Here is a 68,436-nt window from a genome sequence, read left to right as displayed (position 1 = left end):
TACCAACAAAGTTCCTCAAAACACATGGAAACTTCCACTTCATCACCTCCTATGGACCCCACCATAATGGCCTAACAGATTCAAGCACTTACTGCTAACATGCAAGGAAGTGAAGGGCACGCCCTAGGAATTCGACTATGTCGCAGTCTTGATGCAATCGTAATGACAACGATGACGAGACCTATAGTCCAGAGAATAGCAGAAGGGATACTTCCGAACATACCGCGCAGTCAACTCGTGGTAGTGATCAAATGATGAAAAACATGAGAAAGGAGTTGGACGAGGTCAAGAACGCCATGAAGGGAAAGACAGCAATGAACCTGGATGGCATGATCAAGAGGACCAACACACCCTTTACAGCTAGTGTTCTGGAGTGCCCCTTGCCTCCCAAATTTCGTACACCTCAGCTGGAGGTCTACGATGACAATAAGGATCCTTTGGACCACATAGGAGCATTCAAAACCATTCTAAGTCTCCAGCAGACCCTAGATTAAGTTATTTGCTAGATATTCCCAACAACCCTTAGGGGAGCAGCACGGGTATGGTTCAGTAAACTGCCCACAACATCCATTGCAAACTTTGACTAGCTGAGTGACTCCTTCGTTTGTCACTTCGTTGGGGGGCCAACGCCATAAGAGGCCCATTTCCTATCTGCTAACTATGAAACAGTCCATGAGGGAATACGTGAAGCAATTCAACAAGGTAGTCCTAGAAATTGATTAGGCTGATGAACAGGTGATAATGATGACCTTCCAAGATAGGCTGATCAACCCTGACCTCGTTTTCTCCTTAGGGAAAACTCCTCCGACCTTAATGACGAATTTGCTGTTTAAAGAGCAAAAATACATGAATGGAGAAGATGCACTAATGGCAAAGGGACTAACAGGAAAACGAAAGAAAGACGAAGGCACAAAGTCCCAAAGCAAAAAGAAGGAGTGCAAGGATAATCTTATGGAAGCTAAGACTAGCAAAATTTGTCTGGAGGCATCATCAAAGAAGAAGTTGATTTTCACCCTATTGATAATGCTTGTAGACAAGATTCTCATGCAGATAAAGGACGACCCTACCTTGAAATGGCCTAAGCCATTAAGCTCGTCCTCAAAGTAAAGAAATCCAAAGAAATACTGCTGCTTCCATAAGGACCATTGTTATTATATAGACGAATGCAAGGATTTGAAAGAACAGGTAGAAGAGTTGATCCAAAGGGGGAAGCTCCAAAAGTTTGTTAAGAAAGACTGTCAAGCTTGCTAGCAAATAGAGGAGAAACCTATCTACTGACGACCAAAGAGAGGAAGATCGGGACAATCTCAAACCCATCGTAGGAGAGATAAGGACGATCATTGGAGGATCATACAAGTCCATGAGGAAGGTGGTGTAGAGGCAGGTGAATAGTGTCCATGTCAACCACCCAATGGCAAAACATCGTCGCACTGGGAATGATGACATTGTCTCCCCCGAGCAAGATGTGAAGGGGATCAGGTAGCCCCATGATGACCCCCTTGTCAATATGCTAGCCATTGAGGGTTCAACACCTAAAGAGTGTTGGTGGATAATGGGAGCTCGACAGATGTGATGTATATGACGGCTTTCCAATAGATGAAGTTGGATTCAAAACGCCTCAAGCCTTTCGAATCTTCATTAGTTAGCTTCAGCGGAGACCGTGTTTATCCAAAGGGCATCATTTCATTACAAATTACAGCAAGGAGCTATCCCGCTCAAGTGACGAGGATGGTAGACTTCTTGATCATTAACTGCCCGTCATCTTACAATGTGATTCTTGGGTGACCAACCTTTAATCGCCTTAAGGCAGTAACTTCCACATATTGCCTGAAAGTGAAATTCCTGACCCCCTTATGGAACTGGAGAAATCACAGGGGACCAACTTTTGGCTCGGGAATGTTACTAGGTAGTCCTGGCGTCTAGGGAAAATCACATTTGGATGGTAGAAGAAGAACCATCCAAACCTATAGAGGAGGTGGAAAATGTAGTGCTAGTAGAAGGAGATCCATCCAAAGCCACCAAGGAAAGGAGCTTCAACAGACATTGAAGGACGAGTTGGTGAAGTTTTTGAAAAAGAACTTGGATATCTTTGCATAGAGCCATGAGGACATGCCAGGGATCGACGGATGAGTGATAGAGCACAGTCTTAACATCGACCCAACAAAGAATCCCATCCAACAGAAAAGACAAGTATTCACTTCAAAGCGGAATAAAGAAATCATGGAAGAAGTAGAAAAGCTTTTAACTACTGGGTTCATTTGAGAAGTCTACTATCCAAAATGGCTTGCGCTAACATTGTTATGGTAAAGAAGTCTAATGGAAAATGGAGAATGTGTGTGAATAATGCATGTCCCAAAGACAATTTTCCCCTTCCTAGAATTGACCAGCTTTTTGATTCAACAGTTGGTCATGAAGGTAGAAGATCAGGAGAAAATTGCGTTCGTCACTAGCCAAGGCCTATATTGCTACAAAGTCTTGCCGTTCGGATTAAAGAACGCATGCGCCACGTATCAAAGATTGGTGAATCAGATGTTCAGCAAGCAGATATGGAGAAATATGGAAGTATATGTAGACAATATGCTTGTGAAAAGCAGGGAAGCTAAAACCTATCTTGCAGACCTTCAAGAGGCGTTTGATACTTTGAGAAGGTATAAGATGAAGCTCAACCCTACGAAGTACCTTTTTGGAATCTCCTCAAGAAAATTCTTAGGCTTCATGGTATTTCAGCGAGGAATTGAGGTGAACCCAAAGAAGATCAAAGCCATACTTGACATGGTATCTCCCAAGACAGTCAAGGAGGTGCAAAGACTAATGAGGCGCGCAGCAGCATTAAATAGGTTTGTTTCAAAGGCCACTGACAAGTGTCTTCCCTTCACTACAAAAAAAAAGACCTATTGCAGCAGGCCAAAAGTCCCGCTAAAGCCCCTAAAACTGCTGTTGAAGGTACATTTGACCTTTAGTGGTGGGTGCTATTATGGCAGTTCTTCCTGCCACCGTTACGGTGCCACTATAAATCTATTGTGGCGGTTACAAAAAGCGTCGCTATAGATACACATTTTAGCGGTGATTTTGATTTATTGTGGCACGCATAAAACTGTCACTATATGACGTTCGAATTCATGTCAATTGACTTTTAGCAGTGGGTTATGCATGCCACTATTAGTGTCCACCTTTAGCGGTGGGCATATAGCGCTGCTATAGGCAATCAATTAAAACGAACTAATTGCACTTTTAGCAGCGGGTGGAAACGCCGCTATATGTGCGTACCTTTAGTAGCGGGGGATACGCCGCTATATGTTTGAATCTATAGTGGCGGGCTATAAGTGCTGCTATAGGGTTTCATTTAAAACATAAAAAGTGCAACTATTGCAGCGCTTTTTGAATGCTGCTATTTTTTTTTCCCCCAATGGGCTTTAAAACCATTGTTTGCATCAAATAAATTGTTCAGACCTATTACAAAGAACTTGTAATAGTTTTAGCTCTACTAACACAATACCACAAATGTAATTAATTAACAACACCACAAATGTCTCCAAACTAATGTAATATTAATATAGAAATATATTATCAAATACATAACGTTGTCTATGACCACCATCATAAAATTAACAAAAAAAGATGTGGTCCTTTGAATAAACAACCACTCAAATTAAGCTAATACTATAATCAAAGTTCCAAAGTCTTTAAAAATATCTTTCAACACTTGCAAAAAATGCAATTGTTCTTCCGTAGTTCTTTGTACACAAAAGAGTCTTCAAACACCAAGATAAAACTTATATGTTGCTTGGTTGATGGGATGCGACTAACGATTTTTAGAGAGCTAGAGATTGTTGGACTGAAGGAACATCCTACATACAAAGTATGATTACTCAATAAGTGCATATAAATGGAATAGAATGATAAGAAAATATTACCAAGGAAAAAAATGGGAACAAGTTAAATGAAGACATGTCTCTTATGTTTTAAACCTCTAAAAGTGATTTTAAAATTGACATGTCTCTTTTTAATATGACTTACTCTTTTTTGATTAATATAACTAATTCACTTAATGATAATTGGGATGAATTTATATTAATTCATAGGCCTTCTTATAAGTGGAGGGAAAAATTAGTACAGTTCATATATGTTTTTCTATTAAAAAAAGAAAAAAATCACTTATTTCTCCCACATTTGGGAGCCTTTCTCCATAGGTCCTTGGATTATGGCCTAAGTGGTCTATAGGCCTAGGATTGGCTCTCCCCCAAAATAAATAACAAGTAGCCAAACAAAATATGGCAAAAGAATATGTTGAGTGAAAATTCTTATTTGATGTCAATTTGTTAATTTATATTTTTAAATTAGCTCTATTAATTTTAAATAAATAAAAAAAATCAAATGGTAATACTATTAGTCTACATAATTACGTAGAGTTTTCTCAATCCTAAACTCTCTCCCTTTAATAAAGTAGGGCCCTAGTTAAGAAAAAGAGTCACTACACAAAACTATTACTTTGATTATTTACTTTAAACCCCAAATTTTATGGCTTATTCAATTTTAAGCTATAAGTCCAACTGTTAATATACTTGATCAATAATTGACATAAGTAAAAATAGATAAACACAATAGCAATCCCAATCACAAAAGAAATCAAGAACTCATAACAACAACGAAGTGCTTACAAAGAGAAAAACATTGACTAAGTCTTTGTTAATATACCACGAATTTGTATGCACGCATTTTTTACACGGACATGAAATCGTTCCATCCGGATGCGCATGGTTAGATGCAAAATTCAAAAACTGTTGGACTCCATCTAAATATTCTCACGACCTTCTATTGGTAATTTTCATCCAACTCTTATCCATTGCTATAAAGTGGTTTACAAGAAATACCTATAATGTGATTTCATGAAAACACAAACCAAGAGTTAACACACATTTCATTTACACAATTTCACTTTAATGGCTGAAACAAATCATCTTTAATTATTCACTCTTTGCTATGTTCCTAACCAAACAATGAATTTAAATGCATAGAGAAGTTATCAATACATTTGGTAACTATAACATCATTACTAGCAATATTATTTAGGAATGGACATCTCTTTAAATATGCAATTCCATTTTAGCGTTCCACATGTGTGAAAAAGATAGAGAGAAGTTGTTAAAATGAATTAATCAAATAAAAACAACTCAACAACAATCATCAAATATTACACAAAACAGTCAACACTCCCACTATCAGCTAAAACCACCTTATTACTCCATGCAAGTCACTTGTTTGCCCCAATTCAACAACCCACCACAAACACAAACACAAAGAGAGAGAGAGAGAGAGAGAGAGAGAGAGAGAGAGAGAGAGAGAGAGAACCTTAAGTCTTTCACCAACTTCACTTGCTTTGATCACACGAACTTATAGTGCCTCTTCTTTTTGCAATCTACCAACAAGAAAAAAATATATATAAACCTAAGTTAATTCTCAAACTTGACAAACAAGAGCATTAAAACCCCATAAATTTCCAAATAGTGAAATGGGTATTCAAAATTTGCATAAATAATCTAAATGGGTCTGATTATTTTGTAGGAGCAACAATAAAAAATTGTCATACTTGGACCAATGAGCCATTCTCAAATCATATTAAACCCTCTATTAAAATTATTTTAAATTATATTTTATATTTAAACCCTCTATTAAAATCTTGGCATGTCATATTTTATTTAAAAGGTAAATATATGAGTTCCATATACAAACTCAATCAGAATAAATGCCTATTAATAACGACCACAATTATCAAATTTCATATCTAGACAAAAAAAAGTAAGAGAGAAAAATCATATTAAGTTAAGCTTTCCTTTTTGCATTTCACAGGTTACGAACTAGTTAGTAGAAAAGTGAACAAAAAATCATATTTGGAAAAATTGGTTACCTTCTAGTGTACATGTCAGAGCACATTACTAGCCTTTGTGCAGAGCTGGTATCTTTTCCCCTAAGAAAACGGAGATCTAGGGATCAACCCAGAAGTGAGGGAGGGCTACCTCTTTTGTGTAACATAAATACATATAAATATGTATATATGTATGCATTTAAGTTTGTGAATATATATGCATATATGTCAAAACACTCCTCTAACTTGCTATGTGCTTTAATGTTGACATGAAAGCAAGAAAAAGAGAGGATTGGTTGGGTAACTCATAACCTAATTAGCGTGACATGCACAAGTGTGTGAAGTATTAGAGTACCTGACATTACCAATTAAGAAGGCCCGGTTAAAAAAAAAAAAAAAAAAAACAATTGTGTTTGGACATATGTGATTTACTTGTTAGGAACATATGTCACTATTTTATGTAATTGACTAATCCTTTGACAAAATGTACTTTATTTGTAATTGGGTAGATCTAGGATGTATTTAATATTTTAAGAAACTGTGTTTCAAGATCAAGTATTAAAACCAATGCAAGTTTGTCCAAGAAACAAGTTGAAAAAGTGTTATTCATTAAAACTCGATAGCTAGCTATCTATCGAGACATGTAGAGCTATTGAAGCCTGTGGCTCGATAGCAGCTCGACAGATAGGATATCTGTCAACGTTTATGAAAAACAGAATTTTAATTCGGTTTTAACTCCAATCCATGTTTTTGTGTTTGGACTTTCTTTTCTCACAATCCTAGACATATAAAAAGATTATTTTAAGGGTCATCAAAGTGTTCACAAGTTGCACAAGTATTGAGCAAAGTTTGTTCAAACAAATTGTGACCGGAGATAGAATTTGCCCTAGTTCATCATTCTTGTGAAGAAGTTATTGTGTTTGTGCACCGTAGGGTTTTATGACCAAGCATCTTCTTGATCTTTATCGTTGAGATGAATTGAAGAACTTTGCAGCCAACAACTTTCTCTAGTTGGTGGTTGAAATCGCGTACTAGGATCCATGCAATTAGTTAGTCACGTACTGGGAGCCGTGCATCGAAAAGAGAAATTGTCACTACAGAACAAGTCCAATTGGGTATTAGGATAAGGGTTCAACTGTAGGTTGGTATAAGGTACTGGAATTCCTTTACTTGTAACCGTTTGTTGTGATAATAGTGGAATTTCAGGAATTGTGATCTTAAAATCACCTAGTGGGATTTTCGCCGTGTTGGTTTTCCCCATTCATAAACAAATCACCATGTCAAATTTATTTTCCGTTGCATACTTAGTTTATTGGTGATTTGTTTGTGCTACCACGCGTTTGCATGTTAATTAACTTAATTAATTTACTTGGCTAAATTAATTGATTAATTTATCACAATGGGTCAATTCGTTTTTGGCCTATCAAATTGCAATAATTTATAAGAAGGATTACAAACTCAATTACAATATATTCTGTCCTGAAGTTCAACAAGAAAAGAGACTTGATAGAGCAGTTTATGATGGAAATTAGAGAAAAAAAATTACTCATAAAATGTATTAAAGAAATCTAAAACATCTAACAACCCCTTGCAATTTGTTTGGATGGATGATTATTAATTTTTTGGAATAAATGGAAAAAGGGATAAGCCCATGAACACCACAATCATACAACAAAAACCACATTGCAAAGGGAAAACATTTGAAAAGGGAAAGGAAAAAGGGTAATCGCAATTACAAGGACTTTAGGAACTTCCCAAAGTAGTCACATCTAATTTAAGCAAACTTTACACAGAAAGGAGGATGAAACCCTCATTTTTTTTTTCGGTAAAACATGATTAAACATTAACTTAGGAATTCACAAGTCTATTACAACGTAAATTAGCCTTGTCAAAAGCTAATATATCCTCCACCATAAGCGGTGGGTTACAAAAAGTAACAAAACTATACAAAGATTGCGCTCCTATTTTAGCCAATGCATCAGCGCATTGGTTTGCTTCCCGGAATGCATGGATCACGCGCTTGTTTGGAATTTCCTTCAAGAGGCTCCTGCAATCAGATAAGAGAGGCTCCATTAAGAGGTTTTCAGATTCATTGTTCATTAGAATAACAATGCTTAAAGCATCAAGTTCTATTATAAGTTGTTGTATGCCCATTTCCTTGGCTAGTAGCAGCCCATCTCTAAGTGCCCATAGCTCAGCCAAGGCACTATTAGTGAACCCAAGACCTCTTGCAAAACCTTTCAGCCAAGCCCCATCATGATCTCTAATTAACCCCCCTCCACCAGCTCTTTCTGGATTCCTCATAGCTGAACCATCGGTATTAAGTTTCAACCAACCCCTCGGTGGCTTCTCCCAACCCACAGGAACAATGGATTTTTGTTGTTTGATCTTAGAAGCAAACCCAATAGCAAAAAATTCAGCACCGGCTTGAATGCATTTTCTCCATATCTGAGGATCCACAACACCAGTTCTAAAAAGGAAATTATTTCTGTGAGTCCATAAATGCCACAATCCCATAGGAAACAGCACCTTCCAAGGAATTCCTTTAACAGAGACATTCATACCATCATTACAATTGACTTCCGGCCAAGCTTTAAGGGGAAGAGTGAATGAATTTTTGGTGCAATGGGGCACTTGTAGCTGCGACCAGAATTGGTGAGCAACCTCACAGCTCCTGAATAAGTGCTCTATAGTTTCATTATGCTTGTAACACAATTTACACAGAGGATCAAGGCTTAAACCTCTTGAACCCAGCACTTGAGCTGTAGGAAGACTATCATGAAGACAAAGCCAGATAAGGAAATGGATCTTTGGCAAAGTTTCAGACTTCCAAACCCTTATTTGATATCCTTCTATGACGCTTCTTCCAATTGGTTACTGGTTAAACTACTTCATACTATTAACATTTTCAAGAGCAATAGTGACAGTGACTGGACCTACTAGTCCCATTAAGATTCAAATTTGATATACTAGGGGTCAAATTTTGAATTTTACTACGATCCTGGTATATTGTATTTGAAAAAGCTAGGTTTATGCAACTATAAGCTCACTTTACATTTCAAAATATAAATGATAAATATATATATATTTTTTAAATGATCCTATAAACAAGTTTGTAACAATATCACAGAAAAGCATGTCAAGGAATAAGAAAAAAAAAAAAACAAAAAACAAAAAACAAAAATAGCACAAAATAAATGATACTATACAAACATTGCAAAGTCACAGCTCACAGCTGCATGCCAAGGAGACCGGTCCATAAAAGCAGTCCTCGAGGCCGATCTAGAAATCTGGCTTGCCAGGCAGGCTCATCATTTTCATATACAAAACTACTAATCTCAAAATAAAACAATATTTATAATATAGGGTTTCTAATTCTAATTCCTAATCAAATTTGGGATTGGAATATAATGGGCTGGGTTGGGCATGACTTGAAAACATGGGAAATAATTTGTTTGGATCGATGGCTTTTTGATTTCAATTTTTGGGTTGGGCTACGTTAACTTGGGGCTTCACAAATGTATGTGGGCTAGTGTGTATTAAGGTGAAGTGGTTTGGACTCTGTACTTTTTCGGCTTGGGCCATTTATTGAGCTGGGTTCGGATTGGGATAAGGCCTTTGGAAAACTGGGTTGGGATTCTACATGAAGTGGGCTTAAGTGAACCAGGTCAATTCTTCAGTGGATCGGACTGACCCACCCAACAAATAAATCAGCAACATATTCTGATATCTTTCTCTCAATCTCAGTCTCTCTAAATCCAAGTCCTCCATGGCCAACTCCAAGAGCTCAGCTTCTCACCGGCCATCACCACCTTCACAGTGGAGATCCCTGAGATCAGCCCCTCCTCTCTCATGTTTCTCATGAAGCTAGTTCACTCAGCAAGACTACCTACTAACCAATTTGTCACACAAATTAAACAGAAATAGGCATTCACAGAATACATACTGGATCTATAACTTCTGTTTCAACTAAGTTTCAATTGAAGTGTTTATCCAAAATTTTAAATTAATTATATTGACATATTAGTATGTGTCTACCAATGCTAATCATTGTATTTTTTCTATTATCCACGCCTATAACAATTCAAAATCATCAAAGTAGACATGAAAGCAATGATATTAAAGTTAAAATAAAAATATGAAAACACTAGGCAAAACCTCTAACGTGCAAGGTGGGACAATCAAAACACCTATAAGCTCTTTCAGCAATCACCAAATTGCTTCCACTTCAACCTTAAAAGTCCTTCAGCAACTAAGCTTTCTTTGCCATTACCCTCAATACAAAGCAACACACAAATCGATACCTTTTTTCCCTTAACTTCCAAACTATGCACTCTGCTATTATTGGGATTTGCAAACTACTTCTAAACTCGTCCTTCGCTGAGCATGGCAGCAAGTAGAAATAAAATTCAGTAGTAGCTAGTCGCAAGCCTACGTTTTTTCGAAAAATGCAAGATTTTACTGTTGACTTTTGTCGGTGCTTTCTCAAAACAAAAAGTTAAAAAGAGTAAGCTTTTAAACTAGTGAGTCCTGGACAAACTTTCACAAGTTTGATGCATTTCAATCTGGTGGAACCTAAAATTTGCCAATCAAGGATCTCCAGCACCAACACGTGCAACAAATGACATCAGCACTTTGAGAAATCTCCCTTTCAGTTGCCCACTTCACTGCTTTATATTTTTTCTCATCACTCCTAGACAATTCTCCTGTACACATTAGGAGAAAGAAATAAGAAAAAACCAACTTCGAACTCAAAGATGCAGTTTTTATTTGACATTGATTAGGCACAGGAAATTCAAGAAGGATCTATGTTACTAGGTAAAAGATATTAAAAAAAAATGATATCCAAAGAAAGTGATTATGCAGAAATGTCCAGATATCAAAGCACACTCAACAAGCTTTATTAAAGTCGGACAAAATCAGCCCATTATTTAAAGTCTTATATAAAAATCAGTAAATCGCAACCTTAATCAAACAACCAATCTTAATATTATATATGTAAGCATCCGGGTATATATAATGTTATATATGTAAGTAGCTACAATACAAACAACCAACCTTATTAATTAATATTATATTATTATATATGTAAGCATCCGTGTATATGTTAATATTATATATGTAAGCATCCAACCTTAATATAATATTATATTTATATATGTAAGCAGCTACTTGGAGTTGGAGCCCCACAAAATAGAAAGACACAGACACAGTCACACAAGCTTTGCTTTGAGAGATTTTAAAAGGTGCTAAAAGCAATAGTATTGGCTTAGCTGCTAAAGCTTTACTCAGACAAATCACCATGGTTTCTACTTTCTCGGATTAGAGGGAAGCGTGTAGGCAAAAAAAAAGTTTTGATACAGTGACTCAGTGAGTCTCGGGGTTAACACTAACATATAAATCATGCTTTCCCAAATAGTCAAATTTAATCAAACATTCAAACCAACTTAAATACTTAATCATTCATGCTTTCAGCTTTCCCAAACAAATGTAAAGGAAAAAACAGTAAAACATGAAGACAAACACAACTGAAAACACAAATTGTGACCGACTACTCAGGACTGAAAAAGCAGTTTTCACTTTTGGCCTTTGGGGTTTCGCCATATCTGGCTAAGTATGTGGCATTGAATCTTTTCCACGTATCTAGCAATTACACAATGCTATTCTAAGTATTCTTTTAGAATCCAAGGAGAAAAGGACCATTCATTAACACCTAATTAAATACATTAAAGGAATGGATAGGATATTCTAGCTTCATTGTCCAATTAAGCAAAGCAACATTCAATCCGGATCCAAAGTGGCTCAAAGGCAGCAAACAGTTTAAAAAGTTGTACAATGATACAAGCAGGGCCTACCATGCATTTTATTCTTTCACTATTACTGTGCGCATGCTAACTAGGTCTTTTGACTCAACGCGTGTTTGACATCACGAGGCCGCTATGTGAGCAGTGCTCCCAACTGGACTGACGACTGTGAATACGCTTGGTTCGTATAAATAACTATGCAAGTAAGTTGATGTATTGTTTCCATGGAAAGAGAATATTATTATTGCCTTCTTGAAAGAAATACTCTCTGTCCAGAACTTTTCCAGAGAGCCCATTAACATGTTACAGAAGTCAGAATGTGAGATCCACAATTTTGCACTGCCCAAGATTTAATGGTTAAAGACAATGTATCTTGGGAAAAGGCGAATATATTTTATTATTAGCAAAAGACAATGTGTCAACAATGCTCTTATTCTAGATTTAGGTCGGTGGCAATATATAGCGTGCATAGCTGCAATGGATGGTCCAAAAATTGGTTTGTCAACATTTGCATAACAGAGTTTTTGGGTATTATAAATTAAGTGACAAGTAAAAATAATAAATACAATTTCACTGGGGGGGACTTGCAACTTGCGAGAAACTACTTAGAAAAGAAATAAAGGAGTATTATTTGTGATTGCTAGATAACAAATAAAGGAGTATTTAGGAATTCCCATGTGGAACCATTAAATTTATTCCAATCTACTTCCTACTGCTTTGCCTTGATCTTATTCTAAGGACAATTGCTAGTGACCTCTAATTGAGAAGAAAGCCATTTGATAGTATCTACTATGTGCAATACTATCTAACACAAGCCAGCTTGAATGGACACAAGTTCCTCTGATCTTGCAGGTGGTCAACACCAGTGACCATCCTTCAACATGCTAGAATACCTCTAGCAAAATTGTACAAGCAGCACCGCTTTATAATGTTATTTGAGCAACAAAGCACCTTCTGGAAGCTAGTTATTGTGTCAAAGGAAGACCTTATCACCCTTCCCCACTGCATACTTCATAAAAGAACTTGCGAGGTCTCTAAGTATGAAAAATTCCTCCATCCCCGTCAGCTTCCTTGCGGAATGTTAACTGACCAAAACCTCAAACAACAGATATTGATGATATTTGTTAGGTTCTAAGTACTTAGGAACTAATGTATTAGAACTCTAATTTGTATTGTTGACAAACCATGATCAAAACAAATTTTATAGTCTTGTTTAGACTTGCTTAAAGTATGTGTTTTATGTAAAGTTGGAATCGAACTGCTGCAGAATTCATTGTGCAATTCTGTTTGGCTTGATCGATCGAGAATTAGGCTCGACCGATCGAAAGTCGAGCAGAATGTTTTTTCTACAGAATTTCTAACTCAGCCTTAAACCCATATGACGTGTAGGGTTTTATGTTTTACCCTAAGTATAAAAGGAAAACCCTAGCCACGTTTTTGAGGTTACTCTATTTTGTTGTGTGTGTGAAGCTCTTGTGAGATCTGAGAGGTGGTTTCTTTCACACATGCTTAGGATTATCAAGAAGAAGATTTTATTGAGAGCTTGATGATTATTTAGTTGCTGCAATAAAAGTTTAAAGATACACAAGCAGGAGTGCTTGTACTTGCTGCAGAATCTAAGAAAGAAGAAGTCCGTGGTCTCGAAGCTGTCACGTGGTCGTGTCAGTAAGTTTTCTACTAGTGGGTAACAATAGGATGTTAGTGGTCTAAGTCGCTATTGTAAAACTTCGATTCTTTCATAGTGGATTCAAGTTTACCTCGAGGATAGCTAGGTTAAATTCTCCCCAAGTTTTTACCAGTGCGGTTTCTTGGGTCATCATATTTGTGTTTTTTATATTCCGCACTTTACATTGATATGATTATATAATTGTGTGTTAACCTAGATCTGAAATTTGGACTAAGTAATCACTTGGCTAATTAATTAGGTTAAACCAATTGTGTTTTAAAGGGTCTAAAAACGTACAAGTGGTATTAGAGTAGGTAACTCTCTTGTTGTAGATCTTTTGATCTTTGAGCTGATCCTTGGCCCCTGTTATCATGAAACACGAACATTCTCTAGTTATTCCTCCTCACTTTGATGGGAATAATTATGCTTATTGGAAAATAAAGATGAAAGCATTCCTAAAATCTATTGATGAGAGAGTTTGGAATTCCGTTAAATACGGATGGGAGAAGTCCACTACTCCTATGAGTGAGTGGCAAACTTCTCAGAAAGAAGTAGCCGCTTTTAATAGCAAAGTTATGAATGCTATTTTTAATATTGTTTCTATGGAGGAATTTAAGAGAATCTTTAATGTTGAAATTGCTCACACTACTTGGAATATCCTCCAGACTGTGCATGAAGGTACAAAGGCAGTTAAAATCAAAAAGTTACAGCAATTAACAACTAGATTTGAAAGCATTAGGATGTCTGATGATGAATCTTTTGATGAATTCTATGCTAAACTTATGATATTGTTAATTCTGCTTATAATCTGGGTGAAATCTATGATTAATCTAAAATTGTTAGGAAGATTCTCAGATCTTTAACTTAAGATTTTAGACCCAAAGTGACTGTCATCACTGAGAGCAAGGATGTTGACTCCATCCCTGTTGATGAACTTGTAGGATCTCTTCAGTCTTATGAGTTGAACCTACCTAAAACTAGCAAATCCAAATCAATGGCTCTTAAGTCAGTTGATGATGTTGATGTTAGTGGATTTGATGATGAGCTCTCTACTACAGAGATTGCTTATCTTGCCAAGAACTTTAGGAATTTTCTTAGAAACAATAACAGAAGGACAAGAGGTACGAACACTGCTGAACCTAGAAACTTTAGGAAGAATGATCCCACTAAGGTTAACAATACTGAAAAACCTAGAGAAAAAGTAGGTCAATCTTCTAATAATTCTATGGGTCCTCAATGTTTTGGATGTCAAAGGTATGGTTATATGAAATCTAAATGTCCTACATACTTGAGGTCTAAGGGTAAGGTTATGGCTGTAACCCTTAGTGATGATGAAGTTTTTTATGATGAGTCTGGGTTACGAGAATGGAAACTTCATTACTTTCACTGCTATTGCTGTAGTCAGGGACGGACCTAGGAAGGGGCCTAAGGGGGTCCGGGCCCCCCCGGGCCCAAAAAAAAAAAAAATTTAGTAGGTAAAGTTTTTCAAAAAACAAAAAAAAAAAAAAAGTGACTTGGCCCCCCTTATCAAAATGACTTGGCCCCCCCTATCCTAGCCGGCCGGCCCAGTAAAGAGCCCATTAGCTTATGTAAGTCTAAAAAAGAAAAATTGAAAACCTAGCAAAAGGAACAAACGGAACAAGTGAAAACCGAAAACGAAGGGGAAAAAAAAGAGAAGAAAAGAGAGGCGAGATTGAGAGGCGAAACAAACACAGTGAAAAAAAAACTCATGCTGCCGTTCACTGGTTCACGCCGCCGCTCACGCCTCACGCCTCACGTTACCACCACGCCTCACGCTGCCACCGGTTCCCATCGCATACCCAAACGGGAAATGGCCACACCAACGCCACCACCGTCGCCATGCCCACGTGAGACCCATCTTGATTCTTGCTGTCGTTTGCTCGATTTGCCCAGCCTAGCTTCATTGCTCCAGCTCAACTCACAAGTATTTAATCTATCCTTTCCTAGTTTCCTTCAAAACCTAATATAATATTTGTGAATCTCATAATCTAACAATCTGTGCTTGTGGACTTGTGGTGTTTATTGATGAGTGATGAACTGAGTTGTTGATTATGAATTGAATATGTGCTTTTTTTTCTTCTTTTTTTGGCTTTTTGGCTTTGTGACTCTCTGTCTCTGTGTTTAGGACTCTTATATTATATTGATAAGAGAGAGAGAGAGAGAGAGAGAGAGAGAGAGAGAGAGAGAGAGAGAGAGAGAGAGAGAGAGAGAATTTGTAGAGATTAGAGAATATATTAGTGTAGTGTTTGACTGTTTGTGGACCGGTTGTTAGGCAATAATAGGGACAACTTAAAAAAAAAAAAAAGATTCTACTAATGTGTGGGGTCCACAATAGTAAAACCAATTTTGGAAAAAGTTTATTGAAAATTGACCCAATAAAACTTTTTCAAAAATAGATTTGTTAAGGGCACACATTAACTGGACCAAAAAAAAAAAAATGGTAAAGTTAGGAAAAGTTTACATAGTGTCAGTAGTGGGATTGGGTAGGGAAAAGTTTTTGTTGCTGCTATAGAATAAAATCGTAGTGTTAGTAGGGGGATTGGGTGAGTCCGTGAGTGTTAGAAATATGGAGACAAGACAAAGCCAAAGAGATAAATAAAGGCAAAGACCAAAGACAAAAGACAAAAACAAATCATATAATATAGAAAATTGTCACACAAATTTATGAAAATAACAGTGATTCACTTGTGCCTGTTGTTAACTTATAATGCTAAATTAGATAAATTTATAAATTGAAAAGAAGTGAGAAATACTAAATTTATAATTAAATGCATCATGCATATTACTGTTTGTGAGATAATATATATGATTCTTATTTTATTTGTAGATTATAAAAAAACCAACTACAATGTTTGATTTTGTCAAAAGAAAAGATTCAAATTCTTCAGACATCAACGTAGGATTGCCAACAACTAATCTTGTTATTCCAATTCCAGAAAATATGGATGTTCCAATTCTAGAAAATATTCATTCGCCAATTCTAGAAAATGTCGATGTTCCAATCCCAAAAAAATTCATTCCCCAATTCCAGATGATTGTATCTTAATAGTGTTTCGTGTGTTCTGTTTTTGTTGGTAGATGATTGTATCTTAATATTTGTCTTGGTTGATAGTTTATTAATGCTATATGGATGCGTATTTGAAAATTTTTTTTTGCTTATCTCTGCCCCCCCCCCCCCCCGCTTGAAATCCTGGGTCCATCCCTAGGCCTGTAGTTAATGAAAGTTTGTCTGTTGAAAAGAACCCTTTTGATGGGGAACTCTCTGAGGATGCAGATCTTCAAGAAGCCTACAATAAACTTTGCAAAGTTGCTGCAAAGGATGCTAATTAGGCTTAAAGAAAATTGCATCTCTTGAGCTTGATAAGAAAAATTTGCTTGTGAACTTGTTTGATGCTATTGAACTTTTGAATAATGTGAAGTCTGAGAACATGCTTTTGCGTGAAAAAATTAAGAAGTTGGAACATGATCTATCTATTGCTAGAGAACAATCTAATATGTCTACAAGCTCCAAACTTGATCACATGTTGAGTGTTCAAAAGTCTCCATTTGACAAAACTGGCTTAGGTTTTGTAGAAAGCATCTCTGTGCCTACACCCCATTTCACAAACTTTGTTCCTTCTTCGTCTAAACCCCTTGTGAGTGAGGTTGTGAGTAAGACTGTTAAACCTGTAGAAGTCACACCTCCTAAGAAGATTAGGGTTGATCTGAAAAAGTCTAAACCTAAGGAGTCTACCCTTTTTAAGGAAAATTTGCATGGTAAGTCTGCTTGGGTTTGTCATTTTTGTGGAAAGTCTGGATACATTCGTCCAAATTGTTTCAAACTGCAAGCTACTAAGAGAGCAAATAAACCAAAAGTACTTGTTTCTCTAGTACAAGATCCTATGGTACTTATTGGTGAATTGGTAAAGGCTCTAAACCTTTATTCCAATCCTAAAGTTGGTAATCATACTCATGTGAATAAGAACTCCAATGCTCGAGGTGCATTTAAAAAGTTTTGGATGCAAAAATCTCAATCAAATTGAGTCTTTCTGACATGATCCTTGTGCTTCATTACTCTACCCTTTGTAACTATTGTTATTTGTTTTTATTTTTATTTTTTTATTATTTTTTTCCTAGGACTTGCATTGCATAACATTCATGCATTTCATTCTAGGACTATTTTTGTTTCTTCTTTTCAAGAAAAAAAAAAAAAAGAAAAGAAAAGAAAAAGGGAAGCAAATTATGTTTTGAATTTATTTTCTTGACATTGAAAACAAGGTTGATCAATTTATTTTCACATAACATGTCTTTGTACCTTATTTAGTTAGGATGAGCTTATTTATTGCACTTTACTAGTTAAAAGCCTTGTAGTGCATGTTATGTGGGAAGATGTTTATAGTTTTTGATCATATGATCTTGATATTGAAGTCACATGTCTTTGACTGTCGGACTTAAACCTTTGGAGAAAGGCATAAATAACCATCTCACCACTATTCACTAGCCAATCATGAACACCTTAGTGTATATCGTAAGATTTTGTTCTCGAGAAAGTATAGCACATACACAAAAAAAGAACATAAGGTATAGCCTCGGTTTAAATGCTAAAATTGGTGTGTACATTATTGGACTTTAATTAAATTAATCAAATAAAATTGGTGTACATTATCCTGGCTAATTTATTAAGTTTCTGCTAAATTAAAATTTGTGTGTACAATATGAAACAAATCAAGAAACTTACATAATTGCAAGCTTATGATCTAGGAGATGTGGGAGTTATATGATGTAACTTTTTAGGTGATCGTCTCTTTCAAACTCTATGTGATGAATTTTGTAGACCGTGTGTTTGATTTATATTCACATATCATCTCACATGTATCTCAAGCTTTTGATAGTTGCACACACTACACAAGTTACTCTTTGCTAAACTTCGTACATGTTATTGTGTGTGTTTTTGGTTTGACCAACCAAGTTTGAAAATTTCTTGAGTTTTATGCAAAACATATTTGATGGTTGAGATTTTAAGAGAATGGATTGAAAATCTTAATTTGGGAAAACTGGGTTCAAAACAAGTGTTTTTGGAAAGCATTTCATCTCATACTCATGCATGTGATTCATAAAATTCAATGCTTTGAGGAGTTTCTGCATTATTTTGCTTTGTTTTTCAAAAAACTGATTTTTCCAGAATTTCGACCGAGCGAAATTGCAATTAAAAATGTTTGTGAGTCTCTGTCTGTTTCGATCGGTGCTTAAGTGGTGTTAGATCAATCAAAGCATTTTCGACCGATCGAATTTGTTTTTCGATCGATCGAAAATCGTGGAGAGAATTTTTTAAAAACTATTCTTGACGTGTTCAAACTCACTTTTTCAAAAGTTTTCAACTTTTTCTCTCTCCATACGACTTAGTCAAGGCTCCAATCCACTTTTTTGTCGTTTTCCTCCATTCTTTTTGCAAGGTTTTTCTCTCCCAAGACCGGTAAGACCTTTATACCCTTCCTTTTGCATTTATTTTCACTGTTCATGCATCAAATCATGCATTATTTGGGGATTTTTGAACCTATGCAATTTTTGGGGTTTTTGATGAATTAAGTCTTTTCCTTCACAATTGATCAGTGGGTTTTTGTTGGGAGATGTTATAAACATGATCTTTGGTGTTTAATTTCATCAATTTGATGTATTGTGAGAAATTGAAAATTCTAGGGCTTGAAACTACCCGATTTGGGGATTTTGTTCAAATTGAGTTTAATTGATGAAATTGGCTTGTTGGATTGATTAATTTGATCATTATAAACTTTTTTCTAACTTGTGTGATGATCAATTGGTCAATTTATTACAAATTGAACAAGTGGTTTTTCAAAATTTTGGGGTTTTTGTTATAAACTCTATGCTCACGCCAATTTTGTGATTCTAAACTTAAATTGAACTTGTTGTCACTGCATTAGAGCATGCATCATGACATTTATCTTTTCATGTATCATATACATTGTTATTTCTATATTTTTTTTGTGCTAACTTGCAGTCTGTCCTTGGTATTTTTTTGTTGTTTTTGTTCTTTCACTTGTGTCTTTGTCTTTACCCTAGCACCATGCCTAGGAAGACTAGAGCCCATAGGACATCTTCCTCTTCTTCTGCTCCTTCCTTTGTGGGCACTTTGTTTCGGAGTGAGAAAAGCCAAGAGTTGTATGAGACACTAAACCTTAGGAGAAAAATTTGGACTGAGCGTAAGGTTTTGTTAGATGAGTTAGATCCTGCCATTAGGGCCAACTTTGAGTGTCGGGCTAGTTGCCACTTTTGGATATTGATTATCCTCCTCCTGCTACCCTGATTAGAGAGTTCTACTCAAATCTCTTTATCCATGTCTATGATTCCAACACTTTAATTAAGAGTTGGATACGAGGTGTAGAGTTCACCATCACTCTTCATGTAGTGGCTGATGCTCTTGGGGTACCCGTGGTCTCAAACCCTGTTTATCCGTATGATGAGTCTCCTCTCCTAGACGACATCCTGTCTTACATCACTAGTACTTCTATCCAGTGGGGTTCTAATTCTCAGATCACTTCTGCTGAGCTTACTGAGACTACCTATCTTTTCTTTCAGATAGCATGTCATTCCTTGTGGCCTATCTCTCATCTGCACACCGTTCCTTTGGAGCGATGTGCATTTTTGTATGCTTTTGTTACGAATGCTCCTATTAGTTTTCCTCATCTTTTTCTTCGTTCTTTGAACGAAGTTCATAAGAGTTCCTCTATCGCTTATGCTCTTTTTCATCCTGTTTTCATTCATAGGATTTTGTTATTTTTAGGTTTAGATGACTTCCCTGCTTTTGAGCCCATACACATTATTGCTCCCATAGGTGCCACCTTTCTTAGGTAGAGAGCTGCTCAGTTGAGATGGAGCTCTAAACGCCCTAGAGTTGAACCTTCTGGTACCGCACCCCCTCCTCATTCTGCTACAAGTACTACTTCTAATGAGACATCTGCTGATCCTGTTGATGCTGCTGCTGCTGCTGCTGTTCCTCCACCATCTGTTTCAAATGATTTTGACATTCGACGTACATTGGAGACTGTCATGACCATTCAGGCGGCTCATGGTCAGCTTTTGGTGGACATGCTTAATGAGATCCATGCTTTGAAAGCTGATTTGGAGCATCTTCGATGTTCGCCTTTGCCACCTCCTTTTGATGATGGATTCTGAGTGTCCTTTGGCATTCCGTCACAAAAAAGGGGGAGTATACTTGTGTTTGTAGAGGAGATTTTTGTTTTAGGGGGAGTTTTTTATGTTTTGGAGCTTGTGGAGTTATTTAGATTGTATCTAGGTGCTTCACTGTGTATTTACATTTTTTGGCTCTTGATGTATTTTTGATAGGGGAGATACATTGTTTTTGTTTATATGTTTCTTGTTTCACTACTTATTGATTTATGTTTGAGTTATTCATGATATATGTCTTTGTTTTGTGTGTTGTGAAGTCAAGAATTTAGTTTAGTTTTATTTGTATTTTCCACACATGTGTTTATACGTTTGTTGAGTATCTCAAGAAATATACAGATTAATTCAGTCATGCTGCTGTCTACACTTGCAACTGATGGATAGTAGTTAGGTTGAATTATTTTGAAATGGGCATTATTTTTGTAAAGAGCTATTACTTGTAACTTTGAGCATTGTGTTTGTGTTTTGTCACGGATTGCCAAAGGGAGAGTTTGTTAGGTTCTAAGTACTTAAGAACTAATGTATTAGAACTCTAATTTGTATTGTTGGCAAACCATGATCAAAACAAGTTTTATAGTGTTGTTTAGACTTGCTCAAAGTATGTGTTTTATGTAAAGTTGGAATTGAGTTGCTGCAGAATTCATTGTACAATTCGGTCTGGCTCGATTGATCGAGAATCAGGCTCGACAAATCGAAAATCGGGCAGAATGTTTTTTCTGCAGAATTTCCAGCTCAGCCCTAAGCACATATGACGTGTAGGATTTATGTTTTACTCTAGGTATAAAAGAGAAACTTTAGCCACGTTTTTGAGGTTGCTCTATTTTGCTATGTGTGTGAATCTCTTGTGAGATCTGAGGGATGGTTGCCTTCACACATGCTTAGAATTATCAAGAAGGAGATTTCATTGAGAGTTTGATGATCATTCAGTTGCTGCAATAAAAGCTTAAAGATACACAAGTAGGAGTGCTTGTACTTGCTGCAGAATCCAAGAAAGGAGTCCGTGGTCTCGGAGCTGTCATGTGATCGTGTCAATAAGTTTTCTACTGGTGGGTAGCAATAGGATGTTAGTGGTCTAAATCGCTATTGTAAAACTTCGATTCTTTCATAGTGGATTCAAGTTTACCTTGAGGATAGCTACATTAAATCCTCCCCAGGTTTTTACTGGTGTGGTTGGGTCATCATATCTTTATGTTCTTTATATTTTGCACTTTACATTGATATGATTATATGATTGTGTTAACCTACATCTGAAATTTGGACTAAATAATCACTTGACTAATTAACTAGGTTAATCCAATTGTGTTTTAAGGGGGTCTAAAAACGTACAATATTCAGTACTTCTATCACCGTGTGACTGTAAGTGACCAAGAAGATAGGTGTAGTGTGAATTGAGAATATATGTATGAACTGGTGAATGAAAATTTTAGTGCATCCTCGTTATTTTTGGTGGTATGTGAAATTATGAGATTTTAGTGTATGCTTCTATTGAAATGGTTTTGTGTTGATAGTTGTTATTTGGTGAATGAGCATCCTTTTCATTTTCACTTTCCATATTTTCAACAACTTAGACTAATGGGGCAAAGTCTTGATTTGATCACATTACAGCTATGATAGAATGATTCCATATGGAGAATGAACTATCAATGTACAGAGAGCAGAGGCCATGACGCTTTATTAATGAAAACAATAGCTTCTGTGTGTTTACCTATACTAGAAGAAGTTTGATGATTTCGCTTTTACTTTCCACAAAAAACAGTAAGTGTCTTACCTCATGGAGAAGAATAAATTTTAATTCCATTACCTAACACTCATGAATAATGGAGGAGACAACTTGATAAATAGAAGATGCGGAGGGTTAGGTTGAGGGCGAATCAAATTTTGTCCTATCATTTTAGTACCTAACCCTACTTAGTTTCTTAAATGTCAAACTCCATTCAAGTACCCTTCAAGAATTCATCAAGAATCCAATTTAGTGCTGATTTTTAAAAGATCATACATCAAAACTGGTATCAAGAGCCCACTAAAATTTCTGTCCTGCATAATGTGGGCTTAAATTCATTGGGTGGGTTTGTAATTTACCAATAATATATATAATTGCACTAAAGAAAGGACCCAGATATAAAACATCCATATATGTAAGAAAACCTTTGGTAAAACATCCTTAACCTTTTGAATCAAATAATGTGCTAACTCAAAAAGTTCTCAGAAATACCAAATTATATCTTGCGAAAAGTCTAATTTGTCTACAAATTCCGGAAGCATCATTTCACTTAAACTATTGAACAAATTTAGACAAGATATACAAATCTTAGCAACTAAATTTAAACACTTAAATTGGAGTATACAACCCACTAAAGTCTCAAACCAGATTCACACTCTTCAAAAAAATCCCCATTCCAGTCTAAGGACCAAGAATTCCTAATGTTTACCAATGGGACTTTACCAAACACAGGCACAATCACAAGAAAAAAACAAACAAACACACACAAGCAATTTCATTACAAAGCCTCAGAAAACAATACTTGCAGTTTGTGTTGCATAACATTACAGCATAATCAATCAACATAATCAAATGCCTCAAAATTCAGGAAATACAATTACACAACTCAAATGGGTAAGTAGCAATTTTTATTTTTTATCTTAAAAAATAGGTAAGGAATCACAATTGTAAGAGCATCCACATCTGGAATTCCTATCTCATCCTATTTTACCATTCCAAAAAGTCATTTTATCAATTATACAATACAATTTTACAATACTCTCAACAACCCAATTTTTATTTTCCTATTCTACTCATTAAAATAATATTTTCACATAATAAAATAATATATCCCTAAACCCAAATAAAAACAAAAACCCAAAACCCAAGACCCAAATCACAACCACCTGCTACTAGAACATTCCCAAACTGTTGCTTGAAACCCCGGCCACAAACTCCGGCAACCACGGCAACCCAAAATCAAAATCAAAATCAAACCAAACCATGGCAACCCCCAACTCCACCACCATGAACCCACCAAAAAAAAAAAAATCATACCAATTCCTTTAAGCACCGATCACAGCAACAACAAAAAAAAAAAAAAAAAAAAAAAAAAAAAAAAACCAATCCAGAACTCAGAGAAGACGATCCAAGTCCCAAATAAAAACAAAAACCCAAAACTCAAGACCCAAATCACAACCACTTGCTACTAGAACATACCCAAACTGTTGCTTGAAACCCCAGCCACAAACTCCGGCAAGCACGGCAACCCACAAAATCAAAATCAAAATCAAACCAATCCACGGCAACCCCCAACTCCACCACCATGAACCCACAAAAAAAAAAAAATCAAACCAATGGCAACACAGCACAGCCAAATCCAGCCAAATCAAAATCAAAACCAAAATCAAAATCCAAAATCAAAATCAACCTAACCCTCCATGTCCTCTCGCGCCCTGAGGTCACGCGCCTCCCTCAGATCGTCCAAACCTTAAGTCTCAAGTACGACGAGAAGGTCCTCCCTTCGATTGGCAACGAGGTCTTGAAGGCCGTCGTGGCTCAGTTCAACGTCGATCAGCTCCTCATCGAGCGCCCGCAGGTCTCGGCGCTCATGGAGACCTGGCTCACCGAGCGCACCAGGAACTTCAACATCGTGCTCGATCACGTGGCGATCACGCACCTGTCGTACGGCGCGGATCTCTCGCGCGCCGTGGAGCAGAAACAGGTGGCGCAGCAAGAGGCGGAGAGGTCGAAGTTTGTGGTGGCGAAGGCGGAGCAGGAGAGGCGCGCCGCCATCATTAGGGCCGAGGGAGAGAGCGAGTCAGTCGGCGAAGATGATATCGAGCCTCACGCTGTTGCCAACATTCCGTTGAAGAAGAGAGAGCAGGAAGAAAGAGAGAGAAAAGAAATTGAAAAAATGAGAGAGGAGAAAGAAATTTACCGGGATAAATGAAAGAAGAGAGAGAAATGAGAGTATTAAAAATTTTTTTTTTTTTATACCATTCAGCTACAGTACCATCTTACATTTGAGATGGTACTGTAGCTAAATCCCAAATTTGCCATTGGCATATTGCATATAGCCTTCCCATTGTTGAGTAGTTTTGGGGCTTGAATGCCAAATGTTCCTAACATTTGGCATATACAAGCCCCACTGCTGATGCTCTAAGGAAACCCATACCAAAACCCAGAACTAGAAATCAAAGAAATGAAGTAAAAAATCAATTCTCAACCAAATTGAAAGAGAACAAACCTCTCTCAATACCCACTTGGCTTGAAAGAATAAAATTGCATAAGATACCCTTCAGATCGTTCACCACCTCCTGTGCAATCCAACCTCCTTTCGCTCGTCTGATTGGGCCAATGGCTCTCTTGTAAGGTCAAATTCACATAATTAAGCTCATTAACCATGTAATATGTTAAAAAAAAAAAAAAAAAAAAAAAAACCAATTAGAATGGTCACAAAGCATCTCCTATATGCTGAGCACAGAAACCTAATCGAAAAAAAGGCAATTTCACACTTTCTAAGACATCAAACAGATCGAAAAATTGATGAAGCACTAAACAATTTTATCCTAATTTTCAACCAAAAACCCCAAGCAAGAAAACCAAAACCCCTAAAGCAAATCCAGAAAACACACGAAAATTCCATCCTTTTTACATCAATTTGAAACTACAAACACAGCCAACTCCCAACACCATCTCCCCAACCTCCAAAACCCTAAAAATAGAACCAAAATATAGAAAGCTCTCTCCTTTCTACCATCAAGCCAAAAAACGCAGCGAAGATCCCTCCTTTTTGCCATTTAACAACAAACAACAAACAACAACAACAACCCACAACCACAACAAAGAACAGCAGTAAATAATGAGAAGCAAGAAAGGCAGAGAAGAAAAGAAAGTAGAGTATCAAGCATAAATGAAGAAGCAGCACTGAGCAGAGACGAGCCAATAATTTTTTCTCGTTCTTTCTTGTTTCTTTTCTATTTTTTGCTTGAAATCTAATTTAAAAGTTTGTTCTTTTTTTCTTTTTCAGCCATAAACATTGCAGAGCAAGAGAAGCAAGGAAAAAAGCAAGCGGAAAGGGAAGCAATAGCAAATGGCAAACCAAAATGGGCAGCACCTACTTCCTATTTCATTTTTTCATTCTATGCTTTTATTTTTGGAATGCATGCTCACATGATTATAGTAGCTCAAGTGTACACATGAACACAAGACACACACACGGCTACACTTATTCCTGTTCTCAGGTACAGTGAACAGTGAACACAGATTCCATACAAACAGAGCATGCTTGCACAAATGTACATTCATACACACATACACAAAACAACAGTAAACCCGAAGCCCCTCAAAACCCTAGATTAAACCCCAAATCAAAAACTCACAGCAACAACCATTCGAAATTCCAAAACCAAATCAAATTTCCAATCAAACCCAAAACCTCAAACCAAATCAAGAAACCCAAAATAGTCACACCCATGACCTGAGAAGAAGAGAAGGGTTAGGTTTTGGCCATGGGTTCGATTTGGAGAGAGATCACCAGTAGCGGTAGTGGCATTTGGGGTTAGAGTGGATGGTTCTAATCTGAATGCAAAACTTAAAAAGACTTTGTAAACAGATAGTACCGATGAGCTGGTTAAAAAAAAAAATTACAGTGAGAGTGGGTGTGAAGAAGAAGACCGTGACTGAAACCCTAGAAATGAAACAGAGAAATAGAAACTCAAAACTAATCAAAACAGCTTCAAAAGAAAGACACACAGATTTGAAGAAAAGGAAAGAGAAGACTGACCTCTGGAGCTATAGCTACATGATTTCGAGAGCGGCGATATCATGCTGGACGTTTAGCGGTACACGATTTTGTCGACGGAGTAGGACTCGTCGGAGGTTTGGTGAGATGGTTGAAAGGGACGTATTTGGCAGAGAAGAGGTGGGAGTATTTGGTGAGATGGTTGTTGCAGCGAGGTTTGGAGACTGAGATGGGTTTTGGCTGACATGGGAGACAGTGGAGATTTTCGAAGTGTCGAGAGAGAGAGAGAGAGAGAGAGAGAGAGTGTGTGTGTGTGTGTTGGGGGGGGGGGGGAGAGACTAATGAAATGGCTAAAAAATAAAAGACGCCAAAAATGAAAAAGTACAAAAAAAAGAGAGGGAAAATTGGCGAAAATGGGTAATTACCCATCAAGATGAAACTATTCAGTTAGTTGGTCCGGTTTTGAAAGAAATTGGGAAATTAGCAACTCGAGCCTCAGAGGCTCGATTTTGGGCCCCTAAATCGAGCCTCTGAGGCTCGGTTTAGGTTGTTTGATGTGGCAAAAATCCACGTGGCGTTTACATAAAACTCGAGTCTCAGAAACTCAAGTTCCACGTAGATGCCACGTGAAACTCGAGTCTCTGAGACTCGGTTTCACTTTAAGTAAACCGAGTCTCAGAGACTCGAGTTTTAAGCAAAAAAATGCGCGCATTTTAACTTTGAAACCGAGTCTCTGAGACTCGAGTTTTAAGGCAAACTGAACTCGAGTCTTAGAGACTCGAGTTTCAAAGTACTCTCACGTCTGCCTGTCTGGTCATATCAAGCTGTCTTTGCTGTGCTCTGTGCTAGTCTATTAGCTGAATACATTGTGCTCTGTGCTAGTCTATTAAGCTTGTGCTGAAGGACGTGAATATAATTTGTCTGTTGCTTGTTAGCCTATTAGTCTATTTTGGTGCTTGTGCTAGTCAACAACAGTCTTTGTTGTAGGTACACTATTAATTGAGTACGTTGCTGAAGGACATGTGAATATAATTTGTCTGTTTTGAGACATATTCAAAAAATATGTTAAACTAGCACAAGCACCAAAAACTTCTCTCAGACTATGTTGAACCACAACTCTCAGACTAAACACAACTCTCACACCTTCAACAACTTGAATCACAAAGCCTCAACAACTCTCACACCTTCAGCAACTTCAATCACAGAACCTCTCTTAAGAACTCTCACAGAGACTGAAACTCTCATACATATTTAGCAGCAAAACATTGCTCCTCTCACTCTCATACAATCTCAGCAGTACATTTGCACATCATTATGTCAAGTAAGGGTCTCCTCACTCTCTAATTAGTTGTTTAGTGTATATAGCTGCTTTAACCATTATTGCTTGCATTGTTTTAGTGTATATGCCATTTCGTAATAAAATATTTGTTTGTATTAGGCAAATATATTTGTTTCCTAATAAGATATTTGTTTGTATTAAAATATGTATATTTGTTTCCTTATAAAAAATACGTATATATATTTATATTTATATTTATATTTATATGTATATTTATATGTATATTTATACAACTATATAATTAAATATTTATATATACATATTTTTATTTATATATTTATAAAACTATATAATTAAATAATTAAATATTTATATAAATATATTTATATTTATACAACTATATATATAAATACTTATATAAATATATTTATATAAATATATAAATATTTAATTATATAGTTGTATAAATAGGCTAAATATAAATATATTTATATAAATGTATTTATATAAATATTTAATTATATAGTTGTAGCTTTTGTTTAGCTGGGAATGTTTTGTGGTTTAAGGTTCTAGTTCTTTGAGATTAATAAGCTTTTTGAGGCTCTCTTAGTTGGATAGTACATGGTATTTGCTTTTTGTTATTTGGGCATAGGTATAAAGGTGTTTATGTATTTGTGGCTGCATACGTTTGGCTTAAAAAAAAAAATACGTATATATATTTATATTTATATTTATATGTATATTTATACAACTATATAATTAAATATTTATATATACATATTTTTATTTATATATTTATAAAACTATATAATTAAATAATTAAATATTTATATAAATATATTTATATTTATACAACTATATATATAAATACTTATATAAATATATTTATATAAATACTTATATAAATATATTTATATAAATATATAAATATTTAATTATATAGTTGTATAAATAGGCTAAATATAAATATATTTATATAAATATTTAATTATATAGTTGTATAAATAGGCTAAATATACAAATATATTTATATTTATATATTAAATTAGATGATATGTCTAATTTGATTGATCATGATTATATTCACATTAGTGTTTTTTCTTTTCTTTTTTTGTCTGATGAACCCTGCTCTATGTTATTTCATCTATAGTAGTGTAATAGGGTATGGCATTAATTTAAAATTACTTGAATGATGTTGTTACATAATTGCACTCATTCATTTGCACATCCTCATGACTTTTGTTGTTTGGTTTGATATTTTTATTTATATTTTTGTTAGAGCTGAGTTTCAATTTTGTAATGGGGGTGAGTTTTGTCTTCAGTTTTTTTATTTGTTTGACTATGAAATTATAATGATTGAGTGTGTTTGTATGTGATGTGGGGTGAGTATATGCAATTGTTATACTTTTAGAAGTTGCGATTGTTGTACTTTGAGTAGATAGAAAAGGTTTTGTAATTGATGTTAAATCAAAGAGATCAAATATGTCACTAACATAAATTTACTTGGCTCTCTAATAGGTTCACAATCTTTGAAGAATATTGACATAAATGTATACTTCGGTGGACCCCTTTACAATCCTGAAGGGATTGACGGATTTCCATTTAGAGGGGAGGGTAGTGAATGCTACTACATGATGTTACGTCGTAAGTTGAAGACGTTGACTGATTTGAAGAGGAAAATAATGGACGAATTGAAATTGAACCCTGCTTGGTATGACATCAAGATTATTTATCGTTACCCACAAGAAGTTCTTCATGAACGGATAAATTACGGGTATATGGTGATTAAAGAAGATAAACATGTAAAGATGATGTTTAATAGGATCCAGAAAATGTCCCAAGTAAATGCTGCTGAGTTGTATGTAAGTTTGGAGGCGAGTGTAAACAACAGTACTGAGGTGGTGCAAGAAACATCTACGGCTTTACAATTTACAACCCTAGATAATGGATGCACTACAATGGGAGGGTATGCAATGGGAGGTTATACGCTCCCATCTCAAGATTATGTTGCAAATACTGGTGAAACCCTCTACTCTCAAGAGACACATTTAGAGGAAGAAGACGAAGACGAAGACGAAGATCATGCTGCGAATGATAACATAAATAATGATGATATGGATCAGTACGAAGAGAGGATTGAGCAAGGTGACTTTGAGAACGATGTGGATGAGCATAAAGTCGTTCCTAATTTTGAAGAGGAAAATATGGAGTACCATGATGAAGGTGATGCAGATGATGATGATATTGGTGTCCAGCATGATACGGATACGACCATTGGCTACAGAGCTCCTGCGGACTCATTCTACGCAAATACTTGGGAAGATATGGTTGATCCTTCACTTCTTCAGATACCATTTCTTTGTATTTGGCAAGATGGAATGCATTTTTGTAAAGGGTTGACTTTTGCAAATAAAGCTGCGGTGAAGCGTGCATTGATAATATACGCAACAAAGGATAATAGAAATTTCTCCATCCAAAGGTCGAGCACAACTCAATTGTGCGCCACATGCGTTGACGACAACTGCAAGTGGTACGTTGGGGCATACATGAAGTCTAAATTGAATGGTCTGTGGATGGTTACATCTTATGTGGGTCCACACAGTTGTATACCCTTTGGGCTGCGAAGAGACGGTAGAATGATGGATTCTAATTTTGTTGCATCAGAAATTGTGGGAAGATTGCGAAAAAAGCACACTGCTACTATTGATGAGCTTTGGGAGATCATACGTACTAAGTATGATCATGAGCTTTCTTACTATAAAGTATGGGACGCAAAACAAAAGGCAATTGTTAAGATTTTTGGGGATTGGGAGGAGTCTTACCAAAGGTTGCGAAAGTTGTTGTTGGCATACTTGGATCAGGATTCGGGTACCTAGTATAGCTATCACACCATACCTAAGCCATTAGAAGGTACTACGTTACTGCGCTATGTATATTGGGCATTCGCTCCATGCATTGCTGCATTCCAGTATTGCAGGCCAGTGATCAGTATTGATGGAACTCATTTATATGGTAAATACAAAGGGGTATTGATGATTGCAATGGCAACGGATGCTAATCAAAAGGTTTTGCCTATCGCCTTTGCTGTTGTGGATAAGGAGTCAGGGGCTAGTTGGGGGTGGTTTTTAGAGTGTCTCAAGACTTCGATAGAGCGTGTTATTGAAAACAAGGACATTTGCATTATTTCTGACTGACATAAAGGTATCAAATGCGCCATTCGAGAGTGGCCTAGAGGGCAAGACGGAAGAGAACGGGTATATCATCGATATTGCCTTCGACATGTTGCTAGCAACTTCAACACACACTTTGATAACCCGACTCTAAAGGCATTGGCCTTGAAAGCTGGATATGCGACTCATGATGCTAAATTTGTGTCCATAATGCAAACCATTAAGGAGGCCGAGATTAATTTACTGAGGGGTGTAGACCCTACTGATCGCCGGATTATACGTTATATGCCATACACATATCTAATGAGTGAGGATGTAGACAAATGGACCCAGTCACATGATGGTGGAAGACGTTACGGGGCAATGACAACCAATATCTCTGAGTGATTTAATGGGGTTCTTAAAGGTGCCCGCGGTTTGCCCATTGCTGCAATGGTTGAGTTCACTTTTTTTAAACTTGTTGCATATTTCCACAATCGACATAAACAAATTACTTCTGATCTCTCTCGAGGTAAGGTGTGGAGTGATTATGCAATGGAGATCTATAACAACAATGAGCAGAAAATTGCAGGACACACTCTGAGGAATTATAATCATGCAAAGGGTATATATCAAGTGGTTACCCCGTATAACGACCATAGAGCTGGAGGGGGAAATCACAGTCATGATGTGCGCATATTTGATAGAACATGTGGTTGTGGAAAGTGGCAAAACTTGAAGATCCCTTGTTCACATGCAATTAAAGTTCTTAAAGGTCTGCATCTCGATGCGCCCAGCTATATTGACCCATGTTACAGTCTGAACAACGCCATTCTCACATATTCACATAATTTTGTGGTGCCAAAGTCAGAGTCATTATGGACAGACGTTCGCGGACCACGGTGGGTGCCTGACCCACAATTGTTGCGGGCCAAAGGTCGTCCTACGATGTCAAGAATAAGGAATGAAATGGATGGGGTACGGCAAGAACGGGGAAGCCGGAGGGAAGATCCGGAGTTGAGGGAGATTCAACCGAGGCAACGATGTAGAGTGTGTCATCAAGAGGGGCATAACCGTAGATGCTGTCCCAATTCCCATGGGGCTTCGACAAGTGGTAGTGCTATGAACTAGGCAAGTGCCGTCACTGTTTTTATATAATATACTCAGAATGTCATTTGGTTTTTGTTCTTTGCATTTGGAAACTAATAACCGTATTTAATGTTTGTCAGGCAAGCGGAGACTTGATTTTCGTAAGTGACATTGTACGTGGGACTTGTCGTGATCTTCTGTATGGACAAGCTAGGTGATTATGTAGAGTATGTTGTATCAGTATGGACAAGTGTTAGGTGAATATGTATAATATGTTATATCAATATGGAGCTTCCGCTAGGCGAATATGTAGACTATGTTGTATTAACTTAGTTGTTATTTTGTTTATTGTTGTAAATTACGGATAATTGAACTATTTGCTATCCATTTTACTCGTTACATTAGTTGCGTGATGCAGCTTTTTCCTATAATACGAACAATGATATTACTTTGGCAAGTTGCCCTTCTAGTATTGAACTGCCATTGTGTGCTAAGACTTTTTGTCCAACAATAATTTTATTGAATAGTTACTGTTTTAATCTGGTTGTAGAACTTTAATGTATGCTCCGTTCGCGTATCACAGCATATGTAGTTGTTTGATGTGTTCTGGAACCTGGAAAATTTGCTGCAGGGGAGAAAATTAATTCTGGTCCATGCACCTGCGGCAAAAAAAAAAAAAAATTTCCCAGTGGAACTCGAGTATCTTATACTCGATTTCCATAAATAGAAATCGAGTCTCTAAGACTTGATTTCTATTTATGGAAATCGAGTATAAGATACTCGAGTTCCACTGGGAATTTTTTCCTTTACTTTTTGCCCCAATTTGGTGACCTGCGGCCAAAAAAGAAAAAAAAATTCCCAGTGGAACTCGTGTATCTTATACTCGGTTTCCATAAATGGAAATCGAGTCTTAGAGACTCGATTTCTATTTATGGAAATCGAGTATAAGATACTCGATTTCTATAAGTAGAAACCGAGTCTTAGACTTGATTTCCATTTATGGTAACCTCATTTCTACTGGGATTTTTTTTTCACTTTTTTGTTATTACCCCATTTGAGAACTAATTTCAGGTAATTTTTTACTAAACCGCCAACATCGAAGAGTAAACCTTGTAAATCCAAAAATATAACTGAAATGAACAAAATAAAATTATACAATCTGGTTTTTTTGTTTTCAACTGCCAACATCTAAGTAACCCAACCCTGTAAATCCAAAAAAAAAGAAAAAGAAAAGAAAATCAACATCTCATGTCTTCACAATCCAACAATACACAAAAAGCACACATTCAGTATAATTTCATATCACATTGTAATGCACAAACTATAAGCAAGAAAATTGAGTGGAATATTAAAAGTTCAAACTTGTTCTTTTAATTTTATTTTGAATATAATTGAAGTTCTAACTCTAATTAGCTCATTTACAACCACTACATGGTAGGATTGATCCCTGAGTGCTATGTCTCATGCTACAGCTACACATGCCCAGAAAACTAAGCCACATGTGCTTGTCCACTAAGCACAGATTTTTAATTATCATTCTGGTCGTCTAACCAATAGATTGATAACAGATTGACAGTCATTGTCTACGGACATTCTTGTCAGATACTTGAAGTAAAACACATATTACATAAAAATGTATCACAATAAGAATATTTAACAAAATAAACAGAGATGCCAGTGGTATTTAAAAAACTTCAACAAAGTGTGGGCACCCCCATGTGGCTTTTATATCCATACAAAGAACAGAGCTGTTGGTTGTGTGTGAAGAACAAAGCCACGGATCAATTATATTCAGGGTGGTGGAGTGAAACAAAACATTAACATGGAGACACACTACTTCCATAGCTTCCGCAATGACATGTTTTTCTCGGTCTCCTTCTTCATTACCTTTGCCACTACCATCTCAAAATCTTCTTGTGTTACATCAACCATCCTCTCCCTCAGAGCAAACATCCCAGATTCTGTGCACACAGCCTGCAGCAAACAAAATAAACGAAAAAAGGAAGAAGGGATAATATGATTATGCACAGAGAAAACACACAATCTTGAGCTTCTGAAGAATTTAATAGCCCAGTGCAATAGGTCGTTATGGAATTAACAAGACTATACTTATCATTCTGTCCAAATCCATCGAAAAGAGTTCAGATTGTTTAAATTGAATAAAATACTGGCAATCTTTACAAGAATGAAGCCTATTTTGACATGCTTGCCAAATACTTACAATAAGAGATGAATCTGTTTAAATAGTTGAGGTCACAATAAAGAAAAGTACCAAAAACTAAACAACCCAATCTGCATAATGAAAACACACACGAAATGTACTTTTTTTTATTTGATGCTTCAAATCCATCCAGCTGGTTGAGAAGCTCCAGCATAGTCCGCTGCACTTCACTGTCACCATTGCCACTACCAGTTTAAATGCAGAAAGTAAAAGGGTACACGAGGCAAACCTCCTTTATCTCTTTAATTTGCTGGTCAAGACCGCCAATCATGTCATATGTGGAATCTGGAACCTTTTCAACTTTCATGAGGTTGACCAATGGATCAACTTTGCTTGGCAAGATTAAATGAAGCACATAACTGTCATTATGGAGAGCAACTCTTGTTGATGGAGTTATCTTGGTGATATCGATATTTTTATCAATGTCAACAACATATTTCCGTTCAATTGTAAGATTGTAAACAATATGAAACATTAGATAAAAATGTATTCAAACTGTTTTCAAACCATCTCTTATTAACAAAAAGGCACTCCTAAGGCACTCCTTGTGCATGTAATAGTCTATTCCCTTGCTAAAATATCATTACTTTTCAAAAAAATATATAGTTAAAAAACAGCTGCAAATTTACAATTGAGTGCATTCATATAGGAATATTACTTACCTTAACTAAAACGTTATTCTTCCCCATTACTTTGACAAATAGTGTGTATATATATAACTTTAAATTGGCATCAATGTTAATATGAATGTGCTAATTTCGACTTTCAACATTTAAATGAAGTTAATTTTATTCTTAGAAATTGGTTTTAAAAGTGTATGAACAACACTATTGATACAACTAATAGTTGGGGAAATTGATTTGAAAGTCGAGGGACAAAATTGATACTATTAAATGGCTTGAAAAATTTACGATGCTCTAAAAGTATAGGTTTAGGAACTATTTTTAAAAGCATTTGATAAAAAAAAAATTAACTAAGTTTTTGTCCTTAAAAATGATTTGGTAACAAATAATCTAAGGGCATCTGTTAACAAGACCCAACTAAAACTAAAACTGTGACAAATTTATAAAAACCAAAATCTCTTTAATTTGGCCATTTTATTAATTTTTTTTTTTTTTTTGGAGGGTGGCCATTTTATTAAAGTTACTAAAAAAATTCACACCTACTGATGACATTGGCTTGATTTTGCCACGGCTGAGTGATTAAATTGATACAAATAGTATTTCTAAAAAAAAATTTATTGATACAATTATACAAATAGTAGTTGAGTGTTAAATTAAATTTAGCCCAAATAGTTTGAAACCAAGTTAGTAACTTAACATTCCATTTATTTTATTTGTTTACAAATCTTTTTTTCTTTTTTTGGGTAAAGAATCTACAAATGTAGTTCAAAGTTTGCATCTGTCGTTGCCAATGGTTGCAAGTTTCAGAACAGCAACAACAACCATCTTTGATGCAACCACTATCACATACAAAATTTTAAGATTCATTCCAAGAAGGTTCGTGGTAGGCACCCCAACTTTCCTTCATCCAATTGATTTTCCTTCCTTTCACTGGCTTCTCATAGCTGCACAATAGAAATACTTATAATACTTAGCAAGAGGAATTGTTCATCAAATTCCTATCAATTTGAAAGTCCTTGTTCAAATGGAAATATGAATAGCTCCAAAAGATCTTACCCATCAAAAAAGTCAAAAGAACTCTTGAATTGATCAGGCAAATTGAGAAGTGAAAAGTCTTCGAAGGAGAATCTTCCCTGTTAAGCTATGTTATGAATGCAAAAAGCAACCTGCCATCATTTGTGAAGCTGTGTTAGATCCTAACAAATAGAAATTCCCAAGTTGACCACAATTCTGTAGGTAACCCAGATCAGCGCAAGGACACCTTACCTTGGCATTTTTATAGAGTACCCTTGATTTGTACTTTGTTTTTAGGTAGCATGGAAGAAGAGCAGTGTGCCAATCATTGGCAATGAAGACAACATCCTCCCCTGCAAGAAGCAGAAAAGAACATCCTTAATGAAGCTATTTATTTTAAGACACTTCAAGTTTAAGAAACAGAAAATGGTTCCAATGTCCACACCATATGGTCCAGAGAAATGTTCACTGCTTTTTAAGTTCAGAACCCTTGGTGCCTCCAGAGCAGCCTGAAATTTATAAGAGGGGAAAAAAGTGTATTTCAGCTATCTACTCAATGTCTGAAATGTTAATAACTATATGTAAATGAGCTGTTAGTACAAGGCGCATCTTACAATTTCAGATTCTTACCTCCAAGCAAGCATCGGCCAGACCTTCGTTGTTGTTTAAATTTATGAAAGGCACGGGATCAAACCTGTACATATATTGAACAAATTAGGCAATCGGAATGTTACTTATCTTAATCTGTGAAAGGTTCAATCAATCATCCATACCTTTCTTTTGCCTTAGAAGCACCTTGTTTAGTACTACCCTTTGCTGTCACAGAGCTGGGATAAACACTGGCTTTCTTAACAGAGCTCAATGAACCCAGAGTTTTGCTCGTAAAAGGAGAATTGAATGGTCCAATTCGTTGTGCACTCTTTGTCTTGCCTCTGGTGTCAAGCCAAGCAAGCAGTTTGGCCTCCATGTCCATTCTAACCTTTGGGGTCTCTAGCTTATGTGATGAAGGTACAAATTTGGATACGTGCCTTGACTGAGCAGCCAAGCTCACAGTATGAACAGATTCCTGGTACTCTCCTGGATTCTATTATCAAAGAAAATAATTTCCCTTAAAAAACTTTAATACACTTAAAAATTGCAGGGTCAACAACATGAAATGGAAAAAAGAAAAAGAAAAAAAAATAAGGAATAATTGCTGAGACAAAGTCCATACCAGGCAAGCAACCATTAAAGCACGGCTTATCCCACCAAGTGAGTCTTGCAATATACGGGTCAATTTGCTTTCTCTATAGGGCACACGGGTTTTGTTATTATTCAGTGCATAAATCACATTGGACAATGCAAACAAAGACTGGTTGATACGGACATTCTCTAGGAGACGAATTCCTTCATTGCAGGTCCTTCTATTATCTTCATTACCTGTTTAAATTACAGGCAGAATTACACAAATCAAAATTTGGGAAAGACCAGAAATAAACCCCTCTTTTAGTCTTACGTACAGCTGAGCTATGACCCTGTAATTGCACAACTTAAAAGAGGAAATAACCTGCCAAGTCTATAAGGTTCAGCTTCCCAGTAACAACAGCCTCAGAGCCATCACCACAAGGAGTAGAAACGGCAATCACTAGCACCCCATGGCTCCTACTAGAGACATCGTTAAGCCCGGTGTGCGCGATTTTCCTCCTCTGAATCCCACAAGAAAATATCTCATAGAATTCAGACATCGACTTCACAGGGACCTGAGATAGTCCGCGGAGATGAATTTGCCCGTTTTTATCATCCAAAACTGCAATTTCCTTCCCCTTGAGCTCTAAAAGATCGTAGCACCTGTCCATATAGACCTCATGACAACTGTAATACAATGAATAAAGTCGAAAATCATACAAAGTGAAACCCAATAGAGGTAACTTTAATGCTAAAAAACTCTGCACAGTGACACAACAACTTACTGCAAGAGCCTTAGCTGAATCTCCTTCAGTTAAAATCAAGGTACATTTATCAGCCACCCACATTAAAAGCCTACAAAAATTTTGAAGCTACGGCTGTATAAATATAAATTGAGTTTGTTTTTCTGATAAAAATCTCATTATGCTAATTCAAGGTTGCAATATTTGGGAAACAAGCATACCTTTTTATTCAATTAAGGTTTCAAAACCTTCATTTAGATTAGCTCCAACATTAGTGCAGCTACTTGAACGTGAGAGGTAGGGTCCAAGGAAACTGATGAAAAGGCTGATGAGGTTCTAAAGTGGAATATTCTGGATTGTTGGACTCCACAAAATCATTACCGATGGTCTAAACCCAACATGTTTAACACTCAGATTCAGTCCATCCGTAGTGATTTTCTGGCGTCCAACAATCCAAAATATCCCACTTTAGAACTTCATCAGCCTTTTCATCAGTTTCCTTGGACCCTACCTCTCACGTTCAAGTACCTGCACTAATATCCACTGCATGTGATTGAATCCCCACCTACAAAGAGTCATACAGTAGTCTGTGAGATATATACACCTCAGGAGACTCGTAGGACAAGGTCTAGGAACATGCTCCCTTGAAGAACTCCAACAGATAGAAGAACAGTTAGAGAGGAGCGTAAGCAGCATTAGAGCTAGAAAGGTTAATTATAAAATCCCTAACTTGGCTTTCATGATATTTTACTAAATGGTAGTTTAACATGCTTTATCTTGGTCTATACTTTCAGCCGTACATTTATCAAGGAACAAATTGAGCAACTAAAGGAAAAGGTAAAGTTTTAAATTGATTGATATGTAGGCCCAACAAGGTGATTTCAAGTTGCGTAGAAAGAAGTTTCCCTGTTTTTTTTTGTTTTTGTTGAGTTCCTGGCACTGAAATATTGCAGCACCATAAGTTTTTTCTTAACAGAATTCTTCAGTTGTTGCTGACTAGTATATGTTCTATTTTCTAATTTTTCTTCAGGAAAAAGTCCTAGCAGCTGAAAATGCAAGGCTAAGTGAGAAGGTGAACTTTTGCAATTATTATTACTAGTACTAGTATTCTTTTATTACCTTGAGATTCCTAACTTGGTGCGGGCATCCAGCAGGTATAAATACTGCTTCCCCAAGCCTTTGCACAAAGGTCCACGGTTCAACACCTACAAAAGTGAAGTAATTGTGTAAATAATCATGCAAGGGTATCACTAAAATATTATTGCATTTTTATCATACTCACCAAATTCTTCCTTTAGCTTCCTTTTGTGCTCCAAAGTTAAATAAAAGGATTGGTCATGAATTGGGTGGACAACCTAAAAAAGCATTATCAATCAGAGACTGCACATGAGACATGGCTAATCAGAAGCTTAACTTGCTAATAAGTTACCTGTTCAACAGGTGAACAATAGGTGTGCCTAAATTCGTTTGCATGCTTTCTAAGATATGCCTCTAATTGAGGAACATCTTCCCTCCGAAAAATGTCCCATAAAGCACTACCTGTTTCTTCTGTTTCTTGTTCTGTGGAGAAACCAGGACAAGTAGCCCCTTCTATGTCACTTTTTGACATCTCAATGTTACCATCAAAATCAGATGGATGCTTGCTCATATCTGCAATTTCTAGGACCTCCATGTCCTCACTGTTGCTATGAACAAGTTTTTCAGTTGGACAACTTAACTCCTCTCGATCTAGACGCTCCTTCCAATCTTGGGCCCTATGCCTTTCTTTTAAGGTTGCAATTGCTGAGTGCTGCTTGTCACTCAACACTACTTTTGCTGTATGTGTCAAAATATTCACCTGCATTAATCAACATTGGAAAAAACATGTAACAATGTTGCTTTCATAGTACCAAAAAAAAAAAAAAAAAAAGGAAAAATTTTTCCACATCCCATTTCTATAAGGAAATTGTATTTTATCACATTTAGCAATTGTAGAGTATAAACAATTACCAAATAACACAATTTGGACCATTAACTTAAAAGAATACAAAATTATTGACTACATGGCCAAAAAGGACATATCCTCAAAAATGATTATTCACATCTATAATGTTTCTAAGAGCCCAATATTCACATGTTCAGACATTGTTAGGAAGTTTTAAATCAAAATTGACCAATGCTTACAGTCTTCACCAAATACACTGCATTTTTTAATTTTAAGTTACTCTGTTTACACACAGTTACAGCTAAGCAAGCCTTATAACAGAGTTTCTATATATTTTAAAAAAGAATTCTAAATATTAATTTCAATAACCAGATTTGAAATTGTTAAAAGGAAAAAAATTAGCAGGAAAAAATATTGATAGTTTTGAAAATATTTGTGCATGCGCAAAAAGCCAACAAAAACTGTTCCTTGACTCCAAAATATAACTAAATTGCACTTTTTATATCCCAAAGTCTATGACAGTTTGAAATGCAATGTCACGTGCTACAAGTCATATTGTTATAACATACCGCATCTGACATATCACAATGAAGCTTAGTTACAGAGTCCCCTCTTCCAAGCTCCTTTGCGAGCCCATATCCGATATATGTTTTTGGACCCAGGTCTGGTTTCAACACACCAGGAGGCAACTTGACAGCTAAGTTAAGGAGGCCTGACCTAGGATCTGTGTACTCTTGAAATGGCAATGCACGGATAAATTCATCACAATGATGGGGCAAAAAATCCTCGAACTTGTTAGAGGGGGGCCAGTCCTTTAGTTTAAGCATCTCAGGCCAAAAGTTATAGTATGTTCTACCTTCCATATAGCCTTGAAAAAATTCACGGGTCTTAATCTCCACCTGCATATTTTAACAAAATCAACATTGGAAGTACAAAATTGAGCAGGCATAACCTAGTAGGATAATAATATATTTGAGCAAAAAAAATAATGTTTCAAATAAAAGTCATGAGAATGAAGAACCGTTTAGAAATGGTATGATGAGGAGAACAATAGTGCATGTCTTCAGTATTATTGTACTGAATGGCTTGCATAAGTTTTGAGCTTTTTACATCATATACTATATAATAAAAGTTGCATTATAATATTTTCTTCATTTTTTTTTTTTTTTTTGCTATGTGGCACATTTTGAGCACATTAAAGCTATTAATATAGTTTCCTCTTAAGTGAAACTTTATTTCCAAAGTTATAAGAGGTTCAAAAGTACTACAGCAAATTAGAATTTTTTATTTTATTTAAAATTCACTTTTTATGTTACCTTATTTTAATAATCTACCATAATCTTTTTTAATAATAAAGTTGGGTTTTATGCATTGTACTTTTACTATGTGTTTCAATGTAAGCATTACACAGTACGACGTGATTTTGTAACGTGAGACACTACAAGTATATACAAATTATTAACATAGTTTACTACTCGATAAGGATTTGAATTATTGACAAAGTTTTCAGAAATTTAAAATGTTTTCATGAATAAATTCAATAATTAAAGGATCGAGAGATCTAAAAGGCATTTTATTGTTTATTTTAATTTATGTGACCAAAATTCATTATAGTTTTTTGTTTTGACAAAAACTCAGTCTAACACTGTGCTTTCGCCAAGTAACTTAAAGTTTATTTTATAATATCATTTTTACTAACTATTTTATTGTGTAATTTAAATTATATTTTTGAAGTATTTTCTTTATTTACGTATGACTTTTGATCAATCTGTGTATCAGACATGCCAATGATTAAAAATTTTATATTACTATAACTGTCATGAATCTCAGTAATCCATACCTCTTTTTAAAGGTGAATCATGCATCAATAGATTTAGGTCAGAAATGGCAGAATGTTCCATTTTCTGGTCATAAATGTTTCTCTAACTTAAAACTTTCCACGGTTTTTCCACTTTTATAAGTACGATATTTCCACAAAGTTCACAAACTCAAATAAATCAAAAGGCAGTAAATGATATTGACTTTTTTTGATAGGTAAATGATATTGACTTATACCTTGTATACTTTCAGCTGGATCCTTTGTATGTCCAGCAATAGACAGAAGCTTATTCTCCCATTGTATCTACAGAAATAACGCAAGATTATAATTTCATCACCACTTAAAAGAATTCATTACCGATACAAAAAATGTTACAACTTACAACACATGCCAGTAGAAACAAATAGATAATATGCAAAAGTTCATATATTACTGAGAAAAACTTTCTTCAAGAAGTCCACATAATGAAAACATAAAACTGCTCTTTACTAACCAAGGAATGACCAGCACAAGGAGCAAACGTTACTGGAGACGGTGACTCCAGGGACTCAGCCCCAGACTTTGCCTCAATCTTTGACCAAGTCCAACTTCTCAAATCCAGTACCTGCATTATTACTCAAGTTAGGGAAGGTGGAAAAATCCGTAACCACATCAATGCAAAGGCAAAAAACAAAAAGAGTTTAAATGTAAAACCAAGATTCCATCTAAAAAATGAACACACAAGAAAATAAAGCTCAGAATCACAAAAGCACAATGCTAAATATTCAAAGTTGCCCAGAATAACTCTTACTTTTACTTTCTATTTATTGTTCCTTTGTTTTTTGTGAATGAGTAACTACTTATCGAACGTATAAAAAGAAAAACAGAGAACTAATGAAAGCAAAGGAGACCAATTCAAATACCAAGTAAACAGGAGACAACAACCAAAAAGGCAGTGCCCTAGCGATAGCACGAGGAGCAAAACAAAATGGGAGATGTTATTTCTATATCGCATGAGGCCATCAACACATGTATATGTAAAGAAAATTTTCTTACATGAATATCATTAAGGTAACGACCATTGTGGTTTCCGCCATATATGTACATCTTGTCTTGCACAACTGCTGCAGCATGCTGAAAATATGTGACCAATGCTTTGTTCAGAGAATAGAAGAAAAGGCCAGAAACAAATTCATACTATAAAAAATAAATAAATAAATAAATAACAATACCTCATATCGGGCTTTTGGGCGTTGACCAGATATTGGAGGTGCAATCCATTGATCATACATGGCAACTGAGCCAAGGCCTTCCACAACAATATCTTTATCCTGACTTTCTGTCAGGCTCCCATTTTCAGTGGAAATAGTCTTTGTCTCAGGAAAAGAATTGCCATTCTCAACCACTGGCTCAACTTTTGAATTATGCTATGAACCATCCAAAAAATTATGCAAAAAGACGAAGAAAAAGTGAAAAACACAATAATCATAGTAAGAACAAAGATGAAAAAGAGTTGGATGCTATACATGCAGAATTAAGGTATAATTATTACACCTATGGCTCTCAAGAACACAAGACTTTGATCACTTAGAGCTCCCTCTTTTCCAATCCCAATTTTAAAAACAGACGCATAGTGGAGTATGAGAGCATTTTATTTTATTTTTTGGTAAGTAGTGGAGTGTGAGAGCAAACAAGAACAGATACATAAGAGAACAAGAATATTTCCTTTTTTTAGTGGCCTTTTCAAAAGCAGAAGAAACATAAATGTATTGAGTGATCCACTTAATGCATAGATAATTTACCAACAAAAAATAAGGCAGAGGATTAAAAATAGATGAAATGTGATGTTGGTTATGTAATTCAAGATAACCGTGTAGTGGTGGTGGTAGGAGGGTCGAAATCAGGGAATGCCAGTGCAACAGCAGTGATTGGATAGGCAGTGGTATAGTGACAGTGGTATGATAATGGAGGCTTAAGTGAGACATCGTCACTTTGGTCGCAATGCTTTTTTGTAAATTTAAGGTGCCTTGCTAGTAGCATCAATGTAAAAAAGATGGTGTATTTGCCATAATACAGTGCCAGCAACAGTAGCAGAATAGAAGTAATAGTGATGGGTAACAGCAATGGTAGTGATGAAGCATAAATGGTAATGGTGGAGCAGATATCAGAGTGGTTATATGGTTATCGGCAGAGATTTTTTTCACATTGTTCTGTACGGTTATCTATTATGACAAAATATGAAGATGAAATTCTTAACTGACATTGATTAAGTCAATCAAAAATAGAGGAAGAAGAAGAAGGAACTACACAATATAAACAAGTTCCATGATACTCACATTCATTTGCACATCTACTACAGGCTCTGCAACAAAGTTAGAAGCTCTTGAATACCAACTTGGATCATCTTCCTACACAAAAGGAAAATATAAAAAGATCAATTACCCAAGTTTCTACACGACATTACAAGAAAACGCCCCTAAAAAATCTTAATTGCATGGACCTCCAATATTTTCACAAAGAGACGCATAGCTTCTGTGGGAGACGTGTTTCCAAGCCCGCTCCAGCCGCATAAATAATAAAACCCTTGAGAAAACCAAATCCAGCAAAGGCCGCAGATATCAAATAAAGTCCGCAAGTATACCATGTGCCATATCACCAATGATGTAACAAGGATCCCATTCATTAATAACATCATCATCATCATATTTAACCAAATTCCTCCACATCCAGCAAACTCATATCCAACTCTCCACAGAAAATATAAAATGATTCGGTAACTGCCCAATTTTTTTTTTGATAAGTGGTAACTTCACAATTTTTTAAATGCTAACATTTCAAACTTCTCCCTCAACCACTTTTCAGCTTTCCTCATCCTAAGGCTTCAAGACCACTTTTTTCCTAATAGCATGTGTTCATTATAAGAAGCTACAAAAAAAAAAAAAAAAAAAAAAAAAAAAAAAAAAAAAAAAAAAAGGTACTCAACAAGATAACTTTCAAAAATCCCATTCCCTAGCAACTAGCTAATGCAATGGGTTCCCTAAGCAAAGCTCAAAACCTAGGCTCATCAGCTCATGTATGTGTTCTAAGGTCTGACAATCCTTTATGTCGTTTCCAAATATCACCAACTCATTTTAGAATACACAAATTAAAATATTGTGCTACAAGTGCAAAAATAAGCACAAATTTGTGTTTAACACATACACATTGGCATATGAAATGACAACACAGGAGAGCTTAAGAGCACAAACCTCTTCCATTTGGTATGCTCAACAACTTTCCAAGAATTAGGTTCCGGTATGTTACAAGCTCCAACTGTCGCCTGCAACAGAACGAATAGCAAATTCAGCAATGAAATTCTTTTTAACAAAAATCTCAAATCAAACAAGTCATTCCTCTCTACAAATAATTCATGAATCAAATACTCCACACATAAATACTTAATTTGACATGTAGCTTAAGGTTACAGTTAAGAACCATCACACTATCCAAATTCCTAATTCTTTTCCGTGATCTCGCCTTAACAAGAAACATTGTTTCTTCATCTTCTTCAAACTCGTCTCTAAAACAATCATCTTCGGAATAAAATTATATGTAGATTAAAATAACAAATGATGCAAGGAATAAAATTGCAACAAAAGCATTTAACAACCAACACATGTTGGGTTACCTCCATTGTCACATTTAAGAACCATATCCTTGTTGGAATATCTACCTCCAGCTAATGTCCTTATTTGAGGCATTCACCTAGTTCCAATAATGTACATTCAAACCATATTGAAAACAAAAATAATCTTATTGAAATGTGAAAAGAGAAATAATAATGGAATAAAGTGTGTTGTTTCACATTAAGCTTTTAGATACTTTTTTTGAATCTTACGCCGTCTCGTATAATGAGGAGGAGGTCTTGCATGTCCTTCGGCAGATGCCTCGGGCCCAACATTGTGTCCATGTTTGTGCCCCCCTGTCCCACACGGAGGTGCCTTTGATATGCGTTTAGGCCGACCTTCAGCCTCTGTAGGTAACCCAACCGCCTGCTCAACCTGAACATGGGGTGGGTCAATGGCTGAAGAAGGGGTACTAAACGAACTATGGGAGGGTGGCTCCTGCTGCATGTCAGGTGGGGTACCCAGGTCAAAGGATGGAATGGGTGACAGCTGAAGAAATGACTGTGGGGTGGGTGGACGGACGTCAAAGCCAGAACAAGGAAGTGGGGTGGGTGGAGGGATGGTGGGGCAAGGAGATGGATGGGGGGTGGGTGAAGGGATGGTGGGCGTAGGGGCTAGATGTGGGCTAGGTGAAGGGATGGTGGGCGTAGGGGCTGGATGTGGGCTAGGTGAAGGGATGGTGGGCGTAGGAGCTGAATGTGGGTTGGGTGAAGGGATGGTGACGGTAGGGGATGGATGTGGGGTGGATGAAGGGATGGTGGGGCTGGCGGATGCATGTGGGGTGGATGCAGAGGGATCGGGGGTAGGGAGAAGCTGAGGGGTAGCAACAGGCGGACGGGATTGACATCCGGCCGGAGCTGTGCTCGTGCTTGGGCCGGTAGGCATAGCTGCCTCCTCAATCGGGGCCTCAGGGATAGGAGGTTGGACACGTGCCATCGCCTGCACTGCCGTCAGCACCTCAGTAATGTCATTGTGGTCCTCCGTGCCCACTGGATGACGCCTCAACAAACGGACGTATCCTTCAATCTGCACATGAAAAGACCACACATATTAGACCTGCAATACGAAATCAACAATGCGAATTGATAATAAAATAAATGTTGGTTCTGCTACTAAAAATTGCAAATTAAAGGGAGATGAAGTGCTAAGCAAAAAATACACGAGGCAAACATCATGCTCTCTAAACAGTGGTTTCATGGTAAGAAACACGGTAACTTGGGTTAGAAATAGAGAAGTTACCAGCAGAGTCACTACAACACCAGGCCTATCGATGAACCTCCGAGTCACCCTTTTGAACCAGTCGTGGTACTCGTGCTCTGGAGGCATATCACCAAGCACTGCTTCACAACGCCGATAAAAGCGATTACCCCACTCAAGGATATGCACAGCATGTTTCTGCATCCAATTAACACCGATCTTCCCCCTCAAATCAATGCCATGAAGCACTCTGTCAGTGTTAACAGCTTCGAGAATTTCTTGGATCATCCTGAATTGACGAACAACACGATCCGGTGTATGTTTCTCTACTAGGTGGAAACATACAAGCGGCACCGTTGCCGTCCATACGGCCCTCCTTGCAACACACCACGGCGGGAGGTCGTCAAAATGAGCTTCATATGGCTGCCACACCACCTACAATAGCCAAAAAAAAGTACACAACACATTAGCGAACAATGTTTATATTTCAAAGTTCACAAAACCTATATGGATGTTCGTAAAAGCGTAAAATAAGGCATTTTCATACCTGGTCTGGCAATATGGAAGCTAGTTGCTCGCGATACCTGTCCCTGAAAATGTGGGCGGGCCTATTTTTCTTGTTTGGGACCCACAACCACCTACAATCAAGAAGAATGGATCAATAAGTACTGAGATAATCTTAAAACTATAATGTAATCACAGATATTAAATATCAATATAATACTAAAAGCTGAAACGTAGCAATTAATGTTAATTGGATGTTAAAACTAAGATATTAAACTAATTAATAATATCAATATCAATATAAAACTTATGAGTCTGTTAAAACTAAGATAATGTAATCACATATAACTATTGAGATAATCTTAAAGATATTAAACTAATTAATAATATCACTGGAATAAGAAACGGCCCTTTTAAAAGACAAAGCACAAACCAGCTATATTGAAAGTCACAAAATTATAGTAGATTAACATAAAATTCTACATTGGACCTCGGTTTAAAATGTTGTTATGTTGAAATAAAAAATTGCTAGAAGCCTTTAAAATCAATAAATAAAATCAAGTTACATGATTGTGGAGTGGGTAATGATCAATCCGGAATGATAAGTGTTATTGGACCCCAATGTTTCTGTGTAGTTCATGATTGGGATGAAACAAAGGAGAAAAATCAAGATTTCGGTGGCTGTGAACAGAAAAATAAAGAAAAAGAGACTCGTGGCTGTCATCATTCTTTTAAAATTCACTCTCTCTATGAGTGTTACTGATTACAATAAAGCCTTTATAAATAACCTAAAGAGACTAGGACTTCAAATAGCAAATAAAAATACTCAAGAAGAAGTTAGAACCAAATAGAAAAAGAACTCAAAACATAATATAAGACTCGTGCTTTGGTGAAGACAGTATGTTATAGCAATATGAGGTAGAGACTTACTTCAGGGATAGTGGACCACGTACTGGAGGACCGTAAGCACCCACTGGCGGGCCTCGCTCAACTGTCGGGCACAAATAGGGGAACCTGGCCCATGCCCAGTACTGGAGCAACAGCAAGCACCCACCAATCTGACTGGTGTCCTCGCTTGCCCTGCATAGCTCTCGATACAACCATGCAAGGCAAGCGCTTCCCCAACTGTACCTCCGTGGGTTGTGAAGGTCTTCCAACTGCTGCACCCACATTAGATGCACCCTATCGCCGGATTTGTCCATGAATATTGTGTCCCCCAATAGCGCTAGGATGTAGCATCGTGCGTACTTATGCAGCTGATCCTCTTCAGCATCAGGCGGCAATGGGTTAGCAACTTCCTCCAAAAGGCGGTTGATGAGAATCCTCTGCCCATCAAGTTGCTTATGGTTGTTTTGAGTTACAGGTCGAAAGCCAAGGAAGTCCCGGCACACATCCACCCAAGTTTTTTGTGTGCTCCCTGTTATAGCCTCACCATCAACAGGAAGCCCGAGAAGAACCTCCACATCCTGCAATGTGATGGTCACCTCACCATGTGGCATGTGAAAGGTGTGAGTCTCGGGCCGCCATCGCTCCACTAAGGCCGTTATGAGGCCATTGTCAATCTCTCTACCCGGGACCCACAGGAGTCCCTCCAAACCAACTGTGGTGATGATGTTCCTCACTCGGTCGTCCACCATTGGAGGTTGCTTGAAGAACTCTGAACTACGACTACGGCAGGTAATGGACCCTGGATCCTGCACATAACATCTCGTTATGGATTAATATAGTATATGCAAATACGTGTACATTGTATGGATTAAATGCATGTGCACAAGTAAATATTTAGTTGAGTGTTTTACCCGCCCATTCCAAATAGCTTCGGACCGATGCGTCGCCTGCTGTGACAACACCGAGTCGTCAATGGGTCCAAGCTGTGTATAGTCAATGCGTCCAGCATTTGCAGCAGCCATACTGAAGAAGAATGATAAGCAGTTAGTTTCAAAATTGAACACACAATATGCTTAAATATATAGGTATGAGTTAGAGCAACTAAAGCCAATTTGTACAATGAGAATTCAGTAAAAGATGAAAGAGTAAACCAAAAGAGACCAATATGAACACAAAGCTTTTTAGACTTAGGATTTTATTTTTAAGGTTACAGTTTTGAACACACGCAGGTTTTTTATTTATTTTTATTTTTTAGAAGAAGATCACACACAGAATAATGCTTAGTTACAAATACCACAATACAATGAAGGGCTTTGATAAACTTACTATCAAACATGAGATTAAAGGGTAATTTAGGAACATAAAAAAAGAAAAAGAAAAAAGAAACTAATGTATTAAATAGTATTGATTGATTTCATATCAACAACTAAATAAATTAATTTTTGAATGAAAGAAACAATTTTTTTTATATCAATTTTATTACAAAATGCTTACAAATTGACATGATAATTCTTCTCAAAAAAAAAAAATGACATCATAATAATTGTGATTGATGTCATGACAACCACATAATAAGTAAATTTCTTAATTGCTTTTTTTTTTTATGTGTTTTAAATATCAAAATTATTAGACTTTAATTATTATCTCATTTTTAAAAGTATACATAAAACATAAGTTCATGGATTAGACAATAAAAAAAATCCTATTAATACAAAAATAGGTGTCCATAGTAAGAACAAATAAAATATATAATACAATTGTGGAATTTTCAATATATTAATCCAATTAAAGGTTATTAAATAGTGTGATAATTAGCAGCTTTTTCCTATTATGAAAACTGTTTATACAAATTCATTATGACACAGAAAGGTTACTACTTATAATTGAGACACGGCCTTGTAATTACGAGTTTCATCTTTTTGGCTCAAAAGATGCAGAATCTGTCATCACTCAATTTCTGCATCCTCTGTTCATTTATGCAGTAATGTATAGGCATTGTGACTTTGTTACCCAGAGGAGCATGTTCTGCATAATTTATCTCAGAGACCTCTGACCTAGGAAGCTAAATACGTACTTGAGTAAATTTTTGGTATATGATAAGACCTTATTAGAAATCTTGAAGAAGGCATAGCTCTAGTACATGGGAGGTATATTATTGTTCATATACTATTGCTCAATAGATTTTACTGATTAGGCTATTTGAAAATTCTTCTTATCAATAAAAAATGCATTTTCTGGCTAAAAGATACTAATACCCTAGCCATATCTGTTCTGCCTGCACAAGCAAAGACTTTTGCAAACCATAAAACATTTTGTCTCCCTTTGTTTATCAGTTTTCCTTGAAGGTGAAGCATCAAGAATAATTAACATAACTTATCTCTCCACTTCCCGCCCACCCCACCCAACAAAAAAAAAGAAAAGAAAAGAAAAAGAATAGAAATACAATAATCCTTATTGAATATGATTATCACATAAAATATATTACCGAATGATGTTATGCCGTCTCAAGGGCACGAAAAATGCTTTGTCCATTTGAAGTGGAAGTTTGTAAGCTTATTTGCTTCCTATGGTTTATTTGGAAGGGGAACTTCACTAGAGTGCCAGGTTTGTCGAAGCTAACTAGGAATGAATTATATGATGCCTTCCCTAATTTGCAATATGTTATGAATGATTTTGGTAATATAAGAGGATGTGATGTGATGAAGATTACATAAAACAGTGCTTGAGACAGTAGTAAGCCACAATTTTGTGGTTTGGTCGTCTCATGAGGTTCTTCAGCAAAGTTAGAGCAATGCTTTCCCTTGGCAAAATATTTGTGATTTGGGGTTCCCTTGAACATATCCTTCTTAGGCTCATTAAAGCTTTGTTGTATATAGTTATGGTGGAAGTATGATCAAGAGATGTCATTTTATCACTTGTTGGTGTTCCATGCATTGAAGTGATGTTTTGTGCCATCTTTGGGTCCACTCTACAATTCTAGGAATTGTTTTCTCTCTTTTCTGTTTTGCTCTGTGCCTGTGTCTGTGGCAGTATACCTAGATCACTGTTGGATTTGGTGGCTAACTACAGAGGAAGGTCCTTTGTAGTTGGTATGGTGTATATAGAGGAAGAGGGAAAAGCTGTGCTTATTGAGGGCAGGGAGCTTCCTGTTTACTGACTTGAGATGGTGCTATAAAGGTCCTTTTTTAATGGCTTTTGTTTATCTTCTTCTTCCTTTTTATTTTTATTTTTGATTTTTGATTTATTTTTAAATGGTTAAGTCATACACGACCCAATGGGTTTTGAAACCACAACCTCACTATCCTCCTGCTTTTAATGGCTTTATGCCACACCTGACTTCTCTTTTCTTATTGTTTGAGGAAACCTTAATTTGATTGGAGAAAAATCACTAGCAATAGACTGGTAATACTTCAAAAAATGCAAGGTGGAAAACCCATGCTCATCAGATACATATAATGACAACCCCAAGGCAACCTGCGGAACACAACCTGATAGCTATACTATAGTCTTTTTGTGGTGTATGATTATGTTTTGTGTAGGCTACATATATTCTGATGGGGAAAAAAATTTCAGCTTGTTATATGTTTTTCATTGTGCATGTAGACTTATATTTTTTGATTGCTATTGATTAAGTTATTTCTTCAAAATTTTAAGGGTATTTATTAACGCTTTAAGTCAAAATTTAGGGTTGGAAACACCTTTTATATGAATTATTAATGTCTGTTTAAAGTTAATGCTCCATAATATTTCCAAATTCTTGCATCCTTTCTCTGTGTTTTCACAAAAAGTTGAACTTTTTCTTTTTTATTCCACCGTATTGATTTTGTGGCAAAGGACTACTTAACTAAGGTCATTGTCACTTTGTGTTGAGCATTTGAACTATTAGTACTTATTTTTTTATTACATTTTCAAAGTTCTTATTTGTTATTATAATGGAAACCAGCTGTTTGGAGATGCATCATACAAATTTTTCTACTCTCGTAGATACTAGTTTGCCCATATTGAGTGCAATTTACTTAAAGTGTGTGGATTGAGAACACTTAGGTGTTCATAACCTTCCCATTTTTTTCCCTATATTGAATAATGGTCCAAAGCCACACGTAAATGTCACTAGCCAATTTAGTGACATTTGTCAATATGCAATCGAAATCCTTCAATCTCAGGATGCTTTTTAAAAGTTAGCTTTGTAGATTTACCTTTTCTCTTCTATTGTAGGTGAAAGATTCAGGATCAGGAATCAATCCCCAGGAGATTCCTAAGCTGTTTACGAAGTTCTCTCAAAGTCAATCATCAGCAACTAGAAATTCTGGTGGCAGCGGACTTGGCCTTGCAATTTGTAAGAGGTACTTAAATCTTTTGTTGTTAGATGTTTAGCTTTGGTTTGGTTTTGTTAGGCTATACATTCAGTATATGCAGGTGTCTCTGCCTGTTTTTTTTGTATTGCAGTTTTTGTGGACTAGATTTGAAAAGACTATTTTCATATAAAGATGCAGCTGTAATTCTTTTTCCTTTCCTATGATGTGATCATGTTTGTAAATCTTATGGAGGGACATATCTAGCTTGAAAGTGACGGCCTTGCCAAGGGATGTACTGCCACTTTCATTGTAAAACTTGGAATTCTAGAGCGATCAAATGAATCTAAGCTTCCCTTCACACCTAAAGTACCAGCAAATCATGGTCAGACAAATTTTTCAGGGCTAAAAGTTCTTGTCATGGATGATAACGGGTCAGTAACTTTGCCATCTTTTGTACTTAGTCCTGGAATTGTATCTATGGTTGCGAAATAATACCAAACAAAATGTCATTTAATTGGTTCTAAGATCATTAGACCACGTAATCCTGGATTTTGATAAGGACATAATGCATACCTCTCTTAGCAATCGAAGTGCGTTGTCTCCCAATGTATTTATGTTACTCTTTCTCTTTTTCTTTAGTGTTTTGTGGATAGGTGCAGTTCCCCAAAATAGTTTTGGTGGCCAACTAGGTTGTGGTTTGTTTTATTTATAAGACTTTAGGTAAAAACCTTATAGAGAGATCGAATGTGGGATCCTTAGTGATATTAATCTTTAGCTATAAAAATTAATCATTTCCTTTAAAAGGCTATTGACATAAACTTGTAAACTCTTTTCCGTAATCAAATCATTCAATTGACCCTTGAAGATTTGAAAATTACAAGTGAGGTCTGCACCTGCAATTTCTCATATTTTTCCTTCCTCCATTCAATATTCCACATGAGCCTCTACTTCAAAACAATTTCTAAAAACTCTTAATACATGTGTATATATGTAGTTTGAAAAATGTCACCAGCCAAGTTTCATTAAAGTCCAACCCCCATAGAAATTTTTGCTATATACTATCTCCTTTTAGAGACTATTGGGTTCCTTGCCTTTGGTTCATTAACCACCGGTATGATTTTTCTAAATTGATGCCCTCACAAAATCTATGTCAACATCATATGTCTCACTTTATCAATAATTATACCCATAATAATCATGCATGCGAATATGACGTTTATTATTAAATAATAAATTCTTATACTTGGTTGTTGAGTGTTCAATTACCATTTCTCCCAAAAGCTTCAAGTTATTAGAAAATGGTAAATTTAATCATTTAACAACAGTTTTAACCCCCCCCCCCCTTTCTCTCATATGAGTCTAAACTCCCCCTTAATAAATGGGGCCCAACAAGTGGGATTTTTAACATTTTAAATAGAAGGTAGAATCAGAATCTCCTGCCATGATACCATGTTAAATTGCCAGTTCTCCCCAAAACTTAAGCTATTAGAAAATGGTGAATTTAATCATTTAACCATAGTTCTTATATTGAAGGTATAGGAGTCTTATACGAAATTTTTTTTAAAAAAAAATTTCTAACATGTACCACTATCTTATTAGGGGTTTATAAATTATTTACTCACTTAGTGAGGTATAGACAGGCTGGAATACAACAACGTTTAATCTATGGTTACAATCCTTGAAACAGTTAATAAAAATGGCTCTTTTTTTTTTTTTTTTTTTTTTTTTTGATGAGTAGAAACAGCTTGGGAAATGAGAGGCTGGGATTTAATCTGATTTTGAGAATTAAGCAAAATGCATTGGTTTAATATTTGCCAAAATTTGTGAAATTTCTTGGAGATACTGAAATGATGTCTTTTTGTCTCCAAAACATTTCCCATGGCATTTCTGTTAGTTCATCTATGTTTCTGTTTGACTTTGAACACACTATAAACAAAATCACACTTGAGATCAAATGTTCTGGTAACTGGGCTCTAACTAATCCTGAATCACTTGGGATGTGTCATATTTGACCTCTAGCTCAGGCCTTGAGCTTGCAAAATGTCTCCAACCAAGGCAAGGCGGGCATCTAAAGAACATGAAATCCAAGTTAGCTCAGACTTTGAGTTAACAAAATGTCTCCAATGAAGTTAGCCTAACCTCTTCCTTTTGCAGCTGGACATCTGGCAGGTAAGGCAGGTCATCTAAAGAACATAAATTCCAAGTTGCCACCAGGCAAACTGATAGAAGTCATAATATAAACAACAACAATTGGCAAAACCTGGCATCTCAAACATTGACAAGGGAGAAGGCTTTAATAAGGATGGCATTCTTTTTAGGGCAAGGCTTGCTAATTAGGTTAAGGAAAATATAGTTACCATTTACCACTTTCCAAATTTCCATTAATATCAGCTCTCTCTCTCTCTCTCTCTCTTGTTGTGTATGTAAGTCTTTATTTACTTAATTACACCACTGATCGTGCATAAAAATTTGGACTTAAAGCCCTGGCACTTGAAATGCTTAAAAACAGCTACAATTTGCTTTAGTCTACGGCTTTATTGTGTTGTGTTGGTTGAAGTTCTTGAAAACTGGGATTTTAATTTAAGTAATCTTGACAAAGTCTGAACTAGACAACTTGTCTACATTGGACTTAGACTGTAAGAAGTCTAAATTGTATATTGAAATTGCAAACAATGGGATGGTGTGGCACTTCTAGTTTAAAATGTGTTTATATTTAGTGATAATTACTATCATTTCAATATTTCATTTCAAGTTCAATGGAACTACTGTTAGCAATTTCAATCACATTACTGAATGTTGAATTTTATTTGTGTTATACAGGGTTAGCAGGATGGTGACAAAGGGGCTACTTGAGCACTTGGGATGTGATGTGTCAACTGTAAGCTCAAGCGAGGAGTGCTTGCATGTTGTTTCTCATGAACACCAGGTGGTGTTCTTGGATGTGTGCATGCCTGGTATAGATGGTTTTGAGCTTGCTGTCACTATACGTGAAAAATTCGCAAGACGTCATGAAAAGCCACTTATAGTAGCACTTACTGGAAACACAGACAAGGTTACCAAGGAGAACTGTATGAGGGTTGGTATAAATGGAGTAATACAGAAACCCATTTCAGTTGATAAAATGAGGAGCATTTTATCAGAACTTTTGGAGCACCGAGTTCTATACGAGGCCCTATAAGCAGCAGAAATATGCAGCACCATTTGAGTGGTTTCAGTCTTGTGTATATACCACGTGTATTGGAAACTTACATTAAAAATGAAGCAGTGATGCAAATAACATGACATTCTATAAACGGTTTTATGTATTCCTTCTGTGCAATTTGCTAAAAAACGTTGGCAAGAAAGAATGATGACGGCTTGCTGCCATTTTTTTTTGTAAACGAGTTGGTTCTTATTCGAATCAAAAAGGAAATTGTCATTTGGTAACTTTTACAATGAATTGCTCTTCTATTAATTTGAAATTTTATTTTGAGTTTTAATATAGAAACATCCAATGTTCCATTCTCTATGCTATCAGTCCATGGGAATTCTGAGGTGTCCTATTAATTGGGAGTGGAATAGTCCGATAAAGGCTGGGAGATTACTTCCTCATATGGAAATTTCTAGATACCTAAAACCAATTTATGCCAAGCCAGCTAACGTAAACAAAACTTCTAACCAAAATCCCTTAATCAAAACTAAATCTAATCCATCTATTTAAACTAATTAAACAAAACCATTCCTAACCGAAAAACCTAAATCATAACCAATCAACCAAAATACATAACTGAAAAAAGACTATGTAATTTGTTTCTTCAATAGCAAACTACTAAGTGCTTTTTTATATGCATATAATTTAGTAATTTGTAATGGTACGCAAGCACTATAAATATATGAGATAACTATTTCATATAAACTTGTAAGTTCTAAGCTCCTAATAGACAAGCAAATGGGCCTAATGAGATATACAATTCTCTCGTAAAAGCTATAATCCTAATCAGCAATAACAATCTAACCTGAAGGCAGAAATTTGGAAACTCTTAAGGATGGCAGCAACAATATGCACTATCCAAGCAACAATGTCATCTGCACTCACCAAATCCAAACCCAAATTTCATAAAAATCATAAAATAAAAATTAAATAAACTATCTACCACAAAATCCAAACCCAAATTTCACAAAAATCAAAACTGAAAATTAAATAAATAACCTAAATGTTAAGTATCCAAATCCAAACCCAAAATTTCACAATAATCAAAACAAAAAATCAAATAAATAACTTACCAAGCAAAATCGGAATGGGTAACCAAGCAAGTTTGACTTCAGCCAAAGAGAGTTGAATGTCATCTGCACTCACCAAATCCAAACCCAAATTTCATAAAAATCATAAAATAAAAATTAAATAAAGTATCTACCACAAAATCCAAACCCAAATTTCACAAAAATCAAAACTGAAAATTAAATAAATAACCTAGATGTTAAGTATCCAAATCCAAACCCAAAATTTCACATTAATCAAAACAAAAAATCATATAAATAACTTACCAACCAAAATCGGAATGGGTATGGGTATGGGTATGGGGAGGAAAAATGAATGGGTATGGGGGTGGTAATGAGAGAGAGGGAGAAAAGGAGAAAGGATCTCCTACTGAGGGAGAGAGAGATCGATGAGGAGAAGAGCCGATGGCTGGGCTCAGCCTCGTCGGCGTCATCGCTGGGCTGGGCTGGGCTCTGCTCGTCGACGCCGACGGGGTTCTGTGTGTGTGTGAGCGTGTGTGAATGTGAGAGGCCGTGTGAGAGATAGAGAGAAAATGAGAGAGTTTTGTGAGTGTGGGAAATGAAAATGTAAGACTGAGGGTGAGAGAGTGAGAGCGCTCTAGTTTGTGTGAGAGTGAGAGGGTGTGAGCGTGAGTGTGAGTGAAAGTGAGACAAATGCAATAGACGAAGACGTTAATTTTGAAAAACCCCAATTGGAAACCGAGTCTCTAAGACTCGATTTTCGGTTGGAATACACGTGGAAATCGAGTCTCTAAGACTCGATTTCCATGTCAATGCCAGATGGCAACTCTGCCACATCAGACGTGGTCAAAGCACGTAAACCGAGCCTCAAAGGCTCGATTTAGAGGGCCAAAATCGAGCCTCTGAGGCTCGAGTTGCTAGTTTCCCAATTACTTTCAAAACCGGGCCAACTAACTGAATAGTTTCATCCTTATGGGTAATTACCCATTTTCGCCGGGAAAATTTAAGACTAGGTGGGGGCAATTTAAGGGTCTATTGCGGCGGGTCATTGACACGCCGCTATATCTAAGTTTAACGCCACTAAAATAAGTCTATTGCAGCAGGTCATTGGCCCGCCACTGTAGTATGCCGCAAAATACTAGAACTATTGCGACGGGCTAATGGAACACCGTAATAGATCTCATGTACAACGACAGGCCAAAAAAGCGCCGCAATAAATGACATATAGCGGCAGTTTTCACACCTGTCACAATAGCTTGTTTTTTTTGTAGTGCTTCTTTAAAGTTCTTAAACAAACTTTTCAGTGGACGGACGAGTGTGAGACAACCTTCCAAAATCTCAAGAAGTATCTGGCCAAGCCTCCATTACTAAACCCGTCAATAAAAGGAGAAGATCTGTTTTTATACTTAGCTGTGTCACAAACAGTCGTCAGTTCAGCTTTGATTTGCGAGGAATCCAAGATACAAAGGCTAGTGTATACACGAGTTAGGCCTTTCAGGGTGCCAAATCACGAGATCTCACCCTATAGGTCGTCAGACATGGTTTCCCATCTAGATTCAAAAATGAAGAAATATCGTGACTTCTAGTCATAAATGGAAGTAGGGAAGCTACGGATGATTCTGGACTCCCTATTCCAAGGCAAAAGTTCAATACCCATAATGGGTGGAAGGCTTCAAATGGTACAGATAAAGAAACTCATTTAGGGTAATCATGTCCCCATTGTGGACAGACACCCAGATCGACATACAACCAATGACCGTACTCCATACGTTAGGAATGAGCTAACCAGGTGCAACATTTAGAGCAAAAAGGAGTTGCATAATAAAGGGATGAACAGGAAAATGAAGGCCACATGAAAAAGTAGTTTCGTAAAAACTCACCTCGCCATGGGCAAAGGTGCATGCTTTCTCATTAGGATGAGGTAACCTTATAGATACCCCCTCATGGAATTGAAACCTCTTACGAATAGATTTCAAATGTCTCGACTCTAAAAGGCAAGACTCAGAGAGAGCATGAAAGGGAAGGTTTCGAAGAAGAGGAGGGTTTTGAAGATGATGGAGGTTTTGACACTATGATTTCAAAATCTTTATCAAAGGACTCACCACTTGACAACAAAATAGTTTCTAACTCACTGGACCTAACATTGTTGTCCTTGTACTCTATGGCAATCATCTCTAAATGATGGGCAATTAGAGAACGATGGAGCAAAGGGTAAAGGCCAATCAAAACAAGCCTGAAAGCCCTATAGTCTCGAGGAACAAATAAACCTATGTGGGGACGATGTCCACCAGAAGACTCAAGAAACACTCCTAGCCTAGCGAAGAAGAACAAAACAGAGGGAGTTTCCTTCTTAATGAAATCAAAATCAACCATTAAGGGAGAAAAATGAGTCTTACCATATAGAAGGTGCAGGAACTCTCTTTTAGTTTTAGACTCCAAGCTTAGTGTATAACAAAGAAGAAGAAGAGGAATATGAGAAGGCTTTTCAATAAAAAAAGAAAATGAATTCAATGCGCGGGAAACTCAAGGAAAACACACACATGTGGCCAACACAAACATGGAACGTGGTGATTAGCTGATGAAAATGTTGCCCCGTAATAAATATGATGGGACGAGGATTTCGGGGCACATACAAAGTGATCTGCCCAAAACAGACTTTCCATATTCCTTAGCTCGTCTAGACGATAGACGACAAAGGAATAAAGGGGGCAACTGACGAGTAGCATATAAATGGTCATCCATTACTTGCAAATCGTCACTGATAGTGATGAGTAAAGGTATGGACGAGCGTATATGCATTAAGTCCAAGCAGAAATTAATATCTGAGCAATGAATAGCACAAAACCGTTACCATCATTCAATAATGCAAAATTAAGGACCGGTTACAAAAAATATATATATATATATATATGTTGGAGTTAATTTGCAATCATTAAGCATTGATTACCTAGTTGCAGCATAGCGGTTTACTAAGTATTAACTTAGCCCAAGACTATATAAAGCCAGGAAAAACAAGTAAAATGACACGAACACACAATTGCTATACAAATTACCATTTTTCCAGAGAGAATAAGCTAACTTTAGCATCAGAGGGTCCTTGGCAGGCTCCAAACCGGTGCCCTTATCTATTAAGTGCTTTTTGTGATTCAAGTTTTACAGGTTGTCCATCATACTGACGAGGCAAATTCCTGCTTCATTAGTTTCCATTTGAGAATGATGAATCACCATACATCACAGAATATTGGAAAATTGAATTATTGCCGCCTGAGCATGGGCTTCCTTGTAGACATAAGGATGAAGAGCATGGAACATTTTTGTATGTGCTTGACTTTTCAGGGTTAAAAAGTGGAGCTATTTGACTGTAGCATTCATTGCAAGGTTTACACTGTAGCCAAATCATGTTAACGTATAATAGGTTGTGGGCTTTAGGCCCACCTTATTTACTTGCACTGCACACATACTTGTACTACACACTTGGCCTCTTATATAAAAGAACTCTTGTATATTTTATTGCTTGTGAAATAAAATACTATTCATTGTGTATTTCTAACATGGTATCAGAGCCATTGCTCTGACTTTTTCTTCGCAATTTTGTCTCTCATTGGTGTTACTCCAGACTCATAATTGCTTTCGCCGCCACAACTATTGCTACAGCCATTCGCCGTTGAACCTCCGATGCATCTCAGTATTCGTTTTTAGTTCTGGACCTATAGCCACCGTTGTTGAGGAGTCTGACACCATAAGGACCATTGCCAAAATTGTTGCTGCCATGAAACTTGCTCCAATTGTAATTTCACAAGTACCATTGAGATAGAGTTCTGCCAATCTACTAAACTATGGAAACCCCGCTGCAATTAGAGGCCTCACATGCTGCCACGCACCGGCCAAGTAATTTTGCACCGTGATCACGCGCCCATGCACACATGCACTTACACTTAATCTCCGCTGACGTCATCCTGACATCATTAGAGCCACGTTAGCCCTAGCTAACATCATCTTCCAGGTTCTTGCTAACGTCATCTTGATATCATTAGTGCCACGTCAGCCCTAGTTGACGTCATCTTCCATGTTCTTACTGACGTCATCCTAGCGTCATTTGATAACGTCATCACCAGCCTTCTGACGTCATCTACTTACATCAGCATTGACTTTCTACAATCGTTGTTGACTTGATTGAAAGTTGACTTTTGTAGGTTGACCGTTGACTTTTTCTAGAGTTGACCTTTTGTAGTCTAAGTGCTCCTTACCCAGTTTTTCATGTAGATTTCATTTTTATAGTCCATTTTTGCATATTTTGCTTCTAAATGAAGAATAATTGCCACTTGAGCATGGGCTTCCTTGTAGACATAGGGATGAAGAGCATGGAACATTTTTGTATGTGCTTGACTTTTCAGGGTTAAAAAGTGGAGCTATTTGACTGTAGCATTCATTGCAAGGTTTACACTGTAGCCAAATCATGTTAACGTATAATAGGTTGTGGGCTTTAGGCCCACCTTATTTACTTGCACTGCACACATACTTGTACTACACACTTGGCCTCTTATATAAAAGAACTCTTGTATATTTTATTGCTTGTGAAATAAAATACTATTCATTGTGTATTTCTAACATGGTATCAGAGCCATTGCTTTGACTTTTTCTTCGCAATTTTGTCTCTCATTGGTGTTACTCCAGACTCATAATTGCTTTCGCCGCCACAACTATTGCTACAGCCATTCGCCGTTGAACCTCCGATGCATCTCAGTATTCGTTTTTAGTTCTGGACCTATAGCCACCGTTGTTGAGGAGTCTGACACCATAAGGACCATTGCCAAAATTGTTGCTGCCATGAAACTTGCTCCAATTGTAATTTCACAAGTACCATTGAGATAGAGTTCTGCCAATCTACTAAACTATGGAAACCCCGCTGCAATTAGAGGCCTCACATGCTGCCACGCACCGGCCAAGTAATTTTGCACCGTGATCACGCGCCCATGCACACATGCACTTACACTTAATCTCCGCTGACGTCATCCTGACATCATTAGTGCCACGTTAGCCCTAGCTAACATCATCTTCCAGGTTCTTGCTAACGTCATCTTGATATCATTAGTGCCACGTCAGCCCTAGTTGACGTCATCTTCCATGTTCTTACTGACGTCATCCTAGCGTCATTTGATAACGTCATCACCAGCCTTCTGACGTCATCTACTTACATCAGCATTGACTTTCTACAATCGTTGTTGACTTGATTGAAAGTTGACTTTTCTAGGTTGACCGTTGACTTTTTCTAGAGTTGACCTTTTGTAGTCTAAGTGCTCCTTACCCAGTTTTTCATGTAGATTTCATTTTTATAGTCCATTTTTGCATATTTTGCTTCTAAATGAAGAATAATTGCCACTTGAGCATGGGCTTCCTTGTAGACATAGGGATGAAGAGCATGGAACATTTTTATATGTGCTTGACTTTTCAAAGTCAAAAAGTGGAGCTATTTGATTGTAGATTCATTGCAAGGTTTACACTGTAGCCAAATCATGTTAACGTATAATAGGTTGTGGGCTTTAGGCCCACCTTATTTACTTGTACTACACACTCTGCCACTTATATAAAGGCACTCTTGTATATTTTATTATTTGTGAAATATAATACTATTCATTATGTATTTCTGACATGGTACTAGAGCCATTGCTCTGACTTTTTCATTGCAATCTTGTCTCTCATTGGTGTTACTCCAGACTCACAATTGCTTCTGCCGCCACAATTGTTGTTGTAGCCATTCGCTTTTGAACCTCCGACGCATCTTAGTCTTTGTCTCTGGTTCCGAACCTGCAGCCATCGTTGTTGAGGAGTCTAACACCATGAGGACCATTACCAAAATCGTCGCCGCTGTGAAACTTGCTCCGATTGCAATTTCACAGGTACCATTGAGATTAAGTTCTATCGATTTACCAAACTGTGGAAACCTTGCCACAATTGGAGGCCTCACGCGCCACCATGTGCCAGTTAAGTAATTCTGCACTGTTATCACGCGCCTACACCTGATCTTCGCTGACATCATCCTAGCATCATCAGTGCCATGTCAGCCCTAGCTAATGTCATTTTCTAGGTTCCTGCTAATGTCATCTAATAGCGTCATTACTAGCCTTGTTGATGTCATTTGCATACATCAGCGTTGACTATCTGTAGTTGCCATTGACTTGACCGAGAGTTGACTTTTTGGGTTGACCGTTGACTTTTTCTAGAGTTGACCTTTTGTAGTCCAGGTGCTCTTTACCTAGTTTGTCGTGTAGATTTCATTTTTGTAGTCCATTTTTGCATATTTTGGTTCTAAATGAAGAATAAGGACAAGTGTTCTTCTTATTGCAATAATTGTTGCTGACAATCCAATAAATGTTTTTGCAATTTTTGCAAACGTCTTGGTCATAATATTGAGACTTACTATCATCGTAACAAATCAGTTGTTTTCATTTCTGCTATTACTGTTGCTAACATTGAGAGTGTCTGACCAATGGCTCCTGTCTTTGCACAGTCTAAGTCTTCTGGATCTACTATCACCATTTCCACAAATGACTTTAAAAACATTATCGCTAATACCATTCGTATGGTTTGTAATGCATCTTTTTCCTCTACTCTCTCAGTTTTATCTGGTATGTCTTCTTCCTCTTGGATTATAGATTCTGCTTGTTGTAACCACATGACACCTCACTTATCCTTATTTTCTCAACTTGATCTTGCACCACACCCTTTTAATATTCATACAGCTAATGGTTCCACAATGTTCGGTCGTAATATAGGTTCTATCTAGACCTCCAACCTCTTGGTTCCAAGGGTCTTTAATGTTCCTAACCTTTATTACAATTTATTTTCTGTGGGATAAATTGCTGAGTTGGGTAATCGCATTACCTTTGATTATTCTGGATGTATTGTACAAGATCTGAGGACGGGACAGGAGCTTAGGACCGATCCTAGATTTGGGCATATGTTTCCCATGGACAACCTTCGCCTTCCACCTATTGCTCTTGTTTCTATTGCCGCTGCAGTTGCTACTGTTTCTTCTATTCCTTCCCTTGCACTTTGGCATGCTTTCCTTGGTCACGCATCTTCTTCTTAGGTACAACACTTGGCTTCTAGAGGTTTATCAGGTTCAATGTTCACAGAAAATTTTGATTGTGTTTCATGTTAGTTAGGAAAACAACCAACTTTGCCTTTTAATACTAGTGAGTCAATGTCCATTGATATCTTTGACCTAATTCATTTTGATGTCTAAGGGCCTTCTTTTGTCTCTAGTATTGGTGGATCTGATATTTTATTGTCTTTGTTGATGATTATTCACACTATAGCTGGATTTTTCATATGAAACATCATTCTGAATTATTGCATGTATATTCTAATTTTGCAAAAATGGTTGAAACTCAATTTTCCAAATGTATTAAAATTTTCGATTTGATAATGCTTTTGAATACACTCAATATACTTTCCAATATGTTTTGCATTCCTATGGCACTATTAATCAATTAACTTGTTTAGGAACCTCTCAGCAAAATGGAAGAGCTGAATGAAAACATCGTCATATTCTTGACACTGTTCGTGCTCTCCTCTCTCTGCCAAAGTTCCTACTCATTTTTGGGGCGAAGTTGCACTTCATGCTGTTCATACTATTAACCGCATTCCCAGTCCTATTATCCAAAATCAAACTCCATATGAGCACCTTTTTGGGTCACCTCTAGATTATCACCACCTTTGCTCCTTCGGTTTTGCTTGTTTCATTCTTCTTCAGCCACATGAGCATAACAAACTTGAGCCTCAATCTAGACTTGCTGTTTTCTTAGCTATGGAGAAACTCAAAAGGGGTATTGGTGTTATGATCTTGTCTCTAATCGTCTTCGTATCTCCTACAATGTTGTCTTTTGGGAACATCACTCCTTTGTCGAGCTCTCTCACTTCCGTACCTCCCTATCTACCTCCTCTGTCTTAGATATTTTTCCAAATGAGCCACACATTCCTTCTATAGTTACTCCTGATCCTTCTGTAAACTTCTTTATCTAACCACTAGATAATTTTGATGCCTCTCCTAGATTATCCTTTAATAAACAGGTGGAAGATGAACAGGTTGAAGGTGAGTCACCTAAACCTGAGCTTGGGTCCTTATCTCCTGCTCCGCTTGAAGATCTTGCACAAGAAATTCCATCTTGTCATTCAACACGGGTAAGATCTATTCCTACACTTACTTGACTATCATTGTTATACTGCCCTTGCTACACTACATGAGCGCACACCTATCGTGAGGCCTCCATTGACCCTTTATGGTAGATTGCAATGAAAAAAGAATTTGATGCATTATCTAAAAACCATACTTGGGATTTGGTGACTCTCCCCTCTGATAAATCTATGGTTGGTTGTAAGTGGATTTACAAGATCAAGACTCACTTTGATGGGTCCATTGAGCAATATTGAGCTCGTCTTGTTAAAAAAGGTTTTACACAAGAGTATGAGATTGATTATGAAGAAATCTTTGTTCCAGTTGCTCGAATCTCATCTGTTCGTGGCCTCTTAGCTGTTACCGCTGCCATTAAATGGGATCTTTTTCAGATGGATGTCAAAAATACCTTCCTTAATGGGAATTTAAGTGAAAAAGTTTATATGCAACCTTCTCTTGTCTCTCTATTGAACTGAACAAGGTTTGTCACCTTTGAAGTGCACTTTATGGCCTTAAACAAGCTCCACAAGCTTGGTTTGCCAAGTTCAACTTTACTATCTCTTGCTTGGGTTACATTGCCAATCATTATGATTCTGCCTTATTTCTTCATTACACCGACAAAGGCACCATTTTGCTTCTCCTATATGTGGATGATATGATCATAACTGGTGATAATCTTAGTGACATTCAAAAACTCAAGGCTTTTCTCAGTCAACAATTTGAGATGAAAGATCTTGGACATCTCAGCTACTTCTTGGGTCTTGAAATCACTTATTCCACGGATGGTCTTTATATTACTCAGGCCAAGTATGTTTTTGAACTTTTGTCTTAAGAAGGACTTACAGATAGCAAGACTGTTGACACTCCAGTTGAACTTAATGGCATCTGACTCCCTCGAGGGGGAAACCATTGTTTAATCCCTCTCTTTACAGATGATTAGTTGGCAGCCTAGTTTATCTCACTGTCACTCATCCAGATATTTCCTATGTTGTTCACTAGGTGAGCCAATATCTGTTTGCTCCATGATCGACTTATTATGCTGCTGTTCTACGCATTCTTTAATACCTGAAGGGCACTCTTTTCCATGGCCTTTTATATTCTGCTTAGTCTCCTCTTATTCTCCGTGCTTTCTTTGATGTTGATTGGGCAGGATATCCCACTAATCGCAGGTCCACCACTGGTTATTGCTTTCTTCTTGGTTCTTTTATGATTTCTTAGCGAAGCAAGAAAAAAACTCTTGTGGCCCATTCTAGTACTGAAGCAGAATATCGTGCCCTTGCTGATACCACATCTGAGTTCCTTTGGCTACAATGGCTTCTTAAGGACAGATGTGTTCACATCCTCTGCTACTCCTCTTTATTATGACAACCAGAGTGCCATTCATATTGCTTACAATGATGTCTTCCATAAACGGGCGAAACATATCGAGATCAATTGTCATTTTATCCGTTATCATCTTGTCCATAGTGCTCTCAAGTTGTTCTCGGTCTCCTCTAAAGATCAACTTGCGGATATCTTCACCAAGTCATATCCTAAGGGACACCTTCGTGGTTTGGTTGACAATCCAAGTTGGTCTCACACTCACCTTGAGTTTGAGGGGAGCTATTAACGTATAATAGGTTGTGGGCTTTAGGCCCACCTTATTTACTTGTACTACACACTCTGCCTCTTATATAAAGGCACTCTTGTATATTTTATTACTTGTGAAATACAATACTATGCATTGTGTATTTCTAACAAAATCATCACCCGTATCAACAAAGCCTAGGATTTGCACTGGTGGTTTATCAAGAGAGTATTTCATGAGGTATTCACCTACATTTGAGATTATATTTGCTTGAGCTTGATTAGGAGACCATGAAGAAGTTTGCTTGAAATGATTGATATGATTAATGGAATGATGCAAAGCCATGGCTATGCATTGTGAAGGAGTTTTTGAGGGGTCGAAGAAGGGAGAGTTTGGAGAGTCACGGTGGATTAGATCCACGCTAAAGCCCCTATTGGAGGCCTCAATGAGAGAGAAGCCCCCAGAGAAAAACAATGGAGAATATAGTTGCTATTGCAGCAAAGGGGAGAAGAGAGTGAAGAGATGCCATGACTGGTTGTGATGATGAAAAGGTGAAGAATTTGAGTGTATATATAGCACTAATAATAATGAAAAAGGCAGTGACAATGATACGCTGTTTGTTTTTTAACCAAAAATTGACGTTCTAACAAAAATTTCCATTGTTCTTAGAATGGCTAAAATATTTCGTGGATGCTCCAATAATTAAAGAAAGCTACTGATCACCAAATACCATGCCCTTCGTGAAGCCTACGTACACTTCAAAAGAGGCAACAAAATGAATGTGGTTTGCTGTGCAAGGTCTTGTTTAGAAGTTCAATGTTAAAAGATTTCATACATAATAATCAAAGATACTTAGTATTAGATTGATGTGCCTATGAGCTTGCATTTTAAGATGTTTGAGTTATTGGATTGGTGTAAACCAAAACAGAACAGAAGAATGAGAGAAGAAATAGAGGTGTTATTTTGTTCACAATCAATTTTGATAAATAATATATCTCTAGAAAATATTTGATATATCAGCTTAATTTACGAAAGAATTAATTTAGAAATAAATCTTTGTAAAATACCAAAACCACAAACAATGTTTTTTTTTTTTTTTTTTTTAACAAATTGCTAATGTGATTAGTGTTATTAACAGGTAAAAAAATGATGTTAGTGGTCTTTTTCTACAATGCGAGGGATGAGTTTAAGCATTGTTGCTAACTTGGCAATGTTAACTAGACTATGATTTCAAATTTTCAAGTTGAATTCATCCAAAAGATGAGTTCCTTTTTGTGAGAGACCGCAAACTTGGTACCTCTCAAAAAAGAGATATGGGTACTTTTTTAGTGCACCTCTCTTTTTGAGTAAGTGGTGTAGAGTCACCACTTATTTTTTATTAAAAAAAAAGGAAAAAATTAAATACAAATTTACATGACTGAATCATTCCTCTCTCATTAATTGAATAAAAAAGAATACCTATTTGATAAATTGAGTATTACATGGTTTTGGGTCCTAGTTACAAACTACCAAAGATACATGGCTTTTTGTCCTAGTTACAACCTACCCAAAGTAAAAGCAAAGATAAAACCCAGGTCTACCTATTCAAAGACACTAAATTCGGAGGCTAGGTTACGGAATGGGAAGGTGTTAGATACCCATTCTGTCCAGACAGAGTCTGGTCTTCTAGACTCTCATGACCAATGTACCCCTTTTATGCATGACATAAATGATATGTTGCACACATGAAAAACTAAATCACATAAGTCTATTTATGAATGCATCATCTTCTTTGTTAAAAAATTTAGATCTGTGTTGTGATAAGAAAATTTGATTTGGTTTAGAAAAATCAGATTTGTTTTTGTACTTGTAAAAAAAAAAATAGTTTTTGGCATAGAAAAGTTAGATCTGTGTTTATTAAATAAAACAAAGTCTTTTGGTTTTAAAAAAAATATCAGATCTGTTTTTGAGAACTAGAAAAATTGGTTTTTGGTTTGTATTAAAAAAAATCAGATTTGTTTTATAACAAAAAATTTAGATTTGTATATAAGAAAAATTAGATTTTTTTTATAACAAAAAATTCAAATTTGTATATAAGAAAAATCAGATTTGTTTTATAACAAAAAAATTAGATTTGTATATAGGAAAAATCAGATTTGTTTTTCTTTTATGAAAAAAACAAGAAAAAGATTTTTTAGAAGCGGACTATATTCATGAAATAAACCTACATCGCATGCATCAAACAAAACAAAAAAAAACTACTCATGACTCTTTTTTCATTTCAAAATTTGCTATTTAAAAAAATATTAGATCTATATTTAATGAAGATGCAAATAAGTTTTTTTGATTTAAAAAAATTCAGATCTGCATCTAATGAAGATGCAAATAAGTTTTTTTGATTTAAAAAAATTAAGATATGCACCTAATGAAGATGCAAATCAGTTTTTTTGATTTAAAAAGATATGATAACAAGCAGTTTTTTGGAACAAAAAAATAGATCTTGACAATAAAAACACCAAAAACATATTCCAATAGAGAAAATATTGACAACACATGATATGAGTATTTAAAAATCAAAACTAAACAAACATTTATTCATACATCGCCAAATTAAAAGAGATAGAAGAAGAAAAAGTAAAGAAAAACTACCTCTTGCATGGGTGTACTCATTTTCTTGAGAG

At 36.4% G+C, this 68,436-nt stretch overlaps 7 protein-coding genes and 1 long non-coding RNA gene across 9 annotated transcripts; 2 read left to right on the top strand and 6 right to left on the bottom strand.

Moving 5' to 3' along the window:
* Window positions 1–9,644: 9,644 nt before the first annotated feature.
* LOC126721766 (uncharacterized) lies at window positions 9,645–26,577 on the bottom strand. Its single transcript, XR_007653907.1, has 3 exons — window positions 26,305–26,577; window positions 24,766–24,883; window positions 9,645–10,569 (listed from the first exon to the last, which is right to left on the bottom strand). It is a non-coding gene; the product is annotated as an uncharacterized LOC126721766 (long non-coding RNA).
* Window positions 26,578–29,175: 2,598 nt separating this feature from the next.
* LOC126721880 (uncharacterized) lies at window positions 29,176–31,098 on the top strand. Its single transcript, XM_050424956.1, has 3 exons — window positions 29,176–29,686; window positions 29,774–30,409; window positions 30,743–31,098. Exons 1-3 carry the CDS (start codon window positions 29,176–29,178, stop codon window positions 31,096–31,098), a joined length of 1,503 nt encoding a protein of 500 aa, XP_050280913.1.
* Window positions 31,099–33,612: 2,514 nt separating this feature from the next.
* On the bottom strand, window positions 33,613–34,475 carry LOC126721879 (26S proteasome regulatory subunit 8 homolog A-like). The gene is made up of 2 exons (XM_050424955.1): window positions 34,230–34,475; window positions 33,613–33,753 (listed from the first exon to the last, which is right to left on the bottom strand). The coding sequence occupies exons 1-2, from the start codon at window positions 34,473–34,475 to the stop codon at window positions 33,613–33,615; spliced, it is 387 nt and encodes a 128-aa protein (XP_050280912.1).
* Window positions 34,476–35,334: 859 nt separating this feature from the next.
* On the bottom strand, window positions 35,335–37,646 carry LOC126721762 (kinesin-like protein KIN-10B). Of its 2 annotated transcripts, XM_050424825.1 has the most exons (8): window positions 37,184–37,487; window positions 36,851–37,056; window positions 36,411–36,721; window positions 36,268–36,331; window positions 36,083–36,146; window positions 35,890–35,990; window positions 35,680–35,789; window positions 35,335–35,567 (listed from the first exon to the last, which is right to left on the bottom strand). In XM_050424825.1, the coding sequence occupies exons 1-7, from the start codon at window positions 37,470–37,472 to the stop codon at window positions 35,760–35,762; spliced, it is 1,065 nt and encodes a 354-aa protein (XP_050280782.1). In that variant the 5' UTR covers window positions 37,473–37,487; the 3' UTR covers window positions 35,335–35,567; window positions 35,680–35,759. The 2 variants fall into 2 exon arrangements, with proteins under 2 accessions (XP_050280782.1, XP_050280783.1); XM_050424826.1 differs by lacking the exons at window positions 35,335–35,567; window positions 35,680–35,789 and having other exon boundaries at window positions 35,920–35,990; window positions 36,252–36,331; window positions 37,184–37,646.
* A 984-nt stretch (window positions 37,647–38,630) lies between these two features.
* On the bottom strand, window positions 38,631–40,433 carry LOC126721763 (lysine-specific demethylase JMJ29-like). Its single transcript, XM_050424827.1, has 4 exons — window positions 40,038–40,433; window positions 38,974–39,381; window positions 38,827–38,899; window positions 38,631–38,749 (listed from the first exon to the last, which is right to left on the bottom strand). The coding sequence occupies exons 1-4, from the start codon at window positions 40,371–40,373 to the stop codon at window positions 38,646–38,648; spliced, it is 921 nt and encodes a 306-aa protein (XP_050280784.1). The 5' UTR covers window positions 40,374–40,433; the 3' UTR covers window positions 38,631–38,645.
* Window positions 40,434–41,720: 1,287 nt separating this feature from the next.
* Window positions 41,721–43,839, bottom strand: LOC126721765 (acyl-CoA-binding domain-containing protein 4-like). The gene is made up of 5 exons (XM_050424828.1): window positions 43,767–43,839; window positions 43,603–43,674; window positions 42,499–42,693; window positions 42,323–42,400; window positions 41,721–41,891 (listed from the first exon to the last, which is right to left on the bottom strand). The coding sequence occupies exons 1-5, from the start codon at window positions 43,791–43,793 to the stop codon at window positions 41,736–41,738; spliced, it is 528 nt and encodes a 175-aa protein (XP_050280785.1). The 5' UTR covers window positions 43,794–43,839; the 3' UTR covers window positions 41,721–41,735.
* A 1,272-nt stretch (window positions 43,840–45,111) lies between these two features.
* LOC126721878 (serine/threonine-protein phosphatase 7 long form homolog) lies at window positions 45,112–48,542 on the bottom strand. The gene is made up of 5 exons (XM_050424954.1): window positions 48,432–48,542; window positions 47,563–48,326; window positions 46,676–46,766; window positions 46,171–46,563; window positions 45,112–45,957 (listed from the first exon to the last, which is right to left on the bottom strand). Exons 1-5 carry the CDS (start codon window positions 48,540–48,542, stop codon window positions 45,112–45,114), a joined length of 2,205 nt encoding a protein of 734 aa, XP_050280911.1.
* Window positions 48,543–48,823: 281 nt separating this feature from the next.
* Window positions 48,824–55,254, top strand: LOC126721876 (ethylene receptor-like). The gene is made up of 6 exons (XM_050424951.1): window positions 48,824–48,867; window positions 50,551–50,668; window positions 51,736–51,863; window positions 51,967–52,015; window positions 52,080–52,246; window positions 54,636–55,254. Exons 1-6 carry the CDS (start codon window positions 48,824–48,826, stop codon window positions 54,991–54,993), a joined length of 864 nt encoding a protein of 287 aa, XP_050280908.1. The 3' UTR covers window positions 54,994–55,254.
* The last annotated feature ends 13,182 nt before the right edge of the window (window positions 55,255–68,436 follow it).

This window comes from Quercus robur, chromosome 4 (assembly GCF_932294415.1).
Source record: "Quercus robur chromosome 4, dhQueRobu3.1, whole genome shotgun sequence".
Classification (NCBI taxonomy): domain Eukaryota; kingdom Viridiplantae; phylum Streptophyta; class Magnoliopsida; order Fagales; family Fagaceae; genus Quercus; species Quercus robur.
Note: the sequence above shows the minus strand (reverse complement) of the source record. Positions and strands in the feature narration are given on the sequence as shown.

Coding starts and splice junctions, on each gene's coding strand:
- LOC126721880 (XM_050424956.1), top strand. CDS start 29,176: ATGTTACGTCGTAAGTTGAAGACGTTGACTGATTTGAAGAGGAAAATA. Junction 29,687..29,773: donor CGAAGAGAGGATTGAGCAAG/GTGACTTTGAGA, acceptor AAGGTGATGCAG/ATGATGATGATATTGGTGTC. Junction 30,410..30,742: donor ATACTTGGATCAGGATTCGG/GTACCTAGTATA, acceptor ACTGACATAAAG/GTATCAAATGCGCCATTCGA.
- LOC126721879 (XM_050424955.1), bottom strand. CDS start 34,475: ATGTTTCATATTGTTTACAATCTTACAATTGAACGGAAATATGTTGTT. Junction 33,754..34,229: donor AAATTAAAGAGATAAAGGAG/GTTTGCCTCGTG, acceptor TGTTTGCTGCAG/GCTGTGTGCACAGAATCTGG.
- LOC126721762 (XM_050424825.1), bottom strand. CDS start 37,472: ATGGACAGGTGCTACGATCTTTTAGAGCTCAAGGGGAAGGAAATTGCA. Junction 36,332..36,410: donor GCTTCTAAGGCAAAAGAAAG/GTATGGATGATT, acceptor ATATATGTACAG/GTTTGATCCCGTGCCTTTCA. Junction 35,991..36,082: donor ACATTTCTCTGGACCATATG/GTGTGGACATTG, acceptor TGCTTCTTGCAG/GGGAGGATGTTGTCTTCATT.
- LOC126721763 (XM_050424827.1), bottom strand. CDS start 40,373: ATGCAGGTGGAGATTAAGACCCGTGAATTTTTTCAAGGCTATATGGAA. Junction 39,382..40,037: donor ATTGTGATATGTCAGATGCG/GTATGTTATAAC, acceptor TGATTAATGCAG/GTGAATATTTTGACACATAC. Junction 38,900..38,973: donor ATTGTTCACCTGTTGAACAG/GTAACTTATTAG, acceptor ATGCTTTTTTAG/GTTGTCCACCCAATTCATGA.
- LOC126721765 (XM_050424828.1), bottom strand. CDS start 43,793: ATGCGTCTCTTTGTGAAAATATTGGAG. Junction 43,675..43,766: donor TCTTTGTGAAAATATTGGAG/GTCCATGCAATT, acceptor CCTTTTGTGTAG/GAAGATGATCCAAGTTGGTA. Junction 41,892..42,322: donor GTTACCTTAATGATATTCAT/GTAAGAAAATTT, acceptor GTAATAATGCAG/GTACTGGATTTGAGAAGTTG.
- LOC126721878 (XM_050424954.1), bottom strand. CDS start 48,542: ATGGCTGCTGCAAATGCTGGACGCATTGACTATACACAGCTTGGACCC. Junction 48,327..48,431: donor AAGCTATTTGGAATGGGCGG/GTAAAACACTCA, acceptor TGTTATGTGCAG/GATCCAGGGTCCATTACCTG. Junction 46,564..46,675: donor CTTCCATATTGCCAGACCAG/GTATGAAAATGC, acceptor TGGCTATTGTAG/GTGGTGTGGCAGCCATATGA.
- LOC126721876 (XM_050424951.1), top strand. CDS start 48,824: ATGAAGGGCTTTGATAAACTTACTATCAAACATGAGATTAAAGG. Junction 50,669..51,735: donor TTGAGGGCAGGGAGCTTCCT/GTTTACTGACTT, acceptor CTTCTATTGTAG/GTGAAAGATTCAGGATCAGG. Junction 51,864..51,966: donor GGCCTTGCAATTTGTAAGAG/GTACTTAAATCT, acceptor TTTGTATTGCAG/TTTTTGTGGACTAGATTTGA.